General features: G+C 46.8%; 1 protein-coding gene and 1 pseudogene across 1 annotated transcript; both read right to left on the bottom strand.

The window, feature by feature from the left end:
• Positions 1-32,465: 32,465 nt before the first annotated feature.
• On the bottom strand, positions 32,466-32,583 carry LOC136662866 (5S ribosomal RNA; annotated as a pseudogene).
• Positions 32,584-34,563: 1,980 nt separating this feature from the next.
• Positions 34,564-69,166, bottom strand: TRIM29 (tripartite motif containing 29). Its single transcript, XM_066639711.1, has 8 exons — positions 68,318-69,166; positions 50,305-50,400; positions 48,247-48,480; positions 47,359-47,557; positions 43,210-43,296; positions 39,545-39,646; positions 39,198-39,274; positions 34,564-34,626 (listed from the first exon to the last, which is right to left on the bottom strand). Exons 1-8 carry the CDS (start codon positions 69,164-69,166, stop codon positions 34,564-34,566), a joined length of 1,707 nt encoding a protein of 568 aa, XP_066495808.1.
• Between the last annotated feature and the right edge of the window lie 2,594 nt (positions 69,167-71,760).

Here is a 71,760-nt window from a genome sequence, read left to right as displayed (position 1 = left end):
ATAATCAAATTTCCATGCTTGCAGTTGAAACAGCATCTTCAAATTCAGAACTATCTTCCTTCTCAATAGTCTCTTTTTGATGACTGTCTTCTTTTCCTACCTCCTTCGATAATATCGAAGGCGTAGCAATACTGGAAGGTTCTGTATCCTTATCCGGAGGTTCCGGATATTTCAAAAGCATAGCCCCGGCAGAGTCCAGTGTCAAATCCTCTTCATCTCCTGCTGTTCTATCAAGATTAGCTATTAAGTCATTCATACTTTTCTCCAAAATGTCTATTTGAGTTTTTGTTTCTGCGATTGTCTTTTCTAAGATATCTCGCTCCCCCTCACTGAGAGAGCCTCGTTTCAGTCTTTTCTGAAATTTTTCTAATTGTTCACATTTGTCCATTTTACTTTCTGCCATGAGGTCAAAGTCTTCCGTAATGCCTTCCTGCTGTTGGAGTAACCGTCGTTTTACATTTTTAGATTTCTTATCTTTTCTTTTCGGAGAATGTTGCTCTTTTGGATGGATTATATTTCCTTCTTCGCCTGACTGTAACACACTACTGTTCTCCTCCTCCATATCCTCTCCTTCATCTATTTGCAATACTTGAAATCTATTTTGGCTGGTCACTGATTCACTTATAAAGGTTGTTTGACGATTATCTTGTTTTTTTATAGAAGCTTCCTCAGCTTCTTGAGACCTACTAGATGTTACCTTAGTCTTGTTCCATTCTTCAGAATCACTGGTTCGTGTTGCCGTCTGTGCCCTCTCATTTTCTCCCTCTTTAGCTCTTTCATTTTCTCCCTCTTTAGCTCTTCTGGCTGCGTCCTGTTTTTCGAACCATTCTCTCTTATTGTAATATGCCTCCGGGCATCTGTAATAAACGTGTCCTGAGGTTTCACATAAATTACAAACGATCCCTCTCTGACACATGGATGCGTCATGCCCTATACTTCCACATCTTGAACACAACGCAATTGAACAAAATCTTCTAATGTGGTCATAACCTCCACAATGGTAACAGGCCGGTGGTTGCCTGTTAAACCTGGTAATGCCTCTGTCCGAGCCCAAGAAAAAGTATTTAGGAATAGATGTATTTCCGCGCCTCATGGCTACGATCGCACGGTATTCCCCTGTCCAAATTCCATCTTCGTCCATTTTTTTATCAGGACCCATAAGAATGTTAGCGTACCTTGAAATCCAGGTAGCGATGTCCTCGGATGGAATTGTCATAGTTCTTAAAATAATTGTCAACACTTTAGTATCACCCCGATAAAGGGGAACAATGTCATAGTCCTTTAAAAGCGATTCATTTCTGACCCGAAGGGCCTTACAGCACAACCAGAATTTCTGATAGGCTCGTTCTGATACCAAACAAAAATCGATTTCTTTTGATCCCGGTAATTGAATAACTGCAACTATTTCTTCCCTTGGGACATTGAGATATTCTTTTACCAAAATCCTAATTAAATATTTCCTTGTACGTTTTTCTGGTTCGTCCCCTTTATACGTAAATCTTACCACAAAGCGCTTCTTAGGATTTCTATCATCTGACGCACTTCCGGTAGCAGATTCCCAATAAGCTTCTTCTTCTTCCTCCCGATCTCTCCAGTCAGTTGAGGTACGAGAGGGACGTCTCTTTCCCGTTGCAGTTCTTACATTAGAACCAGTCACATTAGCATACGATCGTCTTTCTCTTAAAGGTACTTCTTTTCCATCAGGGCCTTCTGCTATCGGTTTTTGTTCTTTATCCTTTCTTTGTTCCTTTCTTTGTTCCTCTGTTTGTTCTTGAACTTGAATTATTTTTGGCCTAGCTCCTTGCTTATCATAGTTGTTTTCAATTCCAACATTCGACCCTAAGGAATGTTGATCTGTATCTTGTTCTTGATTTCTTTTATTTAGTATTGATTCAACTAATGCCTTTGATACATCTGTTTTTGGTACAGTATTTGATTCTGGCTGAAATGGTAAGTCTTCTCTGGTTCCAACACCTTATTTTCATCACTTTCCATTTGTATCTCTTGTTGTTTCAGGATTTTTTGTCTGTGTTTCAAATCATTGATAACACATGTCATGTTGTTTAGAAAAAGGGAAACATCTATACGGTGGGAACCCTCAAATGGAGCTTCTGTAAAGCGCAACTCGATACCTTCCGGAGGATGTTCCCATAACCTTACTAAATTTTGCAACAATTTAATCAATTTTGCTTCCTGCAACCAATCTGGTATAGGTTTGGAAGCTGTCCTGGCCTTTCTAAAAACCATCACCTTCTTAACAATTTCAAGCGTTATTGTTTTCGCTCGTATGGGTTCAAGTCCTATCTGTATCAGTGGTACGCCTTGTAGCATTTGTATCATTGGCTCTCCTTGGTGTTCAAGCAAGTCCCACAAAGCATCATGACCCAACTTTGGTAATTTATAACTGTCATCAACAGGCAAGTCTATATGAGCTACAATAAAACCCCACAGCTTAACCATATCAAATTCTCCTATTACTGAGGGGTGAATAATATCTTTAATTGCATCTCTAAAATCCTTTTTTAATAATACTTGCCAAGGGTTTTTACTTTCCTTTTCTTTAGTAGCCTTATTCTTTAATTTATTCCCTTTCATTTTGCCCTGTTGTTCTTTCTCTTCATAGTCTTGATCTTCCTCACTTTCCCTCTCAGTATAAGGTTCTCCTTCTGAAGCTGTCACAGAACTGTCACTGGGGTAATATGTGCTTACCCACTGGACTTCATCGTCTTCCTCAGTCTGCCTGGATTTTTTCGCTCCTTTCATACAAGTTGGGCTCTTATGAAGCTTCCTTTCAGCTTCATCCTTCTTTAATTTTTCATATTGTTCCTGCGAGATCCATGGCGAAGTAGGCCGATGGATCAATTTCACATTGAATTTCTTTTTCTTAAGTTTATTTACAGATTCTCCTTTGCCCCGCATAATTCCCACATTAGGTTTAAGGGGAGAACGATCTCGATCAGCTGAAAGAAAAGCAACTTCTTCTTTAAAATGGGAGACAAGTCCCCCTGTCTGAGTTTCAGAATGAAGCGCCTTTTGGGTCTGGGGCACCTTTAAGGGCGTCGGGGGGTACTTAGAAAAAATTCCCTTTAGACTAGGTAAAGTTATTTGTGGACAGAAATCTTTTTCTTTAACTTTAAGTAATTTTTCATCATTTCGGCCTAGCGATTTACCGGAAGCCGGGGACTCGAGTATTTTATTCCCCGATTTGGGTTCCAGAGACTCTCGGCCTACACTCCCTGAAGCAGGGGACTTTCCTGAAGGTTTCCCCGAAAACAGTTCCAGAAGAGCTGAATCAGATGGTTCTGAGGACTGAGACAGGCCTAGTTGCACTGCCAAAGCAGGGGCCTTGCTTGATTGCTCCCCCAGCTTGGGTACCAAAGCTTCACCCCCAGGTTCCTTTTGGGCCTTATGGCCTGATGGGTCTAGGGAAACCAGGGACTGTAGTAGGCCCCTCCCCGATGAAGAATGGAGAGAAGCAGACTCACCCTCTCCTTCTCCAGCAGCCATCTTGTCTCCATGGTCTGTATCTTGTTGTCTGGAAACAGGTCCTTTTTCAAAGTTTTCAGGGGGTTCTTTGGGAAGTTCCCCCACATGCGATATACCATCGCGATCGGTAGACATTCCCAGAGATGATGGTACTGTCAGAACTGGGACATCTCCACCGGAAACAGCCGTTTTCTTCGTTTTTTGTATGTATCAGCAGGAGCTTCCACAAAACACGACCACACCCCACAAAACTAGGGTTAGGGTTAGGGTTAGGGTTTCTAGACGAAGTGCGAAGGGCCACCGAAGACGGAAGGACGGAGGACGAAGTATGAGGCTCTGTGGACCTTTGAGGCCCTGTGGACTGTATAAGGCTCATGGGCCTTATATTTGACCCCCCTCCCCCCGAACTAGATGAACCATCTAGATGACCTAGGTGGACCAATGACCTCACTAGGAGGAGGGAGGACTGTATAATCTAATGACACTTAGGGACCAGTCCTTTCCAGTGTTCCAGCACTGGTGCAGCTGTGCCAACAGGGCATGTGTTGCAACCTGTGGTGGAGGGGGTAGCTACAGAGGCCTCCTCAAGGTAAGGGAACACTTGTTCCCTTACCTTGGAGATCATTACAGCTGCATCGGTGTGGGAAATTTGGACAGGATTGGGCCCTTAGATGAGTCGCACTGGTCTTATTATTGTCCTCTCCAGCCCTCCCTTCCTTCCAATACTGTAACAAATAAAATTGATTCTGTTATTTATTCCCCCTGCCCCAAAGCAATTGCGCCTTCCTCTGTTGTCTTCTCCATGTACGTAGGCATCCAGAGCTGAAGTGCGGGCATAGGCTATAATTTACCATAATTGCTGCAGAGCTGCAGAAACCCCCATTATATTTGCATTGACTGTACACCATTTGGAACAAGTTATGCACACTCTCCAAGGGGTGTTGTATGTATTTATTTTTCTTTCCCCAAATGACACAGTGAGTATTGTATTTCCTTCCTCCCAGCAGACACAATTTTAGGGGGCACTCTTTAACCCCGCAGAAAAAAGGTCCTTATCCTTTTCAGATGATTTTTCTTTTTCAGTTATCAAAACTTCCCTCAACTGCTTGCAAAAGAAAGGAGGTGGGGAAGCACCTTGAAATTTCCGGTGCCTCTGTGACGAGATCAACCAAACCAGCTTCCTTTATGTTTCAGTGCTGATGTTTGCATGCTCTTAATAGCACCACCCCAATATTTTGCCACTGTAAAAGAGACCATGCCCACCAGGAGGTAGCTCAGGTGTGGAAGCCAAGACCCCCACCCCACCCAAAAAAAAAAAAAATCACCACCATACAAAATGGCAACTGTCTGAGCCTCCTTGACTTTGAAAGAGCGAGACCTGAATTAGTTTTGCAGAACCTAAATTGCTAGACCAAAACATGGCTCTTTGCAGGACCTGAGCTACTTTGCTGCCTGTGTCCTTGTACCAGACTCCTTTTGAAGATAGGGAGCTATCTTCTACTGAGTCAAATTGTTGCTCCATCTTGCTCTGTTTGATGACCAGCGGCAGATCTCCAGTCTTTCAGATCTTTTCTCAGGCTGACATAGATACTGAGCCTGGAACCTTCTGCATCCTACCCTCAGTTATAGCCCCTGACCAATCTTTGGATGGATTTCTGGGCTTAATGTTTAGCATGCAATTGCTTCTGTCTCTGCACTGACCTTCCCGCACCACCTTTCCAATGTTCCATCCAAGAGTGATCCAGGGACTTCCATTTCCCTGGACAGCTCAGCATCCTACAGCCCAGCAACGGCCCGGACTCTGACCTCCACACCATGCTGTCGTAAGCCATTCACTTCCCTTTTCTCTCTGACTTTAATCTTAACTTTCAAAGGACTATAAAAGCAAAGAGCAGTAACTTTAGATTCAAAGCCTGAGGTCATAAGGTTAAGAGTCTATCACACAATAATCACCTAATTTTTTTAAAAGCCATAAAATAATATAGTTCATCTTGCCATAATTCAATACCAGTGCTTATATCTAATTAAGCAACTGAGTTCTCTTCCTTTGCTTTGGCTTCCCATTCATTGCTATGGTACCCAATGACCTCAGTGGAAAAGAAAGAAATCATACTATATATGAGGAGAATAATAGATTTATATACATTTGCACTCTTTCACTCTCACACACACACATACACAGCAGGTGCTAAAATCTCCAGTCATTAGCGGGCAAATAGAAAACCCATTGAATTCCTTTTATTGATCTTAATTGGCCTTTGGACGGAGGCCTAGCTGGAGAGCGAAGAGTGATTAAATCCATAAATAGGACAGCCTAATAGATCAGTTAGGCTAATAGTATTATTGTGCCTATAAATATGGAGGAAAGTGGTGCAATTTCTTAGCAGAGCAGAGAAAGTGGGAAAGGTTATTTTAGCAAGGTGTGGGGGGGGAGGGCGGGAGGAGAAATTCACCTTTGAGCTGAAATGGAAGCATGAATGCCATTTGACCATACAATGAAAGGTACAAACTAATCAGGGCTTATTGGGTAATAGGGCTTTCTGGTGAGCAACCCATGGGGGCAGACAAGGGTGCATATTAGCCAGGATGGCTATATGGTAACCAGAGGGACAGAGTCAGCATTCCACTGAATAGCGTCTACTGTGAGCATCAGTAGGAAAGGAAAGGCATTGCCTTCATAGCATGCTCTGCTTATGGCCTTTTCATTGGGAAGCAAGAAGAGCTGGATGACATGGACACACCTGGATCTGATCCAGGCATTTTCTTATGTGTTGACGGCCACCACTTCCATTTCTGCCACCCTTCCAACACATATAAGAACATACGAAGAGCCCCTCTGTATAAGGCCAAAGCCCATCTAGTCCAACTACCTGTATCTTCCAGTTGCCTCTGGGAGCACACAAGACAACAAGATCCCTGCATCCCGTTGCCACTCCGTTACATCAGGTATTCAGATAAAGCCTACTTCTAGAAACAAGAGGTAGCACATGCCCATCATGGCTTGCCACAAGTGGGCAAGTCATCCCACTTGTGATGGACTTTTCCTCCAGAAAACTGTCCAATCCCCTTTTCACGGCATCTAGGCCAGGTGCCATCCCCACATCCTGTGGCAAGGAGTTCCACAGACTAATCACATGCCAAGTAAAGAAATTTCCTTTTGTCTGTTCTCATTCTCCTGACACTCAATTTGAGTGGATGTCCCCTGGTTCTGGTGTTGTGTGAGAGGAAAGAGAACATCCCTTGACATGCACTATCCACCCCTTGCATAATTTTGTACATCTCAAACATACCCACCCTCAGGCGCCTTTTTTCAACACTGAAGAGCTCCAAATACTATAGCCTTTTCTCATAAGGGAGGTGCCCCAGCCCAGTAATCATTTTGGTTGCTCTTTCATGCTCCTTTTCTATTTCCACTATAACTTTTATGAGATGTGGCGACCAGAACTGATGTAGGACAGTTGGACCACCCAACCCATTGGCCCAATGAAACATAGCAGGATGCCAGCACCATTGACTCTGTTGTGTGGACCTCAATTATAATTGTTCGTAAGAAAAATGAGAAGAAGAAAAGCATCAACAGCACTGAAATGCACTCGGGTGGGTCCAACTCCTTGCCCTTGAAGTCTTGCACCTGTGGCTTGCACCTGGTTCCCTGACTAAGGAAAAGGACTCGGGGCATTCCTCCAGTACACTCCTCTCTTTTTTATTCTTCCTTCACCTGTTTTTGCTTGAATTAAATCCTGGGGGAGCGACTGATGAGACAATGACTCGAAGCATCATATGAAAAATCTGACCACTGTTTTCATCGCTGGTATTTTGCTATCACAAACCTGCCTCAATCAGGGAAATCTGTACCTTTGAATTTACAAGCCAGGTTCTGGCCACTGGGGCCGCATCCATCATGCTGCTAGACAGGTGCTGCTGATAAAAAGCACACCGGTGACTGAGGCCGGCTTTCATGCTTCACATAGCCGGCCCTTCTCCTTTCGGGTGCTTGAGGATTTGCACAGCCCCATCTGGAATGAGAGACACCCCATCCCCAGTGGGCAGTCCAGAGGCTCCAGCAGTTCCAATTGGTTCCTGCCTCTCATATCCCTCCTATTTTCATTGCATCTGTGCTTTTCTCTGCTGCTCTTCCTGACTCAGACCTCATTAGTTTGCACTAGAGGAAACTAGCTCCAGTTGGCAAGGAGTACACAGAACAGGGATATACCCTAGCAGACACACTGATTCCTCCATGCCCAGTGATACAATGGGGAAGGGAATATAACTTAGGGTCCAATCCTAAGGGCTGTTTAGGCTGGCCCAAGTCCCCTGCACTGGCCGGGAGGCAAAAGTGCTGTAAGTGCCACTGGGAGAGTCAGGTCAGTGCACAGTGGCGCTCTGGCCACTGGAGGCCAAATTTAGCCTCCAGGGCACCAACACAAGGTGGGTTCACACCAGCCTCCATCTGCTGGAGCAGGGGTCTAGAGAGGGCAGGGGAAGGGCATAATGGGGGTGTTCCGAGGCAGGGGGAGGGCAGGCAGCAGGCAGGCTGGTGAGCGATCCTAACCCCCCCTTCCACACAGCCACCTATTTAAGTAGCGCAGATCCAAGTAGCGCCATTCAACCCACAGCCATGTTACTCAGGTTAAGGGGAATAATTTCCTCTTGCCCTGTGCTGCAGACAGCCCCAACCCTGTTCTAGATGCAGGGCAGGCCCGTCAACCTGCCTGCTCCAGGCCAGGTTAGGATTGGGTTGTTAGTTGCAGAGCATTTCTTTTGCTTATGGAAGAGTCCTGTTTTGGTATCTAGCACTGCAGCATCCTCAGGAAGGGCAGAACAGACCCCTGTCTGAGACCCCAGAAAGCCCCTTCTCTCTCTAGCTTTAATTCTGGGTTGGGGTTCTGTCTCTGGGCTAGCATGCCCCAGCGTTGACATCCCCACATCACTCCCAACTGTGCCTCATTAACGTCAGGGGTGTTCTATCATGCCACAGAAAGACCAGCTAGCATCTCACCCTGGCCCAAGGCGCTTTGTAACATGCCTGCACTAATATGCATGATGTAGAAAACAGCCCCATAGCTTGACCCATCAGAGGACCCTCTCAGCATGCCTGAAGCTCTGTTTGGCAGACAAGCGATGATAGATCACTTTGTTGTCTTTGTGCTTTCTCCTTGCTACAGGGAGAGAGGGAGGGGAAAGTTGTTCAGAGATGCGGCTGCATAAATTATTGATCCCGGCAGAATTAAAATTAATATAGAATGAATATTTACTGTGGCAGATCAACTGGAAGATGAGGGATGGGGAATGAGGTGTGGTGCAAATGCCCTTTTCTCTCCAAAAGTCTCCTGCGCACGCTTTGCCACGATCTGTGGACACCAATATTCGGCTGCAAGGAATCAAGACCCACTGAATGCTGCAACCACTTTAAATGGTGGAAATGAAGGAGATTTGCATGCATTTGGTTGAATTTGCATAATTTATTCTGCTTCTCAGCATCTTGATGGAGGGGGGAGGGCACTGAACCCCTTTCTCCCTTTATAGATATCCTACCCAGAAAATACTTGCTCAGGAGAGTAGAGTGTGAAACTCACGCACACACCCTTGTGCAAAATGACTGCAATGTGCAAGAATTGAGAGCTTCAGCAGCCAGCCGTGGGGTGGGGTCAGAGAGCACCTGCTTTGTATGAGGAAAGGGTTCCTGATCCCAGTAGAGCTGGGAAGGGCCACTGCCTTAAAAAAAACAAACCAGGAGGGCTGCCACCACTTAACATAAGAGAAGTCCTGCTGGATCTGGCCCAAAGGAGCCCGTCTACTCCAGCAACCTGTTTCCCACAATGACCCACCAGCAGCCTCTAGCAAGCCCCAAAGCAGGAGAGAGAGACAGACTTAATGGACCAGGAGCTCAGCCCATTTCATCCTTTCAGCACTGTCCTCCTAAAGCATCTCCAGCAGGTGATGTTGAGCCTCTGCTTAGAGATCTCCAGCGATGGAGAAGTCCACCACTGCCCTCTTCATGGAGAATTTTCAGATCAGCTCTACTTAAAAGTTCTTGGTGCCTTGATGGCTATTGGATGGGGCCCAAACACAGTTGTGGTCTCAGGTTCCCCAGGAATGCCGCAGGGAAAATCCTGAACTGGATTGCCCCATGGTCTGACTCAACAGGAGACAGTTTCCTTCAGTTTCAGGTATCTCTGGCCGTCTTGCTTGTTGCTGCACCAGCTCTGAATTCCAGCAAGTCTCAGCCAGCTTTGGCAGAAAACTCCATTTGGGCCTGTGATCAATTCTGTAGCTAAGTGAGCCAGCTTAACTCCTTCCTTCCGTCAGAGCTTGCCCCAGGAGGAAGAGAGCTGCAGCAGCAGCTGGGTTCTCAGCAAGAGCCCCAGATGATCCTTGGAGGCTGGTTGCTAAACAGCAGAGGGAGGATTAGAAGATGTCGAACACGGCCGTGCATAAAGAGACCATCAGCCCACTGGGCACATGCTGGGGAAGAAGGAATTACAGGCGGCTCCCATGCTGAGTAAGTGCCTGGCTTAGAGGGGACGCGGCGGCGAGCCGGGGAAGAGCCCTGGTGTCCGCGTGCTGGAGCAAATCCGCCAGCATTTGTCACAGGCAGAAGACAAAATTAGGGGCAAGAATTTCCGCGAGAAGGCAAGTGGATTCAGGGGGCTGGAAGAGAGGCATTTCAGGACAAAGATGCAGAGCTCAGAGCTCAGAAATACTGGCTTCAAAATGTCCCCCTTCTAGCACTGAGAACATAAGAACATAAGAACAGCCCCACTGGACCAGGCCATAGGCCCATCTAGTCCAGCTTCCTGTATCTCACAGCGGCCCACCAAATGCCCCAGGGAGCACGACAGATAACAAGAGACCTCATCCTGGTGCCCTCCCTTGCATCTGGCATTCTGACCTAGCCCATTTCTAAAATCAGGAGGTTGCGCATACACATCATGGCTTGTACCCCGTAATGGATTTTTCCTCCAGAAACTTGTCCAATCCCCTTTTAAAGGCGTCCAGGCCAGACGCCAGCACCACATCCTGTGGCAAGGAGTTCCACAGACCGACCACACGCAATATTTTCTTTTGTCTGTCCTAACCCGCCCAACACTCAATTTTAGTGGATGTCCCCTGGTTCTGGTGTTATGTGAGAGTGTAAAGAGCATCACCCTATCCACTCTGTCCATCCCCTGCATAATTTTGTATGTCTCAATCATGTCCCCCTTCAGGCGTCTCTTTTCTAGGCTAAAGAGGCCCAAACGCTGTAGCCTTTCCTCATAAGGAAGGTGCCCCAGCCCCGTAATCAACTTAGTCGCTCTCTTTTGCACCTTTTCCATTTCCACTATGTCTTTTTTGAGATGCGGCGACCAGAACTGGACACAATACTCCAGGTGTGGCCTTACCATCGATTTGTACAACGGCATTATAATACTAGCCGTTTTGTTCTCAATACCCTTCCTAATGATCCCAAGCATAGAATTGGCCTTCTTCACTGCCGCCGCACATTGGGTCAACACATTGAGGACAACACACATTCAATACGCTCCCATATTTTGGAGATGCAAATGAGGACAGACCTACAATCCACCTATTTTAAGGTTCAAGAATCCCCAGTGCCTGGGGGAGGGGGTGGCCACAGACTGATAGTTGTGATCTTGCAATATATCAGCCACCATGTCTGCAATGGATCCTCCCACTCTGCGGATTCAACAAGGAAGTGGGGGGACACTCTAGCCCACCACTCTTTGCTCCTCCTCACTTCCTGGTCTTTGTTGCCCTCTTGCTTTTCAAATTGGGAGAAGGAGGGGAAGTAGGTGGCAGGTGCCCCTCCCAGTCCACTGATGGAGGTGACCATATGGACAGGCCAGTCCTACCTATTCTCACGCCAAGGATCTCTGCCTCCTCTCCTCTCCTCATCTTTTGTGCCCTGTACATAAGACTGTACTTCATTTGCAGTATTCATTGACTCTACAATAGCCTCTTCAACCCTGTTTGAAAAGCCAGGGAAGAGGCTGTTGTGTGAAAAGTGTGCAAGGAAAGCTTATGTGTCCTACTGCCTGTTAGCGGCCATTCACATTTCAGGTCTGCAATGGCAGGCTGTCAACTGCATACGGTATGTGAGTGTTTATTGCATGCATTCACCTACCTATGCACTGGGGACAGAAGGCATCCATCTCCCTGTCAGTTCAGAGGTGTAACTGTTAAGAGACCTGGGCAGTGGTGTAACTTGACAGGTGCAGGGGTAGCAGCAGCAGATTGCTGGAGGGCAATAGTCTGGCTGCCCACCCATGCAGTTGCCCCCTGCGATCACCCCCTGTGATCTCAGCTTGTGCCACTTGCAAAAAGTACCAGAAAAGGGGGCAGCAGGGGTTGCAAGGGGGCAGTAGGGTCTGCAGTATCTAGCCACTTGTTCTCGTCGCTCCAGGGGCTTGGCGGGTGACTAGGGGCTTGGGGATGCAAGCAGCAGGGCTTGGGGGTGGGTTGAGGTGGTAGAACAAGGGGAGCGAGGGATCAGAGACTCCAATTGCCGCTTGCACCTCTTGCAAAACGTGCCTGAAGAAAGCACACTTTACAAGGGGGCAGCGGCCATCACAGTCCCTGGCTCCCTGCTCCCCTTGCTTTGGGGCTGGGGGGGCACCTAAGGGCCTTGGGGTTGAGCAGGAGGGTGGCTGGAGGAGGTTGGGGGGGAGACAGATTTTTATTTTCTAGTTTAAATTTAAAAAACAGGTGTGACATCACACCTGGAAGTGATGTCGCTTTTGGGTGTGACTTTGGGGGCATCATTTTTGTCTTGGCCCTGGAATCCAGGATGGCTGACTACACCACCGGCAGGGGGAGGTTGTGGCTGGCGACCTTCAGTCTCGAAAAACTCTGGTATAAGCCTGCAGCACCCGGTATTCCCAGGCGGTCTCCCATCCAAGTACTAACCAGGCCTGACCCTGCTTAGCTTCCGAGATCATGGTATAAGCCTACAGCACCCAGTATTCCTAGGCGGTCTCCCATCCAAGTTCTAACCAGGCCTGACCCTGCTTAGCTTCCGAGATCAGACAAGATCAGGAGATAGTGTTCAGTATAGGGAGATGGTTGGCAACCTTCAGTCTCCAAAGACTATGGTATAAGCCTGCAGCACCCGGTATTCCCAGGCGGTCTTCCATCCAAGTTCTAACCAGGCCTGACCCTGCTTAGCTTCTGAGATCAGACGAGATCAGGCATGTGCAGAGACCGAAACCCTAAAGGAACTCTAAGAACTCATGCCAAAACAATATTAACAAGGCTTCCCCCAAAATCAAGGAGGGACTCAGATTTCCCAGAGAAAAAGACCCTGAAATCAACCAATACAGACACTGACATGAATACATACTTTGAAGACCATTCAATGATCATTTGTTTTATTGATCACGAACAATGTTATAATAATGCTTCCTGTTAGGCTAATAACATCTCTTTCATTGTCCCTCTCCAGAAAAACAAAAAAAACAAACAAAAAAAAACTTTTGATTGCTTATTATCAGATCCATCTGTTTGGTGAATAATGCCTTGGGAATTGAAGTTAATTTCTGCGTTTTTTGTTTTTCTTACGGGTTGACCATGTTTTGTATTGATCTATTTGTCTTACGCTGGTGATGTTTGTGTTTCTGGTGAATAACAAATTAGCACAGGAAGAAAAAAGATGCGCAGGAGACTAAAGAGGAGAGTTACAGCCCAATCCTATGCCCAGGAATGTATGTCTAGGACAGCAGGCCTTGTGTGGTGGCATGGCTGGAGTGCCGGATTGGGACTGGAAAGATCTGAATTAAACAGTCCGTTCAGCCATGGTGAGCCTTGCACAGTTACGCGCTCTGAGCTTACACCCCATTTATCTGTGAAGAATAATTCCACATAGCGGCATCACAATGGAAAAGGTCCTCTTTTTTTCTTTGATTTCTGCCAAGTGCTAATTAATAAATAATACAATAATAATAAACTTTATTTATACCCCGCCCTTCTCCCCAAAGGGACCCAGGGCGGCTTACAACAGGTTAAAAGCAGATTAAAACATAATATTAAAAAAACAGATAAAAACATTAACATATTAACAAATATCATAAAAACAGTAATCAGATTAAAAAATCAGGTAAAAGGAGCATAGAGCAGCAGATCATAGGAATCAGGCCTGTAAAAAATACTAAGAGATGTAGAAAAGATGTTTAAAAAGATGTTAAAAAGGCCATGAACTCAGAAGGCTTGTTTAAACAGAAGGGTCTTCAGGCCCCTCCAAAAAGTCTCAAGAGAGGGAGCCATTCTCAAGTCAAGGGGAAGGAAGTTCCATAACGTTGGTGCCACTACTGAGAAGACCCTATTTCTTGCCGCCGCCCCACGTACCTCCTTAGGCGGCGGCACTTGTAAAAAGGCCTTCTCTGATGACCTAAGAGGACGAGCCGGATTGTACGGAATTGCTCATTCCGTATTGCTCATCTCTTAACCTCAGTGTTTCCCATCTGTATAATAGGACTATTAATGGGTTGCCTTTGACCAGGTCTTGGGGCAGCTCTGCTTTTGGGTTAGTGCAGGGGCCTCCAAACCCGACCTGAGGGCCAGATGCGGCCCGCGGTGAGCCTGTATCCAGTCCGCGACCAGCCTCTGATCTCTTGAGTCTCTGGCCCAGTTGACCAAGCACAACCAGAATTGCGCTTGTGGGGTGGGGGGATGGGAGTCCATTTCAGCATGTGTTTTATTTCTTGAGCTATGTTGGTGCTTGGAGAAATCCTTGACATTTGAGCCCATTCATTTATTCATTCATCTAAGTTCCATCTCTAATGTATTCATTTAAATTTTATATTTAATTTTTTTTTTCTGGCCCTCATCCCTATGCCAGACATTTGATGCAGCTCTTCAATCGAAAAGTTTAGAGACCCCTGGGTTAGTGTATTCTGTAGTAGAAAATGTGCATATACAAGTTATCTCAGTGTTTGGCTCATGGGGTGCTGTATGAAATCCACTCCCTGGATTTCACCATCTTGCTCCTGACTCAAGCTGGTGGACCTTGGGATTTATCCTGTTACAGGCAAAGTAATAGGTTGGGCTAGTGATCTATCCAAGGCATAACTTCAATCGGACATAGAGCCTTGATAGATGATCCAGTCCTTGGAGAAAGTGCTGCAGCTCTTTGCTATGATCCTGAAGGGCTCAGATGTTGCTCCTGCAAAGACCAGGAGATATTTAAGCATGTGTCAGAGAGGTTGGTTTCACCCCTTCCTTTCGACGAACTTTTGGTTTTAAAGGGCCCTTTCCTAGCTTAGCAAATACTGGCTCCAGCAGCATGAAAGGGGTATGTTAGTTTCCAAGTAAAAAATCTCAAGGGGAGGCCTCAGAATTTAAGGAGGCAAAGTACGTAACATCCTTAGACTGAAGGGTGAGTAGAATGGATCTTCTCATGGGTTCCTCTCATACAGGGGGTTCAGGCAGATGGGAGGAATCCAGGGCCTCTGAGGGACTTTCCCCAATCTGTCCTCCTCTGGGACCTCCCACTTCCTTGGGCTGAGGGGATCATGATGCCATCATCATCATCATCATCATCATCATCATCATTCTTATACACAGCCCACCAGATTTGGATTTGACCTGTTGAATATTGAGCCCCTTCCCAAAGATCAGGGATATTCACAGCTACTGTTCTGTAAAATGTGTATTGTTATTGTCGATACCACTTTTCAACAACAGTAATTGCAAAGAGATTTCGTAGCATTGGTTTAAGTAGTTCTCGCAAAAAGCATGACAGATTCTGCAAGAATGAAGTCTTCCCAGCCTGAATGCAATTGATACCCACAATCTATTACTGCAAAAGGACTCTGAGGCACTTCCAAGATGAGGACATTTGTGGTTCTGTGAGTGTCTATATAACCTGCTTCATTGTGGGAGAATTTTTATGAGGATTTCAAATCAACATTTGCATGGCGCCCTTTCATGAATTCCAACTGACTGCTGAGCATTCTGTTCAGCTCTACGAAAAGCCGGCATCCCTCATCACCTGCATGCAAGAGTAGATAACACACAACCCTCGGAATTGCACCCTGCCTCCAGACATACCTGTATTGTGTGTGTGTGTGTGTGTGTGTGTGTGTGTTATTGCTTTTATCACCCCAGCTTTTGAATAGTGATAAAACAGGAAACGTCTTCCCCAATGCCACAGCTAGATCTACGAAGACCAGAAGGGCTATTTGTTCATGCTGCATGCCAAGGCAATGATGTGCAACGCAATCCTAACAAAGAGTTAGGCTGGTGCAAGTCCCTTGTGCCAGCCTAGGAGGGTCACAAATGTGCCATAAAGCATGTTTGTGTCTCCTCGGGGGCAAGACATGCCAGTGCATGGGGGTGCACTAGCACTTGGAGGCTGTATCCAGCCTCTGTGGTGGCTTGTGGGGTGAGTTTTACGTTGGCTGAGCTCAGCCAATGCAAAGCTCTGGGGTGGGCAGGGAAGAGGTGGGAGGGAGGTGTTCCAGGGTGGGGGTGGGTGGTCCCAGGGGTGGGTAGGCAGGGAGCGGGAGTGGGACTAGGATCCAGCTGTTATGCCAGATCCCAACCCCCGTTCCCAAGCAGTGCAGAGTGGCTCCAAGCTGCTCCGCTCTCCTTGGACTTGTTCCACCTCCTGAGGTGGCACAAGTCTGAGGAGATCCATGGGGCTGCAGTGGTTTACCTGGGGGTAAGGAGAAGAGTTTCAGCTGAGCTACTTTGCAGCCCTATCTCATACTGAATACTGTGCAAGCTTTGTGGCTCGCCTGTTCCAGCACAAGATAGGATTGCGCCCAAAATGACACCTTGCACTCTGGTCGTGTTGGAAAAGCAGGTCCTACATTATTTGCCGAAATCATATAGCAAATTCCACCCTTTCACAGCCCTGACTTTGTGCTTCAGGTTCCTTTAGAAACGGGAAGCTGATTTCAGTTCCTGCATTCTGTGCTTCTCCCCTCCCCCCATAACCATGTAATGTGTTATAAGGTCTGAAATCTACACTCTCACATAATACCAGAACCAGGGGACATCCACTAAAATTGAGTGTTGGGCGGGTTAGGTCAGACAAAAGAAAATATTTCTTTACTCAGCGCGTGGTCGGTCTGTGGAACTCCTTGCCACAGGATGTGGTGCTGGCGTCTAGCCTAGACGCCTTTAAAAGGGGATTGGACGAGTTTCTGGAGGAAAAATCCATTATGGGGTACAAGCCATGATGTGTATGCGCAACCTCCTGATTTTAGGAATGGGTTAAGTCAGAATGCCAGATGTAGGGGAGAGCACCAGGATGAGGTCTCTTGTTATCTGGTGTGCTCCCTGGGGCATTTGGTGGGCCGCTGTGAGATACAGGAAGCTGGACTAGATGGGCCTATGGCCTGATCCAGTGGGGCTGTTCTTATGTTCTTATGTTCTTATGTACGTGTCTCCTAAAATGCATTTTCCCAAAAGGGAACGTTCCAAAGCCTGTCGACGATAACAGTTCACTCCTGTAATTGCCTGTCGACCAAGGACACGAAGAGGCCAGGCCTCCCTGCTCCTACCCTCGGGCAATCAGAAGGCAAGGACGCTTGTGCTTGCCTCCTGGTGTAGAGTGTTTGAACCAAGCCATAAAATCTGGGATTACAGCAGTTAGCTAATGTTTGTTCGGAATGGTGGAGAAGCGTGATGCGCCGTCTCGAAGCACTTAGGCCGTATTAGTGTCAACATAAACACTCCAGAGTCATCTCAGAGATGAGCTCAGATTTTATGCATGCACAAGGAACAGGGAATATGTAAAAACAATGCTGTTTATCAGCACCAACTTTACTTGGAGAGGAAGTCTATGCCAAAGAGCTTGGGGTGAAAGGTACCGTCTTTTTGTCTGGAAAGAAGAGCAGAGAAATTGACTCGGTTGTTATGTCCCCTTACCCTGAGTAATGCCCCAGCCGTCTCAATGGGGCTACTCAAATCTGCACCAACTAAATTGCTGGAGAAAGTCTAAGCAGCCTGGTGTAATGCCAGGCTGCTTTTGGGTGGGGGGGGGGGGGAGTTAGGATCTGGCCTAAGTGCTGGTGGCTAGTCACGCTTCCCTCCTGGGCCCAGTTCACCCGCTGGCCTATCTGCTGCCTACCCTTTCCTCGCCCTCCCCCACCATGAAACACCCCCATTCTGCCCTTCCACTGCCCTCCCCAACCCCCCATGCCGTTCCCCCCCCCCAGGCTGATGCAGAGGCTGAATGTGGCCTCTATGGGTCATGTGTGTCCTCATGCTGGCCCCGTCAACTCTCCTGGAGGTGCAAACATACCTTACAGCATGTTTGCAACACTCCTGGGCTGGCACATGAGACTTATGCCGGCTCAACACAAGGTTGGGATTGCACTCGTGGTCTCCAAACCGCCATCATCTTCCTCCAACTTTTTTTTAAACTCCTCAACCACCTGGGTTGGTATGAATTGCACCTCCATACTGCCACCAGCCACCATGATTTGGGGGGGGGGAAGTCTTGTGATTAGCCTTTGCTAATGTGGGACGCCAGCCCAGCTGCACAATCCATTATCCATACAGCTGTCCGTATTGGAGGTTGATTACCATGGACCCCAATCTGATCAAGTGAGGTCAAAAAGGGCTGGTGAGATTTTTCTCTTTTCTTGCTTGTGGTTCTCTCTTCCCCCCCCCCCCCACATCCTTCTTCTTTCCTTTTTAATAAAAATTGGAAATCATCAAGGAAAAATGAACATTGCTCAGTGATATTCAGGGCTGGATGGTTTGCCCGAGATGACGTCTGACGAGCAAGAGGCAGGAAGGGGCTCTGGAAATTTGCTTCTTTTTTCTGGGAAGCACAAGACCAAGCACGGTTAATAAGCGGATTCCTCATTCGTATCGGTGCGGACCGAGTGTGAATCTTAAAATTGGGCATCTGGGAATCTTTTCGCCCTACTGGTTCCCAGTTCAGCCTGTTTGCCAAGCACCTGGGTGCCAAGCAGGCAGACCCAACAGCTGTTCCCAGCAGCAAATTGGTCAGTCATGGAGAAAGAACGGAACGATCTCTGTCTGGTTCCCAGAATTCCCTAGCCTGTTAGCCCGGCCAGGAGATTTTGCCTGATCTGACTATAAATGCTTCCAGGCCAGGCCCGGGTGTTACCTTGGCAACTGCTGGGTTTTTTGGGAGGGGGCTCTGTTGCCTTGCTCCAAGAGTCTCTATTTGTCAGCCAGCTCCCAGTTTTCTTACCCAAATGTTGCTATTTATTATTTGCGTTTTATAGGCCACCCTTCCTCCAAGAATCTCACTGCAGTGTACATGACTCTGCTCCTTCCATTGATCCTTACAATAACCCTATGAGGTAGGCTGGATTAAGTAGGAGCATCCCTTCCCTAGGAGTGCAGCAATGGGAATGGAGGTGTAAACCAGAATGCAAGCTGGAGTTCTGGAGTCTGTTGCACACATGGGTGCATGTGAGGGAGTGTCACATACATTCAGCTTCGAGCTGACTCTCTAGTTGCAAGAACAAGTACATTCCCATCTTTGTGCCATAAGAACATTACGTAAGAATATAAGAAAAGCCCTGCTGGATCAGGCCAAAGGCCCACCTAGTCCAGCTTTCTGCATCTCACAGCAGCCCACCAGATGCCCCAGGGAGCACAGAAGACACCAAGAGACCTGCATCCTGGTGCCCTCCCTTGCATCTGGCATTCAGAGACAGCCTACTTGTAAAACCAGGAGGTTGCACATACCCATCATGGCTTGTAACCTGTGGTGGACTTTACCTCCATCAATCTGTCTGTCGTACCCCTGCCCAGAAGGGCAGCGCCAGTTCGGTAGGCAGGGTGGATTCTGTCCAGTGCCGCTGAGGCCAATGAGCAAGACACTGAAGGTGGAAGACAACGAAGGTTTTTTTTACTGTTCAACAGACACGTCTGTGACCTTTGAGAGTTTGCACACTCAGATTCAAAGGCAATGTCAAAAGGGTGGGACCCTCCTTTTATACATTTCAGTTGTCATTCAAAACAAAGTCCCCCCAAAAGGGTGTTAGCCTTCCCTGGTAACATTCCACTGGCCTCCTCACACCCTCGCTCCCCCGCCCTTCTTCACTGTCCTCCTCATGGCTTTTGCCCCCCACCTTCCAACAGGGAAGTATCCTGATTTTGGTCTTTCTGTGCAAACATGTTTTGCTATGGCTATTTTCAGCTATGAGGTTACATATTGTCTGGCGTATGGGGTTTTGTTAGCTGTCAGCAGGGGAATTTTGTGACATTAAGCACTTTGGTTACCTCGTCAGCGAAAAGGAAGGGGGTCTGTTAATTATAGAATTTGCAAGGCAGTTTGTCTGGAGCATCTCCCCTAAGTTCATACTTGGCCTGTCTTTATTCTGCACCCCCTCCCTCTGTCCTGTGTTGAAGGCTGTTACAAGTTACTTTGAGAGGAAAGAAGGGGGTCCAAGACAGGTGATTAGGTAACATGTCCAATCCCCTTTTAAAGGCTGCAATCCTTTAATCTTTAATCCTTTTAAAGCCTGCAATCCTAACCACACTTTCCTGAGAGTAAGCCCCATTGAACTTACTTCTAAGTAGACCTGGTTAGTATTGTGCCCTAAGTCAGACACCATCACCACATCATGTGGCAAGGAGTTCCACAGACTAATTACATGTTTTCTTTTGTCTGTTCTAAGTCTCCTGACAGTCAATCTGAGTGGGTGTCCCCTGGTTCTGGTGTTGTGTGAGAGGAAAAAAAAACAAAAACATCCCTCTATTCATTCTATCCATCCCTTGCATATTTGTTTCTTGTTTTGACTTTCTCCTTTTCCCTAAATGTTGAGTACTGCCTCTGCTGGAGTCCCCCTGCTTTTCCCGGGAGACAGACCCACACATGTAACTCTCCACTTCTTGGAGGAAAGGTGCGATACAGAGGTAATGTAAAAGCAAAGCTACAACACCCTGTACATTTCTGATTCCCTGATTTCCTGGGGTCTAACAATGGCAAGTCGATATGCCCTTTGTTGAGCTTCGAACCAGGCTGTTGTTCCCTCCCCAGTTTCCTGTATCTGTGGTCCTTCCATAGCCACAGTTCCAGTTCCACAAATGATGCCTCTGAGCGCCCATAATATCAGCTGTCCTCAGTAGCAGCAACTGAGGGACATCTTTTAATTAGCAGGAGAGTAAATTACACCGGGCGACAAGAGCCCCTGACTCTTTCTCGACAGCCTGGGAAAATGGAGAGACTCACATTTTCAATTTAAGGTTTAGTTAGATAATGCCCTGTTGGTGCCAATAGATTACAGAGTGGTTATTAAATCCTACAGGATTTGCAAGAGGAGACAACCGGCAGAATCCATAAGCAGCTCGGAGGAGGGAGGCAGAGGGCAGAAGCAGAGGATGCAGCCCTGGGGTTCGTTCAGGCTGGAGGGAGAAAAAGCCCTCAACAGGTTGGTTGCTCCAAAGGTGAGTCCAACCTTTCAGCATCACTTTGCCTTGAAAAGCTCTCCGGTTTGCAGCCGAGAGACTGACACGCAAGAAAAAGCTAGATTTAACTAAGAGTATATTCTAACAGAGTGTATCTTTCTGCAAGCTCATCTGCACTCTGGAATGCACAAATCTGAACTGTCCCTGTTTGACAGGGACTGGTCTTGTGTCTTGATACATTTCCAGATCAATCCTGCCCACATTTTACCTTCCAGGAAGCTTTGTGAATCATTTTTGAAACATTTGGTTAGTATCCACCAGGGATGGAAACTCAAGTCAGGTGACTCAACTCGAGTCACCTGTGTCAATGACTTGGGCATGGACTCAAATATGAGGCCACTGACTCGGCACTCAGTCCCCACACATGTAGACTCGAGTCTGTCTGTGTCTGGGTGTGCCTGCTTTCTTTTTTTGCGGTGTGAAAGAACTTGTGGGGCAATCATTCAGACCAGGTGAGCAGCAGGGAAGTTTCAGCTCAGGGGCAGGGAAGGGTTAATGTTTTGCTTTTGCATCAAGCAGGAGGCAGGTGCAGGCTCTCTTTTTCATCTCTGAATGGTCAATGGATGAAGGATAGGCAGTCTGATTTGTTTCTTTAGATGAGGTAGGACAGAACGAGGATCCCAAGGGGGTTCTTGCCTTACAGTTGGCTAGAGAAGCCCAGGGAGGGGCAGGAGATGGGGAAGCATGGGGAGGCTTAACTCTGGATACTGAGGAAGCCTCACTGAACAACTGGCACAAATAAGACTACTTCTGAGTAAAGCTGCAAAGGATTGGGTCATATTGGTAAGCCACCCAGCTGCTGCATGTGACTTTCCTTCCTCTTGTCACTTCCATCTCTGCTCTCATGTAGTCCATCCCGACCCCTCCCGCCTTGTCTAAAGGTGGAATAGGGGCAGCAGGGAAGTGGATAAAGAGAACTTCAACACACACACTGGCAGCAGCTCCATTTTTTTTTTCCTGCGGAGCTATGCCTGACATGTGTTTCAAAAAGACTTGAGACTCAAGTCTTCTCGAGTTGCAAAACCACTCTGGGTGACTCAGAAAGTCCGCCTATTAGGACTTGTTTTCGAGTCAAGACGCAGGGGGCAGAGACTCATGACTAGACTCGAGTCAAACCACACTGGACTTGCCCATCCCTGGTATCCACAGGTGTGAGTTATTCAGATTTATCCCCCCCCCCTCCTCTCAGGTCCCTAAAAGTTAAAAGTCTTGAGCAAGTGTGGGGAGGGGGAGATGCATCTCCATTCAAGTGCACGTGCCTGTAATGCAAAGGTGTGCTTCTCTCCTACTGTCAACTGCCTTTCCACGGAGCAAATGTTTGCTGATGGTATCTGAGTCTCAGCTATTCCATAATAAGCCACTGGATCTGCTGTGAGGTTAAACACACTGTTAAACATTGTTCAGGTGACGGGAAAGGAAACGGTTATGGTCAGCTTATTAACACACATTGCTTCAGGACAGACTAGACCGCAGGGTAGATACATAATTGCAGAATACAGAAAGAAAGCGCATAGGAGAAACTGTGCTGGATCAGGCCAAAGGCTAGTCTAATCCAGCACCTTTTTTCCTCAAGTGGTTGCAAGTTGGCATCCTTCAGTCTCAGAAGACTATGGTGTCGCGCTCTGAATGGTGGTTCTGGAACAGAGTGTCCTCTCCAGTGCGCGAAGGCTGGGTAAAGTAGATATGGAGGATAGGCTGTTACCCATGCAGCAATCCCCCCTCTCCACGTCGCTGAAATGGTCGAGTGGAAAGGCAGAAGCCAATACGGTTGGTTCCAGCAGCATTGCAGGAGTTGCCAGAACATGACTGTGTTCAGCAATGAACTGCCTCAGGGACTCCGGCTCCAGATTTTGCCTCGAGGTTGACTCCTGAAGCCTTTCCCATAACTGGATGTAGCCACAAGGCAGTGGAGGTTTGGGATCAGAGTTTTCCTTCTCTCAGATGAGCTGCCTTCCCAGGCCGACAAGTCCCATCTACCCGGTGGCTGTTTAGTCACCTCTTACGACAAGTACAGCCAAACTGAGGGCCTATTCTTAGCCCCCAGCCCCCAAGGGTGCACCACTGAGAAGCCCCCCATGCAGAAAAGCAAAAGAATCCACTCCGCATGATTATTCTGTGGAATGCATCCCATAGGATGTGGGAATGACCACTAACTTGGATGGCTTTAAAAGGGGATGGACAGACTGATGAAGAGCCAGAGGGCTGTCTAAAGCTGCTTGCCCTGCAGGCCATGTGTTCCCTCCATGCTCATATCAGTGTGCCTCTGTATATCAGATGCAGGGGAGTCCTGTTGGGGGAGAGTAGGCCATTTCCTTCTGCTTGCTCCTCCAGGAAACAGGACAGTGGGGCAGTGGCATACCTCCCCAGCCCTGTGCCCTGGGGCAAAGGTCCACAGTGGTACCCCCGTGGGATGTTGCTGCCCCCCTGTGTGCAAATTCCCTCCCCCCCCACTTACCTCGCGCAACTTCAGTTTAATAATTTTTAAATATTATTTTTCACCTATTTCTACAGCCCTTCTTCCAAGGAGCTCAGGGTCATCTACATGGTTCCTTCCTTCCTTTTGTCCTCACGACAACCCTGTGTGGTAGGTAAGGCTGAGAGAGTGACTGGTCCAAGGACACCGAGGAAGCTTCATGGCTAAGCAGGGATTATGAACCTGCATCTTACAGGTCCCAAACCATTACATCATCCTGGTTCTTAAGACACAATCAGAACCAAGACTTGGTTTTTCGAATCTAGGGTGCATGTGATTTTTTTTTTTAACCTGACACCATATTTTGACTTTGAAATGGAAGCCGTGTCTTTATTCTCATTGATTCTGTGTTTATTGCTCCTGATTTATTCCTTCCATGTACACACCAAAAAAAGAATATCATCTCAATATTTCCGAACCAGCTTGTGTCATTGTTATCAAGACTCCTTTTGTTGGACAAAGAGAGCCATTCTTCCCTCTCTCCAGCTATGATATTTGCACCCCTGAGGCACTGGGTGTTTGCAGATTAATATTTGCAAATCATTCTGAGAAGTTCTGGTCGCTTCTGTTTGGCGAGAGGCAACGGAATATCAATTATTGTCCAAAAACACACACTGAATGTTGGAAGTGGGGCCGTTTGACAGGCTTGGTGACCATCAGGGGTTTGTCGATGATGGGAGGTCTATAACATGCAATTTATATTTAAAAACCCATTTCAATTAATTAACGTAAGACTCTGAGCAAGTGCGGCGTTGTTTGACCCCGTTCCTTGAAGGTTAGAGGGAGTATTAACCTCAGGCTCCCTTTGCAAGAATCTTCCTTCTGTTTAAAAATATTGAGGTTAATGGAGAGCTCTCTGATGCGAATCCTGTTAACAGATGGAGCTGGCACTAGAGTTGTAAAGTAGTTTGTTTTCAATCATGTTTAATGTTTCCTGATCTTTGGATGCCACCTGAGATGGGGGTTCAAGCTTTGGATTGAGATAGGCATTGAAGTCATTACTGAAAACCTTTTGCTTGTTTTCAGGGTGCACAGGAGTTGTCATAATTGGTTGTACTAATGATTTTCCACTATACAGTGCAGAAGTCTCAGGTTCACAAACTAGGAGGAGCTGAAGATCTAGCAATAGCCTCTCTCCCACCACCAAGAGATCATGGGATGGAAGAACAGCACTGTTAGGTCAAGTGGACCCCAGGGGTCTAGCTAGGTCAGTATCGAACAGTATCCAAGAGTTTATCCAACAGTGCTCAGCTGCAGAGAAAAATTCAAAAGCCGGTATAAAAGAGACAGTGCTCTCTTGTTGTTTGTCCCCAAAAGTACACTGCTCCTGCATGGGGAGGTTCTGTTTAGCTCTCATGCTTAACAGTGTGGATAAATATATCTTGCAGGAACTTGTCTAGTCCTTTTTAAAATCACTTTTGGTAGTGGTGGCCGCTTCTTGTGGAAGTGAGTTCCATTTGTTAATCAGTGAAGAAGAAGTTCAGCAGGACTGAAGGGGGTCTTGCAATAAGAGTCTATCTTTTCTATTGCTAGTGATTGGAAAATGGCAGATGTCGAGGGTTTTGTTGATGCACCATCACTTTTTACATAGAGCACGCATGCTAGTTCCTACACTGCAGGGCTTACGGTCTATAATTTGTTTCTGGAGAGGCAACAGAGGAAGGGAAGGGAAAGGGAGAGAGGGAAGAACAGGGAAGGATTGTCAAGAGTTGAAGCAGAAAATACTGTGCGTGAACCAAAGGTGCAAGACACAAAATACCTATGCATCAGGTATCGATATCCGTGCATCAACCTCCTGACCTCCCACACCTGGATTCCATCTCGGCACATGGATCGACTTCCATCACCTGCTGCAAATAAGGTGTCCACGTTTTCTAAATGCTTCCCTGGTACTATAAAAGTGAATGTTACAGAAGGTGTGGAAGACGCTTCCCCCAAACCAGCAATACAAGAGAGAATCAGCTACAGGGGGCCAAAGCAACCGTACAAACTGCAGTGAAACAGTGACGCCTGCTGGCGTCTTTTATCTGTGCAGTCTCTGCTCCTTCCACTTTTTGTCTCGTTGAGAACAAGCAACCGCCAGGCGAAGCAGGGAGCCAAGGCAGACTTTCATGGCTGAAGGAAAGCAGAAAGAGACCGCAGGTTTATCTAATGCAACATCATCTCAGGTGCTTGCAGGAAGCCTGCATGCTGGGATTGGAAGCCATTGCCCTCCAGGGTAGGGCACCAGGACACATATTGTATGTGTTGTCATGTGTGCTTCCTGAAGCAAATGGTGGGCCGTTGTGAGGCACAGGAAGCTGGACTAGATGGGCCTTTGGCCCGATCCAGTGGGGCTCTTCTTATGTTCTTATGCTCTTATGCCTTCCTCTCCTGTTGCTCCCTAGAAATGACACACTGCCTTTGAACATGGAAGTTCTGCTAATCCATTGTGACTAATAACAGCCTTCGATACCCCCTTCTTCTCTATGAATTTATCACATCTCTTTTTTAGCATCATCTAACAGCCCAATCCTATCCACACTTTCATGGGAGTAGGGGCCATTGACTCCAATGGGACTAACTTCTGAGTAGACATGCATAGGATTGGGCTGTAAGTCAGCAAATGTAGCGCCAGTAGGGCACTGGAATCTATAAGGGTTAAGGTAGTGTCAGAGGTCAACCAAGTGTCCACACTGACCCAAGAACCTATGCCCTTCAGAGGATGTACCAGTTTAGCCAATCTTTGAAGCCTCAGTACCAGATTTAAGCCTCTCTCACTCTGGAAACCAAAACAGCCAAGTAAGTGTACACCAAACACTTAACACCAAACACTTAAGGTTGGTTGACTTAACATAAAGCAAGCGTTGTTTATTTCTTCTTTCAAACTTTGGAGGATATAGGATTGAGACCGATTGATTCCCCTATATAGGATTGATTCCCCTATAAAGGTTGCTTATGCCTGAGTTGCGGCTGGGCATGCTCGGTGTTCCATCCACAAAGAGCCTTCAGAAATGTCATTTCCAGACAGCCTGACATCCCTCTTGAGAACTTGGGTAGCTTCTCACTAATCTGCACATGCTCAGAAGTTCAGTTTAAATTTGGAGCCAGCAAAGAGTCCCTCGGGAAACTGGGAGTTGATTTGTAGTGGACCTGAGCATTATGAGCTGGAGAATTCTGTGTTCCAAACTGGGTAAAGATCAATTCTGGTGATGTCACTGTGCCCAATATCTGATCAGATATCAGCAACATTCAGGGAGCATCTAGGGGTATTTGGCATCGAGGGTCTCAGGAGAAGGGAATTCCTTTTGGAGCAAATCTATTGCAGTTCTTCTCTTTGCAGGTTAGGCTTGATGGACTAAAACTGAATCCAAGATGTGGCAGCTGATATCATAGAATCATAGAGTGGGTACACACACGCTCATCTAGTCCAACCCCCTGCCTGGAGCAGGAAATCCTCTTAGAGCATCTCCTGCAGGTACCTGTTGAACCTCTGCTTGAAGATCTGCAGTGGGGGAGAAGCCACCACCTCCCTTGGCAATCTGTTCCACTGACCATCAAGAATTTTCTTCCTTATGTCCACCTCTCTTGTGTGCGTCTCCTCTCACAATGTGTCTCCTCTCTTGCCGTCTGTACCCTTTAGATCTAGTCTCTATGCACAAGTGTTCTGCCAATGATCTGAACCTGGCCAGAAATCCACATGTACCTGATTTTTTTCCCGCCAAGGACACTGCAAGCTGTGATGCTGGTATCATCAAGCCCAGGAAAAATCTGCCCTAACTGGAGAGGACAAACTCTAGCATCCCTTTGCTTACTCCCTAGAATTTTTCACTGCTTTGCACCTGCATCTCCAATATCCTTTGCTTGCTTTCCAGGGCGCTGGAAGTAAAAGTGTTCACAGCCATTTGAGGAAGAGGAGACAATTTTCCTTCAATTGCTTTTTAATCACAGCAATAACAATAAGGGAAGCAGGAAGCGAAATGGATGGGGATGGTCCGTGAAGTCCACACATAGCGTAAATGAGGAGGATTGGCGGCTGTCGTCTTTCCCTTGGAAAATCACTGGCCCACTCCAACATTATTGGCAAATATTGAACTAACATATTGTTTAAGCTGGAGGTGACTGACAGCCATCCCGGTCTTCCTCTTTAGATGAAATGTTCAGGGACTCTGTGAAGATCTCCGCAGCTCTCTCAACGATATTGATTCTCCTGGTCTTCCTTTTGACTTCCAGCAATTGTTAATACCACATTTTCAACACCGTCCCACGAGCTTTTCTTAGCTTTTGTTTTATATTTTCTTCCAGGGACCTCAGGCCTTCATGAAAGTAGCAAATTGCATCCTGGACAACAATTTTAAAAAAAGAATCTTTCTGGCACCCAGATCTAAAGGACTGTGCAATTAATTCAATGTAACCACGGGGGGTGGGGAATGCTCTTGAGTTTCACCAGTATCAGGAGGGAGAAATAATAAGTGGGCACTCAAACAAATTGCCCTGCAGACTGGGCTAGGACACAGTGTCAGGCAGGGATAAGGGACACCAGAGCTTAAATGTCCACGCAGCCATGAAGCTCACAGGGTGTTATATCAGGTTGCCAACTGACAGCCCAAGCAGCAACTGTTACCCTGTACATGCCTGATCTCGGAAGCTAAGCAGGGTCAGGCCTGGTTAGTACTTGGATGGGAGACCACCTGGGAATACTGGGTGCTGTAGGCTTATACCATAGTCTTTCGAGACTGAAGGTTGCCAACCATTCCAGTGCTGATGCAGCCATCCATGCCAATGGGTCATGCACTACATCCTGGTGCTGATGGTGGGGCAGCACTCAACGGAGGTCTTTTCAAGATAAGACCACTTTTGTTCCCTTACCTTGGGACTGCATTGCAGCTGCATCGGTGCTGGGAAGTTGGATCGGATTGGGCCCTGAGTCCTCCCGCCCACCCCTACTTCCAACTGGCCCTAAATCACGCCACTCTGGAGCAGTTGACGGTGATGTGATTACATCAGCATGTCACCACCAACCTACTTCCATGTGCTGCACCAGGCCGCCGCTGATGCTCATCATGGTGGGGGAGGGGGCTGTGTAATGGGGGGCATGCAATGGGGGGGGATCTGCAAAACAAATGTGTGGGGACCTTGCAGAATTGGGCCTGCACTTCCTAAGGCCTGCCCTGATGTGTCTCTTTTGATGCTGACTTTTTTTCTCAGACAACTGGGTGGCAAAGTTACATCTCAGGCCATTTCAGGCTGCCTTCAGACTCTGCCCCTTCACCACTCAGTCCCACCCCTTTTCCATGAAGGCCTGCCCCAGATCATACTTTTCTCCTGTTTTTTTAAGGCTTGGCAATCTTGTGACATTACCGGCCCTACCCTGTGGCATCACCAGGTCCTACTTTAGAAATTTCAGTTTTGGGGATGAAACAGCTTCAGTCAGGGCCGGTCCAAGACCTCTCCTCACCTGCGTCAGCATGTCAAATGCTGGAATGTTGGGACCATTCTGGGTTGGGGGGGGCTGCACGTGTCCGTTCTGCTCCTCCCACCTGGAATGACTCCAGAGGGGAGGAGGAGGGAAAGGGGCTGCTTGCACAACTTAGGCACAGGGTGAGGCTCCCTGCAAAACTTAGGCACAGGGGTGCGTGGGAGGACCCAATTGGCAACCTGATCTAACACCCTGTGAGCTTCATGGCTGCCTGGATATTTAAGCCCTGGTGTCCCTTATCCCTTTGCACCCCCTCTAGCTTATGTCACTGGTGGAAGGAGAAGGAGCAGGGGACAGAGGCAAGTAGGTGGACAGAAATGAGTGGTGTCCGCTGCCTAAGGCAACCATTCCAGTCGGCCTCATGGATGCGCTGTCCCTGGCAACCCTAAATGTGTGACTTTAATGGTAGCCTGATTGCAGAGGTCAACTGGTGAAGGTCGTAAACATGATCCCCTGGTAATATATCTGTAGATCAAGTTGCACAGCTAGGGGGGCCAGCTGAAAAGGTGGCAAATCTACCCAAGATAACAGACATATGGTGATTTCTTTGCAATGTTCTATCAAGGTTTACTGTTCAGCTACAAAGAATATTTAAATCGCAAATGCAGGGAAACTGCATCCTGAGAGATTTTCCTTGGTCCTGGAGGGGTTTTTGGGGGGAGCAGGGGGACTTGATTACTGCAGTGCTCTGGATGTACTTTGTTCATTAGCACACCTTTGATGGCCGTTGGCAAAAAAATAAAAATGTTTCTCCAGCCTGATGTTTAGAAATGCACATCCAAATATGCCTGTAGTGATCCCCAGGAGGGTGGGGAACTCCATACCACAGTCATAATTGTGCACCTAGGAATCTAAATCATACACCCCCACCTTCCAGGATAACATGTGCAACACTGGTGTCGACACGTTCAAGCAAGAGCAAGAATGTCATTTATGTACAAATTGCCAAACAGTTCACAATGCAAAAGTAAAAAAAAAAAAAAACCAGCATTTAAAAATGTTTATTGTTTCTATTTTTAGGGACACTTAACAAAGCCAAACGTTCTAGATAACAACTTTTAAAGGCAATTAACATTAGCCTGTCACACTACTAGTGCTTGACACCCTGGGTTTGGTTCCCCCCTCCCCCCCTAAAACCATTAACTGTGACAGCATCCAGAATAGGGATTGTTGTTGAAAAATAACAACCAACCAAAGCATACCCACAAATTAGATTTTTTTTTTTTTTTTGCAAGCAGATCTAAGTGAAGAAAGTTTGCAGGACTCGCCGCTACCTCCTGCAACTCATTTCAGTTCTATTCCTTTTTTTTTTGCAATCAGGGGTTGGCCTCTAAAGAAACAAGTGTTGGCAGTCAAACCTGCCTGGCAGCTGCAGTCTTTAACCTGGATATTTGGCCTCCCTCACCTAGATGTGTGGGAGCAGTCTCATTAAAAGAAAGAAAGAAAGAAAGAAAGAAAGAAAGAAAGAAAGAAAGAAAGAAAGAAAGAAAGAAAGAAAGAAAGAAAGAAACTCTCTGTGCATGCTCAAGGGCACTTTCGTCTTGATAATTGCCTTATCTGTTCCAGGGGGAGCCCTGGCATTCAGAACAGGGCCTGGCATTCAGCCCTGGCATTCAGAATGCAAGGGTCAAACCATGGTGCAGCCAAACATAAATCTGGTTATTCAATAGGCACTCTCATTGCAGTTATTGAACTTTCCCGATATTCAGGAAATTGTGGAACAGCAAAATATAGCAGAAAAAGGTCAAAAAGAAGGAGCCAAACGACTCTGTGAGAAATATAAGAGCTGTTTTTCCACTTGCACTTTGTGCTTGAGTTCCAAATTCCCTAAACCATTACAAAATGTTAGTTTCTACTATACTAATTTAAAAAAAAAAATATTCAGAAAAGCAAGATAAACTTTGCAAGAGCTGAGCTGCTACAGCATTGCTGGTCCTCACCTTGCAGGGGCAAAACTCTCCTGCAGGTTAAGCCGCCACACTTTAAGCAAGGCGATCCACAGCGGTAAGCAAAATCTTGCAGACTGATGACAGCTTTGAGACAGAACGGCGGCAGCGGAAATGTAAAAAAAAAAAATCAATCATTTGCCTTTTAGCTTTAAAACCTTGCAAAATCACCTGAAAGTTTTCGTTGGTTTAGCTGGGATGGACCCCAGATGGATTCCTAGGCCTGAGTCAGTTTAAGTGACTTAACTTCCATAATCTATCCCTATCAGGAAGATTAGTCTGAATTGACTTGGGAAGGATTAATGCAATACTGTATAGGAAGGGAAGTGAACGACAGAGATCTGTCTGCATTGGCACAAATAAAAATGCCTGTTATTTACACAGGCAACTTTCATGTCATACAGTGGCATAGCTAGAGGGGGTGCAAAGCACTAAGTTTTGCAGGAAGCCTCACCGCGGCATGCAAGCAACCCCTCCTCCCCCCTTTTGAAGCAAATGTTTTGCTCCCACTGCCCAACAAGGCTCTGAAGAGAAGGGGGACAGGCTGCTTGCATGCCACAGTGAGCCCCCCTGCAAAATTTAGTGCTTTGCACCTCCTCTGGCTATGCCACTGATGTCACATCTGCACTGCCCTCCTCTAACGGGCCTCTGCCCGCTTGCTTGAACAGATATTCTGCACGCCTGCTTTCTGACAGTTGACAGAGGGGAGACAGTGTGCACATTTCATATTGAATGGAAAAAAGGTTCATCGTGCAGTACTAGAACAAGTCATTGCTCTGCTGAATATTAATGACCTCTTTTCTGAGGTTGGCCTTTCGCGTGGATGATATAATTATGGGAGAGCACTTTCCACCCTGAAATGAGGAGGGGAGGGAAGAGCCAACACAGGAACAGCCTCAAACTGCAGTGAGCCAGATTGAGGAGGGGGAATAAAGCAGGAACTCCAGCAAGAAAAGGGGGGGATGGGATATATTGCTTGAAATCTTTTTTGATGGTTTCAAGAAGAATTTGGTTAAGGAACGCTGGCCCGCTGGAAAATTATGCGGAGGTGGGACTGGAGAGTTCTCAAGGACCTTTAACCTCTTGGTTAAATTCTCTTGTTTATGGAGTTGGCTGGCTGGTTGGCAACCTTCAGTCTCGAAAGACTATGGTACAAGCCTACAGCACCCGGCATTCCCAGGTGGTCTCCCATCCAAGTACTAACCAGGCCTGACCCTGCTTAGCTTCCCAGATCAGGCATGTGCAGGGTAACAGTTGTTTATGGATGAAAGCGTGATCAGCCCAAGACCTCTGAACTCTAGCGGTGGTGGGCTGAACACGGCCATCCTTATTGGGTGATGTGTCATCCTCTGGCTCCTCCCATTTCCTGAACTGGGAAAGGAAGAGGGAGACAGAGAGGAAGAGCAAGAGTGGAAGAGGGAAGGGTGGTGGGCTAGCTTTTTCCTCTTCCAACTTGGGGGGGGGGAAGGAGGAGCAGTGGTTGGAAATGAGAAGATGGAGGTGGACACCTAACTATCTGCTACCTAAGGCAACTGCCTCAGTCGGCTGCATGGACGGGCCGGCCCTGAATGTAAGATATGGTTGGCAACCTTCAGTCTCGAAAGACCCTGGTATAAGCCTACAGCACCCGGTATTCCCAAGCGGTCTCCCATCCAAGTACTAACCAGGCCTGACCCTGCTTAGCTTCCGAGATCAGGGTATAAGCCTACAGCACCCGGTATTCCCAGGCGGTCTCCCATCCAAGTACTAACCAGGCCTGACCCTGCTTAGCTTCCGAGATCAGACGAGATTGGGCATGTGCAGGGTAAGACGGACTTGCCAATCAGGTGAAAGCAATTCCTTTAGCATCCAGCTCTTCTCTCCCCCACTTGATTGAGACAAGCAAGCCTATTTCCAGGTCTCAGTCCTCTTGAAAGCCGCTTCGGTTTGTTTGGAAACATGAATTTTTAAAAAGTGGGGTTGTCGGGTTTTTCTAGGGGGCAACATCTTTCGCACTCGTCTTTTAAAAGTCTCAGACCTGGGATGAAATGCTTCTTCAGAGAAAGGGATTAGTAGCAAAGTAATTTTCGGCAGGCAGGAGGTGTGACCTCTGCAGAGCAGGCGCGCCATGTGTGTGTTTGTGTGCATTGGGAGTAGAGGAGGAAGCGCACTTTGAAGAAGGGAAGGACAGAGCAAGCAACCTTTGTCTTTAGAAATGCTTGAGAGACAAAGTACTTTCCCAAAGAGGGGCTGATAAAATATCTCCAGTTCCAGCTGAAGATGATGGGCACTGAGGCTGTCAGAACTTCGCAGGAGCTGATTTCTCGTTTTCAAGCCTGGGTATCAATCCTAGGGACTTGGAGAGAAACAGTTCCCTTGGCAACCGTACGCCAAGCACATTGGCTGTCCACAAAGGCACACAAGCCCCATCATCCTTGCCCTAGTGTTTAAATTGCAACAGTTGTGTGCACATGCACACAAATTCAGAATATCTCTTCCTAGCAGGATAAGAACAGATCTCAAAAGTTCACCACCCTCCCCCCAAAGCAATAATCATTCTTCTCCATAATGAAACAAAACAACCAGCCCCAAATATATCTGCTGATATCACCTGAGAATCAGGTGAGAAAGCAACTCGGGCATCGAATCAATCTTCTGTTAGCAAAACAATGGACTCCCCCTTGTCTTGTCCATTTCAGAAGGTGTTTAGAGGCCAAAGGGACCTGCGGATGGACTACAGAACCTTCTAGCTATAAACTCACAGCCTACCCCCTCCCTCCCTTATCAGGTATTAAGAACAATACTAAATTGTTAGAATTGGACATATATTTTTTTTTCTATTGCTCATAGCAAATGGAACAGTTCTATATATGTCTATATAGTTAGGACCCCATCAAAAACCATCTGAAGTGCTCACAAGAGAGCACCACCCATATGTGGAAAGGGGAATGAGTTTGTTGCTTTTTTTGTTTCATGAAACCATGGGGCAGTGAAAGAGCTTTGTAAAACAATACATGGTACAGAGAAGTTTTTCCCCATCTCCCACAATTCTAGAACTCAGCAATCGTCCTATGAACTCAATGGGGCAGTAGATTAAGGTCAGACCAAACGACGCCCTCCTTCAGACAGGTGTCATTACTCTAAGGAGTTCACAGGACGTGATGGTGGCCACAGGCTTACTCAGTCTTCAAAGGATATAGGCAATTTTAACTCTCTGAGAGACTATTAAGCAAGAGACTAGGTGGAACCTCCAGTTTCGGAAGCAGTCAATCTGATTACTCGAAGTTGGGGAGCAAGCAACAAGGGAGAACTGGCCTGCTTGTGGGCTTCCTGGTAACACCTCTTGCCAGTGGACAGAAAACAGGACCATGTGGATCTTCAATCTGATCCAACAGGGTTTCTCTTGAGGAGGATGGGTAAAGAGGAAATTGCAACCAATTGACCAACAGCCAGTTGAGAATGTTTCTTGTGATACCTTTGGGAGGAAAACAGATTGAATGATGTATGCATGAGCTGTCTCCCCTAGTAAAATAATAAGCAAGAGCTAAAACAAGCAGAAATATAGGGAATGGGTAATTATGTGTGTGGGGGGGGTACTGTTTTCGGGGGCTGCAAGGGGAATAGCCTGAAATCTGAGAACACGACTAGGGAGAGAATGTGCCTCATTTTCCCCCACACGGCAGCACCTTCCCCCCAGAGCACCTTTTCCCCTAAAGAAAAGATTAGAGCAGCAGGGTTAATACAGCAGCAGGGCATCCATGAAACATCTCCTTTGTGCTTTCCCTCCTTGAACAGCCGGCTCCTCCTGCGAGCTTCAAGGATCAAGGGGCTTCATTGGAAGTCACTCCGTTGCCCTTGTTGACATAAAAAGGGCGGTAGTGGGACTGTAATGGAAAAAGAGGGAGAGTTAGGAAGCAGAGGGATGGACATGTTGGCTGGTGGATAGTTCAGAGTAGCTGATAGTAGTGGATAGTGCATAGTTCAGAGTGCTATTCCTGCTAGATTTGTGCATTAACACCTCCATCCATCCATAAAGCAGAGGCATTTGAAAAAAAAACAACAACAACAACAACACTTTAGGTCCTTTTATCAACCAGCGGCATTTGGGACCTTCCTGGAACTGTTACTCTCTTTCTTTTTTAAAAATTTGGGGTGTGCTTCACACATACACAACAGAGGAAGAGGCACACCACTTTTCAGGAGCTCTGCCCCAGTTTCAAATGTCTAACACGAAAGGAAGGCTGCAGTTCTATGCTTACTGTCCTGGGAGTACTCCCTGGCCTATTGAGCACAATAGGACTTAATTCTCAGCTAGACATGACTAGGATTGTGCAGTGAGTTATCTGTTTCTTTAACGCCAGAGCCTAAAGGAATGAGTGGCTTTTGTCCTGTGGTGCCACTTTCCTGAGTTTCTGACCCTCCCAGTGCCCAAATATACTGATATTCCGCTATTGTGTTGATTCACCACCAAACATGACAAAACGGATTTGGCCCAGCAACTGCTCATAAACTTATCAAGTATTCCAGTTGCTATGCTGAAATGCATCGGCAGTGTGTGGGGATTCCATTTGCCCTATTGTTTCCTTGGCCCTTCAAAGAGCTGGTGGGATGGACCTAATTGCAGAAGCAAGAAGGAAGATCAAAGCAGCTTGGCCAAGGCCAGCCTCTCTCCGGAGCCAAACAACCCTTTTGGGAGGGGGGGCGGTTTTCATCAGGACTAGGGCATGTGGGGAAGGGTCAATTCTCCCCCCTTCATGCACCATGGTTCCAATGGTGCTTCCCATGGTTGCTATTTAAGTGGCAAGAAAACCCCAACCTGTAGAGCCAAAGTGTGCGCACCTCATGTAATGTGTAGTTTGACTCTGAGATGGTTGGCAACCTTCAGTCTCGAAAGACTATGGTATAAGCCTACAGCACCCGGTATTCCCAGGCGGTCTCCCATCCAAGTACTAACCAGGCCTGATCCCGCTTAGCTTCCCAGATCATGGTATAAGCCTACAGCACCCGGTATTCCCAGGCGGTCTCCCATCCAAGTACTAACCAGGCCTGACCCTGCTTAGCTTCCAAGATCAGACGAGATTGGGCTGTTTTCTTTGACAAAGGAGAGAGAGACTGTTGGTCCAACACAACCCAACTGTTGGAGCAATAGTCCTACTAACCCGGCCAATTAAAATTCCGACTAATTATAGTGGAGGGCCTGGGATGGGCGGTGGACAAGAGCTGGCTTTTCTCCAAGCACCAGGGCTGCTGTTCAGGGCCACCTGGAGCATTAAGCCCATTTGCTTTACAGCATCAATTTGGTGCCTAATTAAAGAGGGGGATAAATAACCCTCAATGGGGCTGGTGGGACGGGACTCCTAAAGCTGCCCTGCTGGCTAGGAGAATTCATATTTACAGGCCTTTTGGGAAGGATGAGGATTACTCCAATACTTATTTAAAGCGGCTTTAAAAGTGGGATTATTGGCCCAGTAGACCGTTAAACGCTGCCGCCGAGTCTCGGCCGTCCGGCAGAGGTGCATCTATTCTGGGGGTTTTAATGCTCTTTATTTATCAATCTGATTGTTTGCTTTGGGGGATAGAACCAGCGAATGTAAATGCTATTTGGAGACTGAACGGTTATCACTGCTGAATGCTCAGGCAAGGCCCGCACCCAGCGTGGACAGTGCAAGAGGGCAGCGAGGCCTGGCTAGGGTTGGGGCCCGGATCCCTATTCCCCAAAGGATGAAACAGGGACAAGATTGCGCAGTGCTTTTCTGCTTGAATGGGGGGGTCAGCAGGAATCTCAAAAGAGATGTTGAGCTCCCCTTCATTTGCTGTCACCTGTTTTCCAGCACTGGCCGTTCTCTTGCTAGTGGTGCTGCCTCTCTCAGCAGCTAGCAGCCATAATCTCCCTTCCCACCCACCCCAAAAAATTCACCTGGAAGCAGTGTTAAGATATGACATTGCAATGTTCCAAGAGAATTTCGCGTGTGCGCACATGTGCAAGAGTGCACAGGGGTGCATGAGTGCATGCCAGGAACATTTTCCACAAGGAAGTTGCCCATTTTGCACCCTGAAAATTGCCAGTGGCCCTCTGTTTTGCTACCTGCTAATGTATTGGTGAAATGTATGTGTGGGGCGGGGGGGGGAGAAGGAGGTGAGTTCCATATCATATCTCCTCTGTAGTTGCAAAACTCCTGTTTTCTGCTCAGATAAATTCTAGAGACGTGAGGGTGAACTCCAGAGAATCTAGTTCATCGGTGGGTATGTGAACTTAAGCAAAAACCTTGCTGTCCCCAATCAGGCAAGACTTTCTGACGCTTGTAGCAGCAGGCCAAATGCTGCCTCCCCCCCCTTATCCGTTGTTGTGCCAGCCTCTGCTCCTTCCACTCTCCAACGTTCTTGCTCAGTCCTCTCCTCCTCACTTCCTCTTCCCCTCAGCCCGCCTCTTCCTGTTCCAGTCCAGGGAGTGGAAGCAGAAGGAGGAGCAGTGGAGACAAGCAAATGATCAGTGATGGGCAAAGCACTTCAAGAAGTGCTGCCTGAGGCAGCTTTTTCAGCTGGCTTCATGGGTGGGCCGGCCCTATCCCCAATATCTAGTCCAGATACAGGAAGCTGGACTAGATGGGCCTATGGCCTGACCCAGTGGGGCTGTTCTTATGTTCTTAACTACAATTCCCAGAAAGCCTTGCAGGTCTCTTGTTATCTGGTGCGCTCCCTGGGGCATTTGGTGGGCCGCTGTGAGATACAGGAAGCTGGACTAGTTGGGCCAATGGCCTGACCCAGTGGGGCTGTTCTTATGTTCTTAACTACAATTCCCAGGAGGCCTTGCAGGTCTCTTGTTATCTGGTGTGCTCCCTGGGGCGTTTGGTGGGCCGCTGTGAGATACAGGAAGCTGGACTAGATGGGCCTATGGCCTGATCCAGTGGGGCTGTTCTTATGTTCTTAACTACAATTCCCAGAAAGCCTTGCAGGTCTCTTGTTATCTGGTGTGCTCCCTGGGGCGTTTGGTGGGCCGCTGTGAGATACAGGAAGCTGAACTAGATGGGCCTATGGCCTGATCCAGTGCGGCTGTTCTTATGCTCTTAAACTACAATTCCCAGGAGGCCTTGCAGGTCTCTTGTTATCTGGTGTGCTCCCTGGGGCGTTTGGTGGGCCGCTGTGAGATACAGGAAGCTGGACTAGATGGGCCTATGGCCTGATCCAGTGGGGCTGTTCTTATGTTCTTAACTACAATTCCCAGAAAGCCTTGCAGGTCTCTTGTTATCTGGTGTGCTCCCTGGGGCGTTTGGTGGGCCGCTGTGAGATACAGGAAGCTGTACTAGATGGGCCTATGGCCTGATCCAGTGCGGCTGTTCTTATGCTCTTAAACTACAATTCCCAGGAGGCTTTGCAGGTCTCTTGTTATCTGGTGTGCTCCCTGGGGCATTTGGTGGGCCGCTGTGAGATACAGGAAGCTGGACTAGATGGGCCTATGGCCTGATCCAGTGCGGCTGTTCTTATGTTCTTATGTTCTTAATATCTTTTGGAAAAGCAACGTAAAGACAAAATGAAGGCTTTGGAGACCAAGGCCAGGAAAAAGCGGTTGCACCTGGCAAAGAGAGACCATTGGAGAACAATGGTTGGCAACCTTCAGTCTCGAAAGACTATGGTATAAGCCTACAGCACCCAGTATTCCCAGGCGGTCTTCCATCCAAGTACTAACCAGGCCTGACCCTGCTTAGCTTCTGAGATCCGATAAAATGAGGCCTGCGCAGGGTAACAGTTGCTTGGAGAACAGGTTGATCCGATTAAGGAAGCTACAAGCTAGGGCTGCTCTCTTGCGTCCTGCTCAGCACGGAGCAGGATCAGAGGAAGCAGATACAACCTCCAGTCAGGCCAGACTTAAACATTTCCGGAATTCCCTGTGGAGGTGTAGGAGGACCTCCCTTTCCTACCGGGATTATTAAGAAAGCAACTGATTATTAAGATTAAGCAACTGGAAGATTATTAAGAAAGAGCCATTTAGTTATTTGATTTTTCTTTGTAAACCGCTTTGTGAACTTTTAGTTGAAAAGCGGTATATAAATACTGTTAATAATAATAATAATAACTGGAATGCAGAGGGCAGAGTGGGTGGAGCATCAGCGAGCAGCTCCCTCCCCTGGTTGTCCTCCTTACCTCCCCTTCTGAACATGGTGCAGTAGGCAAACTGCCTGCCTTCTGTCCCTGGATGTCATGCGGTTAATTCATTATATGTATCAAGATTCTCCTCATCAATAGAGCTTAGCCACTATCCCTTTCCTTGATCCTCCATAATCGCCTTCTGCAAATCCCAAGCCTTCCATGTGCTCAGGCTGCAATGTCCTCCCGCATGGAGCCATGAGTGGAAAAATGGAGGGAAGGAATGTGACTTCCTTCCGGGCAAACATGCACAGACAGGATTGTAGAGTTGAGTCCCTTGGAAGACCTGCAAAAGGTGGGGATCCTCACTTACCAGCATGCTCTGCTTGGAGGACTTCCAAGTCTGTGGCTGTGCCTTTGAAGTCTGGTGCCTCACTATGGAAGGATACGCTGTGGGAACAGAAGGCAACGGTGGTTATTTCCAAAGCACACCTTTTCCATGTGCATGCCAGAATGAAAGCGCTGCCTCTTTTCAATGCAGGATCTGAGTCAATGCCCCCTCTGAGTCAGCCAAAAGGCACATCAATCCCAGGACGAGCAAATCAAGCTGGAGCATTTGAGGGGAGGAGAAAAAAAAAAAAAGCCACATACCCCTAAGGAAAAGAGAGGAAAAGAGGAAGGAGAGAAGAAATGGAAAGCGCATTTGAAGCCCCGGAGTACCATTCTTAGAATAGAGACTTCCGTCAGACTGTTTGCTGAAATCGCCGGGTGAACTCTGGCCAAGTGGGGGAAACTGATATGGCATCTTGGTCCCATTGCCCACTGGAAGATAATAAAGAAGGCATATTACAGTGAGGTGAATCAGATCATCATGGCTGTTTCTCAACTCTTGTTCTATCACGGAGCTTTAACTCGTCTCTGAGATTGCAAATGAGAGGCCGAGCAGGAGGCCACACCAGTGGCACCAGCACACTTTTCTGGCAGGCGACTGGGGGAAAAGTACACTTTTTTTTCTGCCAGGAAGTGGGGAGCCTAAATCTGCATAGCGCAGCTCTGATAAAAGCAGAGATCCAAAGGGGAAACCCAGAGAAACCAGGAAACGACAGACGGGATCACTGATTTTCATGACTTTGATTCGCATAAACCCAGATGCCAAGTTCTCCTCAGATTTGCCAGCGTTCCCCAATAAGCACCCCTTGGCCCTGCTTCTGCAATTGGCACTGCAATGGTTAATTGATTAGCTGGTCAATCGCCTCGTTAATTAAAAGGAGCTCCTGTTTTATCAGACAGCAGGTTAAATATACAATTTTTAGTACAACTGTTTCTCAAAACTGCAGATGGCAAGCACCATTTTGAAAGAGGTATCTTCTCTCCCCCCCCCCCACATAGGAGGGAATGCCTCTCCCCCTATCTTAGGAGGGAATTCCTCTCCTAAGGTGACGCCTGCCGCAAGCATCAACAAACAAAGCACACATCCTGTTTCTTGGCTCCTGTTCTCATCCATTTGCAAATGTATGGCAATTTTAATGAATAACATAAAACTCAGCTAATTAATTGGCTTTGCTTTTCCCCAGTTGATGGGCAGCCCAAATAAGGGCCAGCCCTTGATTAGGTGGCGCCCCAGCTGGGGAGCAGCTTCTGCTCACCCGCTATCTGTCTCACTCTGTGTATCCTACTTGTAGCTCCTTTCATGACTTTGATGCATGATCCGCATGAATGACTGACGTTTGCCACAGCGGATGATAAATTTGCCGGCATGGATCTGTACATCTCGCATGCCATGTATAAGCAAATGACAACACATTTATTTCTTCCCATCTTAGAGAAGTTTTAATGCTGTACGATCCAATGATTTGCCTGGCAGCCCCCCCCAGTCTGGTCCCCAAAGATTGGCCTGGCTCTACTTTACACTATGTCCTGGGGTGTATGTGACTGCATTGAATTCGGCTCTCTCTCTCTCCCTCTCCCTCCCTCTCTCCCTCTCTCCCTCCCTCTGTCTGTCTGTCTGTCTGTCTCTCTCTCTTTCTCTCTCTCAGTGTATTTCTGAATGCATCCACACACAACAGTTGCGACTACAATGACCTAGGAATATGTTTTTCTGGCTATCTGTCATCATTGTCTTCCAGTGAATTGTGTAACTAAGCAGTGACAATTCCGCAGACAAAAATGCAGAGCCACTGTGTGAAACCTGCACACATTGAGAAATTCTTAAGGTCACGTATGAGCAGAATGGAGTGTGTTCATTCCTAAGGACCCATTAAGAGATTCATGGGAATGACTGCGCGCATTAAAAGATTGTGCACTGAAATGGGTAAAAACTGGGGCAGGGGGAGTATCTCAAACGGTGGGTTTACGGAGGATTCTGCAGAGCCTCAAATGAAAACATGGGTGATGGAAAGATTAGATACCTAATTGCCTCAAGTACTGAGGTAGCTGCTAACTTCCCTGCAAACAGTTGAGCTCCTGCAGTTTCGAGCTTGTGTAAATATAGGGAGATAAATCTTTGAGCATCTTTGTCTTCTGGTGTGTGTGTTTTTTTTCCAAGTCCATGAATGACAGGTAGTGGAGATAAGTGAAGGCTGGATCATGTAACTAAGGGCCCAATCTTATCCAACTTTCCAATGCCAGTGCAGCCACAATGCAGCCCTAAGAAAAGGGAACAAATGTTCCCCTACCTGGGGGTAGCCTCTGTGAATGCCCCTCTACTGCAGGATGCAGCATATGCCCCATTGGCAAGTTTGAGAACCACTCAACTTCCTTAATCCAAAATGAATAATGACTATTGATAGCCGGATATATACCCAGCAGAAAGCAGTCGTGAAAGAAAATGAAATGTGTTGTCATTCCCTTAGCCACAATACTGTGACATCACTTACAACATTGCCACAGCCAATTGGATTAAAAGGCAGTGTGGACCAGTGAAATCGAGGACCGTGAGGGCAAAGGAGGGAGGACATTGGCATTGCACCCCGCTTAATTTCTGCAATCAGGCTGCTCTTAAAGGTGCAGGAGAAGGGGCAGGAAAACAGGTGGGGGAGACAGACAAAAGGAAGGTGATGGGTGTACCTTTCAGGTTGAAAGCAGAGTTCACTGAAGTCAGCGTCTCCTCTGCAGACTGCATGGCAGAATATTCCCAAGCTCGGCTGTTGTAATTGTTGCCTCCTAGAGAAAAGAACCCAGTTCAGAAACATGTTGCTGTCAATCAAATTAGATGGATTCAGGATATCGACCTATTCTGATCATCGTAGCAGTCCTCCAAGCAGCAGGCAGACCGTCAGGACTAATGCAGCCAGTTGAGCAGGGAAAATCTTGGTTCAGGGAGCAGGTGAAGAGAATGGTCCCTCCCTTCATTTCGAGAACACCGAAGGGGGCTTTCCTGACCTGAACCTAATGGCCTGAAGCTCCCCCTGAGTGGTCATTGACCCACCCAGGTGCCATCTCTCTCATGATTGGCAACCTTCAGTCTCAAAAGACTATAGGATAAGCCTACAGCACCCGGTATTCCCAGGTGGTCTCCCATCCAAGTACTAACCAGGCCTGACCCTGCTTAGCTTCCAAGAAACATTTAGTTAAGATAAACCGGACCAATCTTGCAGAGAATATCTTGGAGAGATGGAGGTTCAGGCTATGCAAGAGGGGAGGAGATTAAAAGGCTATTGAAAACCAAAGGCACTTTTCAAAACTCATGGAAACCTAGCCAGTCATTCTGGTTAGCTTTCAGGTGGGTCCATGAGACCAACCAGGTGGGTCTCCATCACTCCTCATTCCTCCCGTTCTCTGGTTTAGCTAAGCAAGGGGGGGATGGAGCAGAGGAGGAAGTGCGAAGGAGAGGGAGTGGTGGGCTAGAGCAGGGGTGTCAAACACATTTCATACAGCAGGCCAAATAGCATTCACGATGCCTGCTGAGGACCTGACGTGATGCCATCAAGCAGGAAGTGATGTCATCAAGGAGGTAATGATCAGAAATAAGCACTTTTTTCTCACTTAGGAACGCATTAGCTGCAAATGACAGAAGAGAAAATGCGCACATCTTGATTATATTTTCAATATATGGGAGAGCCCGATTATCATGCAGGGCTGCCCTCAGTGACACCTCAGCATAGCTCAGCAACTGAGAATAGCTGATGGTGGGTGCTGGGAGAGCCTGAGGTCTGAATAAAGAGCTTCCAAGGGACAGATGCAGCCTGCAGCCTTATGTTTGACACCCCTGGACTAGAGATGCTCCATGCTTGATACCTCCTCTTCTGCCTCATTCATCTCTTCCTTTTCAAGTGGAACAGTGGCTAGTAGGCAGTGGGTGGGTGGAAGTTGTATCATTTGCCACGTGTCCTCAGGAGCTGGGGGGGGGGGTTCTTTGGCCAACCCTGCTAGCTTCTCACATGTACCTTTAGGAGTCAGGAACATGGAAAACCTCTTCAGGTTATCTGGCTGGTTCCAGTCTGAGTAGCTGTTCATCATGAAACGGTGATCTCCTGAAAGATCAGAAAATACTTAGTCATCATGATATGAAGCAGGGGAGAGGTTGAGAGTTCCAGAGAAGAAGTGCAGTGTCACCAGAGGAGGATAGTCTAAGGCAGTGGTTCCCAAACCTACCTGGGTCATGACACCCCTGAAGCATCTCCTTTCCAGCTCAGCAGGGCACCACCATCTTGGATCTTGCAAAATCTCAGAAAGGTGCTCGGAGGTGTTGGAAAGGCACTTTTGGTTTTTATAAAAACTGATAGTACTTTTCCACACCTCTGGGGGGTGGTGTTCTGAGGCCTGGAGAGACTGCACACAGATCACCTCTGCTTCCAGTTGCATCCTGTCGTGTCCGGAGGTCTGGCGAGCGCCCAAAGCCACTAATTCGCTTATCCACGGATTTCAGCATCCATGGGATTTCCAGGAATGGAACCCCCATGGATGCTGAAGGTCAACTGTATTTGTTTCTATGTAGGGTGAGAATGCTTGGGTCCAAGTGTTTTGATGAGGGTAAGACGACATTCTAAGATGCAGATGAAGGATGCTTGAGGTTCTGCTTGTCATTGAGCTACCTGTCACCAAGCAAATAACTAGAAGGAAGCTGAGTTGTTCATGCTTAAGACTGCATGAGATTTCCCCCCTGTGTTGGTTAATGAGTCCCCAGTGCAGAAATCCCACTGCTAAGAAATGCACAGTGTTTCCTAGAACCTGGCATTTCAAACCTAACCTGTATTTTGTTACCACCTCCTAACACCCATTATCAGCCCAGCAGAGCTTCGATCTTCACCCACTCTCTCTTCAGTTCCAAGTCGTGCTGGAGGAGACAACTACCTATCCACCCTCTTTCAGCTCCCCACAGACTTGGCCAGCTGTGAAAACTGAACTGCCAGCCTCTCCAAATGGGAAACCAATTACGCCAGCAGACACAAAAGCCCATTTTGACTGGGAAGGGCAGGGTGGGGAGGGGAGAATGCCTTGTCTTGAGTGGGGAAGGAAAATGCAATATGTGTCTCTTGATCTAAATTGTTCCATGTCTTTTCAGAAAAATGTTTCCCTGCTTTTAGTCACCCTAAATATCTTAAGGATCACAGCTCAGAGGTTGAGTCCATTCCTGGCATCTCCAGGTGAAAAAAGAAAAGAAAAGGTGTAGATGACAGATGATGGGACAGGAGTCTGCTCAAGAACTTGGAGAATTCTGCCTGACAAAGCAAGCAAGAGTGGATGAGAAGGATCAATGGTCTGACTTCATAGAATATACAGGTGTGTCCCCCCATATGTTCCCACCACCGCAGATACCGAAACCGCAGATAAAAGGAACCCTATACTTACTGTGGCACCAAGCACTCGTGTCTCTTCCTTTGCAGAATGCTAGATGGGGAATGTGACAAGCAGTCAGACTGAACCTGGAGGAGAGAAACTAAGAGAAGTTCCTGCAAACAGGAAGCAGGAAGCTGTCTCCCTCCTCTAGCATTCAGGCTGCCTGCTTGTTACATTACTCTTCTAGCATTCTGCAAAGGAAGAGACATGAGTTCTTAGTGCCACAGTAAAGGAAAACAAATACATAACGGATGCTGGGGTTGCAAAGAACCACGGATAAGTGAATCTGCAGATACGGAATCCATAGATATGGGGGGAGACCTGTATTCATCTTTGCTTTTATTGTTTAAAAAACCCAATGAAAAAGTCTTCTTTTTATTTTGGAGTTACTGTCAATGTCAGTGTACCTTGCTAAGCTTAACACAAGAGTAGCTGATTTTAAAAGTGTCAATTTCCACGATATGTTGTAAGGACAACACACCTCAGAAAGGAAAGCTGGTTTCCATTACCCTCATCAAAAGCAACAGAACAAAGTTCCTTGGGCCTAATGATGATGTTGACGATAACATTTAAAGAACACAATGGGGGTGTTCCCAGCATTTCACATACAAACTTGCAATAGATCAGAAGGCTGGTATGATTATGTCTGGCCTATGTGGCTGAAATTGGATTACCATGAACACAAAAGTGGTTATGGTTTTAACGCTACTGTTCTAGTCTTTATAGGTATTTTAAAATCTGTGTAAGTATAGATATTTATATGTAAAATGTTTACCCTGTCTTTTCCTTGCCAAAGCAAATGCCCAAGATGGCATTTATCTATACTATGCAAATGCACAAGGTGGCACAATCTAGATACATAGATAGTGCCTGTATTCATTAATTCATTACACAGTACAAAGCTTCACATTAAATTTGTGCTTTAATATGCTGTCCCACCATAATGGCATCATGTTCAGTGTTCTGAAAAATGCTGGCTTTTGACTCTAGGGTGGATGGCATGACATCCATTATTACATTTGTCTCCCTTCTGCATTTTTTTTTCCGCTTCTTATTCTTCTTTGGACATTGGGGTGTTGCACGGGGAGTGTTGCACCAGAGTTCCAACATATCTCTGGCACGTTTGATATGTGTTTGAAGGCGAGAGGATTTTGCAAGACCTTTGCCAAGGAACGAACAGTTACATGTTACAGATCTTAATGAAATGATAAGGATCTGGGGTTTCCACAGCAACGTTCATCAAGGGCAGCATCAAAGACTTTTTCTGCTAGAAAAGCCCTGCCTCTTCCCTACACTCTATAAAAGGCGATGGGAGCCATAACTCATCTATACCCGGCAGCCCCTATACCCTGGGCCAAGTATTCCATCCTGAGGGCCAGCTATCCAGCCCCAGTCTGGTTCTCAGTACTGCCACTACCAAGATTTAATTCATTTTTACTATCATAGGTTCTCTCGTAGTAGAGGAATATTCTCCCCATTTTACAGATAAGTGTCTCAGACATGCAGCGGATTTAGGTCTCACATTGACTGTATTAAAAAACAACAACAATGAAGGTAATAATCTAGCAATAATTTGCCTAGAGCAGTGATTTTCAGCCTTTTTTGTCTCACGGCACACTGACAAGGTACTAAAATTGTCAAGGCACACCATCAGTTTTTGGACAATTGACAAGGCACACCATGCTGTTGGTGGGGGCTTATATCCCCCAATGGTCCTATTAATAAATGACCCTCCACCAAACTCCCATGGCACACTTGGGGACCATTCATGGCACATCAGTGTGCCATGGCACAGTAGTTGAAAATGGCTGGCCTAGAGTGTTCATGTGACCAGGAACTACATGAATTACTGGCCATGGTTAGGATGGCTGTGTTGCATGAGCGTTTAAGGGCCCAATCCTATGCGTCTCCACTAAGAAGTAAGTTCTATTGTGTTCAATGGGACTTACTCCCAGGAAAGTGTGGATAGGATTGCAGACTAAGATATATGCCAACCCTGAAAGGGTATCGCCAAACTGAATATGAGGAGATTTCATGGACATGTGAGATTGCCAGGTTGAAAACATCCACAGTCCTGATATTTTTGAGGTGGGATTGGATGGTATCAGAAGAGAGTTGACCCTTGAACAATTGGGGGAGGGGAAGCTGGTGACAGGATACAGCCGAGCAATCAACAGGCAAGGACCAGCAGAGATGTGTAGTAAAGTGGGGGGGGCAGCAGCTATCCCCGCAAAGGCCTGAGATGAATCTTTACCACCCAACCACCTGAGGAAGAAAAAGCAAAAGACCGGAGAGAAACAAACTGGCAGCCCTTGCCACCTGGTGCCTAAAAGGACAAGTTTTCTAACATTTGGAATCAGGACCATTCAATGAAGCAGATCTTCAATACGTCTGAGAAAAGAAAGCAGCAATGGTCACCTGCTTAGGTGGTTTCAGGCACGCTTGTACCAGCCTATGGGGAACTTTCAGGTCAAAAATTTCAAGAACTAAAAACACTGGACCCCAATGAGCCTTTGCCCTATGCATCTAGGCACACTGACACGCTGATTTGGCACTGAATTAGGAGACCAGACCCATAAGCACCTGTTCTGGTTGGTTGGTTGGCAACCTTCAGTCTCGAAAGACTATGGTATAAGCCTACAGCACCCGGTATTCCCAGGCGGTCTCCCATCCAAATACTAACCAGGCCTGACCCTGCTTAGCTTCTGAGATCAGGCGAGATCAGGCATGTGCAGGGTAACAGTTGATTTCCTTACCATTCTCCATGTGGTTCCTCTCGATAAAGTTCCTGCTGAGGTCTGCCTTGCAGACCTTTTCAACATGCCTCATGCATACATTCATCAGGTCATCCCGAAGGAGCCCCATAGCCGGGCTCATGTTCTCTCCCTCTAGCAGGATGCTGTACGTCGGCAGAGACGGAGGGATGGTATAATTTCTCATCATGGCTCCAAATTCCTGCCAAGCAGCATAATAAACATAAGTGAGACTCAGCGGCAGAGCATGGCATGGTCTGAAGTTGGCATGCAACATCTTTGCTGGGAAAGGAATTATATGCATGCCTTATTGAGGGCCAGCATGGAAGAAAGATGGAATGCAAATGAAACAATCTACTGGCTAGAGGTCAGACGGATAACACTGAAAGGCTATGAACATCTCGAAGGGGTCCGAGGAGAACTTCCAGTAGTTGAAGGCTGGGGTCTCAATCGATCTCTCCTTTCCACTACTAGCAGAATCAGTTAGGCCAGTGATTCCCAAACTTACCTGGGTCACTCTGCTCCCGTGGCCTCTTCTTCCTGGCTCAGTTGGGTGCCACCATCTTGGATCTCACAAAATCTGATGATATCCAATATGGTTTATGGCCAATTCTTATTTGGGTGCCACCATCTTGGATCTAGCGAGATTCCACAAGATCCAAGATGGCGGCACCTGGGGAAACAGGTAGGAAGGGCTACTGGGGACAGCCTGTGGCACCCCTGTGAGTGCGACACAACATCCTGAGGCATTGCAATGCACGCTTTAATTGTCAAGACACAGAATTCAGCACAGCGGTGCAATGCAGTAGCTGCATCAAGAGTTGGCTTTTGTTCAGAGGTTCACATCCAAGGGATGTTTTCCAGGGGAGTGGAGAAAAAAACCTTGTTTACCTGCAGGAAAAGCACGGAATCACTGATCTGGCCTATCTGGTCCCTGGTGTCCTTATCCTCTTGCAAGAGCTTGACCCTTTCTTCCAGCTCCTCCACAATCTCCTTGATGTTCTCCACGGCAACCTTCTCCCTGTGGTCCAGGCCAGCTTTTATTTCATCCCGCTGCTTCTCCAGGTCACGGATCAGCTCTTTGAAATGCTGGTCGGTTGTTGCTTTCTCATTGGTAGTGAAGTTCTACGTGGAGGCCAATGAGAGAGAGAGAGAGAGAAAGAAAGAACGTTTGGAGGGATGCCACTATGACTCTTATGTAGCAAATCAGCAGCAGCTGCCAGACCAGACCCACAATCCAACCCACACCTCTGTGCACACCAGGGCTAAAATGGAGCATCTGCCTGGGCAGTGAAGGTTTATCAGGTATCAGAGTGTCTCCTCCCCTCCCCCCCCAACCCCTGGTGCAATAGACTCTCCTCACAGGAAGATTTATCGAGCCTTCCTGTTCAGGCTGGTGAGAGATACTTAGTTGTGTGAAAAATCTATGGAGTGCTTCTCAAACCGCAACCCGATGCCAAGATGGGTCACAGGTTGGGCACACCTGTCTTGCATCTGTTTGCAGATGTTTTTAATCTGTTTTTAATATGTTGTGAGCCGCCCTGGGTCCCTTTGGGAAGAAGGGCGGCATATAAATAAAGTTTATTATTATATTATTATTATATTCAAGTTAGAGCCAAACCGACACAACCGGAAGTCACTTCCTGGGTGCAACCCACTTCCTGCAGCCACTCCAACATCATGCCAGCCCGGGACAGCCTCCAGAAGTCTCCACGGACCTCAGAAATGGCTCTGGACGTGGCCTCTGAGTCACTTATGGTTTTGCAATCAGAAGTCACTTCTGGGGCCATTTCAGAGGCCGGCAGACACCTCCAGAGACTTCCCAGGGCAGAGCAATGTCGGGATAGCTACAGGTGGTGAGTTGCAAACCCCCCCTCCCCCCGGATGAGGTGGATTGCAGCCTGGGTAAGTTTGAGAACCACTGATTTATGGCATTCTGGGGGAAACCGAAAGAATGCAGGTGCATCTCATGAAATTTCTCTGGGGGTTCCGCACACCCCTTTTCATTTATACAAATGGTTGATCAACAGCCTCAACCTTTGAATAACATAGGCCTACAAAACTGAGGGTCAGAAATGTTTTTCCCAAACTTTATGGTGGTTTGATATGAATTTGGGGTGCCGATTCCAAAAATGGCACCCGTTTTGCCCTATCATGTCTAGTTTTGGAGATATAATATAGCCTCATTAGTGAATGGTTCAAGCAGCTTCCTCACGAGGAAGCCATGGTGTAGGCTTCCTCATGAGGAAGCTGCTTGAACCATTCACTAAAGAGGCTATGCCGCGTCTCCAAAACTAGACGTGATAGGGCAAAACGGGTGCCATTTTTGGAACCGGCACCCCAAAGATACCCAGGAATTAGCGAAACGTTTAAGGAAGCAAAATGTGTGTTGGCCTGTGTAGTCGGGGGTTTGAACAACGGGTAGTGCAATTAAGATCCTATTAACAAGAGGCCCAGTGAATTCAGATAACGAAAATACACAGGAGCTGTCCTGCATGCTGGAATGAGATACAGGCTTTGCATATTTCGCTTCGCATAATTTTTGCTACACCCTGACATATTCAGGGATGAGTGCTGGCAGGCGAGATAAGCAGGCAACTTGGAGAACCCAAGGCCTGAGACTTAGCGGTCAGGGTAGTCCCCGGAGTGTGAGACGAAGCTAGGCCTTCTGCCAAACCGGTTGCGGCAAGAAGCATTTTTTCCCATATTCACAACCAGTGTCGTTGGTCAGGAGCTAAAGAGAGACTTGAAAAGAGCAAGAGGTGGGGACGAGAAGCTGAAATAAGACACGCAAAGGAAAATGGAAGTCAGGAGAGAAAAAGAGAAAGGGGAGAGGATGTGGGGGTGAGCAGAGAAAGAGAGAAAGCAACAAGCGGATGAATGCAGGAGGTGAGGGGAAGGAGTGTGAAGATCTGAACAGAAGAGAGGGAGGGCTGCGCGGTTCCTCACCTTGATACGATCCCTCTCCTTGTGCCATTTTTCCACCTCGTCTTCCAGCTCTATGATCTTCAGCTGCAGCTGTTCTTTTTGCAGAGAAAGCTCGGTCTGCGAGAGGGAGAGAGGTCAGAGACCAATGAAACCACACAGCAGGAGGCCCACTTCAAAGCCAGATTGATGCTCCCGACTTGCGCGTTTGGCCCTCCACCACGATGCCTGCGGGCTGCCGCTTCCTGGCAATACTTGAACCGCGATTGTGGATTTGGCAGCAGGCCACATCTAGATATTACCAATGGGTCAAACAATCCAACTCCCTAAGCGGTGGGGGGGGGGGGGGAGAAAGCCCTGAACCATCAAATCAACTTCATGAATAACATGGGGACTACTTGGGAAGGAACAGTGGAGTTGTGAATTCTGCTGCATTTCCATCCCGATGGAGTCATCCACTGGAGGGTCAGGGAGACTGATTTCCACATCCAACCGCGTTTGAAGTCAAGGGCCCTGCCCAGGGTGTGCCTGTGCAACAATAACAGTTTTTTTAATGTAATTATGGAATGACTTTGCAACAGGCAGGAGGACGCCCTGAGCAGAAATTTTGTTTCAACACGACCATGTATTCATTTGCTCTGGGTCTAGCGCTTTCGGTGCTATAATCAAGGCAGGGTGAAGTCTGGGAAGGAGAAAGAACTCACATGCCCAGCTCTGCTTGGGCAAAATCAGCTGATTCATTCATTCAGACATCATCCCCCCTCCTCTTCTCGTGCACAAGCACAGATGAAAAGGCTCAGTGGTCAATTTTCTTTCCAGGTCCAACAGCATGTTGGAGGGCTGATCAGGACTGGGTTCAGGGGAGGAAGGAGGGTTAAAGCCCCCTCCTGTCTCCTCCAGGGTACCTGTCTGGATTAGGCCCCCATGTTTTGTTTTCACACAAAAATGCAAGCAACCTTGAGTCAGTTATGTGACTAAGGGTGCAATCCTAACCAGCTTTCCAGCACCCAGGTAAGGGCTATGCAACTCCGAGATAAGGGAACCAACATTGCCTAACCTTGAGAAGGCCTCTGTGACTGCCCCCCCCCCCAACTGCAGGACGCAGCACATGACCCACTGGCACAGCTATGCCAGTGCTGGTAAGTTGATTAGGATTGTGCCCTAACTTTACCAATCTTTGGGTGAATATGGAACAGATGGATTCCTGGCTGGTACCAGGTGGACTAATTTGAGGACACTTGCACTCAGTGCATGGAGCCAGTCTATGGGTGTATGCACTGGGGCCAACCTGGAGGCTAATTTGCATCAGTGGTGCACCAACGTTCAGTCTGTCCATGCGGTTTGCACTGTGCAATGGGTCGATCATACAAGTGTTCTGTGTGACACAGCACAAGTAGGGCAGAGGCCTCATACAAAATGCCAGCTTGGACCAAGGCCCAACATCCTGTTTCCAGCAGAAGCCAACCAGATGCCTCTAGGGAGCCCACAGACATGGCATGAAGGTAACACCATCCCGTCCCTGTTGTTCAACTCCAGCACCTGGTATTTCAAAGCAGACTGCATCTGAATATGGAAGTTCCATTTAGCTAGCATTTTAAATGCTAGCAATTAAATTAGCTAGCCATTACATTAATTAGCTTGGCTTGGCAAGGTAAAGGAGGTGCTCATCCTCTACTTCGGTCTACAGAAGCTGAGCTCTGCTGGATCACACCCAAGGCCCATCTGGTCTAGTCCAGTCTGCTGGAAGCCCAGCTGATGGGGATGAAGGCACACCTCTCTCTTGCCATTGCTCCTCGGCAACTTGTGTTCAGAGACCTGCTACCTCTGGATGACATCTCCACCCCATGCCAGCAGAAGGAGGCACTTCAAGCCATTGATTTCCTGTCTCACATTGGTATATTCCAAGAACAATTTCAGGAGCTTCAGGTTCTTTCCCAGGCAGTGTTGATTTGCATGGAAATTACACCCCACCCCCAGGCATCAGGGCAGGTACAAAACGTTGTGTGCCTGGAGCAGACCAGAAAGAACTGATCCAGGGAGAAACATCTCTTCAACCACATTTGCTTGCAATTTTTTTTTTGGAATCCTAATTCTTTAACACAGTTCAGGGGAATAACTAGGAGGGATGCAAAGCACTAAATTTTGCAGGGACCTTCACTAAGGCATGCAAGCAGACCCTCCTCCTTCCCTTCAGAGCCAGGGGAGCAAAACCGAGGTGAATGCTCCCCCGTTCGGAATGACTCCGAAGGGGAGAGGGAGGGGTCCCTTGCATGTTGCAGTGAGGCTCCCTGCAAAACTTAGTGCTTTGCACCCCCTCTAGCTATGCCACTGCTACAGTTTTTGGTTTCTACTCCCCTCAACATGTCCAATTATAGACAACATGTCCAATTATAGATGATATCTCTGACATGAATCATCATTAATTTCTAATAAATTAACCCCAACTATAGAACACTTTCGGATTCATTTTTTTGTATTTGATAGCCTTGCCTAAAAGCTCAAGAGCAGTTTTCAATATCAACTCAGGATGTATTGCAACAATGCAGACTTGCAAGTTATATTGGTTTACATTAACAGGAACAGAATGGTATAAAAAATCCAGAATGCATATAGGGAAACACTCCTAGATTCTTTATTTTTTAATTAGTAAACCTGGGATATTGTGTGTGTGTGGGGGGGGGGGGAGATCCCCAATGTAATAAATATCACACACTGAATAAATTATAGATAGGGGAAAATGTGTCAGATTTTCCCTGATATCTTGTGTGGATATATATTCTTTCCCACCCAATCCCTAGGGTATAAGGTGAGAAAAAACTGTTCTCATTTAATTCTTGCAACACAACCCTGTAAATTAGCCAGAGAGACAATAACCTGCCTAAGACCACCCAATGAGCACATGTGTGAGCAGAGATTTGAACCTGCGCCCAAGTCCTCTGTTCCACTCGCTGCCTCCACACTCAGTCTGTCCTGGCACAGAATGGATCTGTGTTAAAGCGATCTGGGGAAGATAACGCACTACCCTGTGTGAATGAATGTCTCACTTGGGCGGAGGGCTTCACCGACACCTGGGAAACAGCAGAGACGTGCCCTTAAGGGAGCAAATCCTGTCTACTTGAACGGGTTTAACTGCCACCTCAGCCTTCCTCTGAGGAACTTGGATGCTGTTGAGATGCCAAGGATCTCTTCGCGGAGAATTCTCTGCACCCGGACAAAACCAGTTCCCAGGAAATAATCCCTTGGGTGGGAAGCCATGACACACAGAGCAGCTCTTTCAACAGCATTGCTTTTGTGGTGTGGATCCGATCTCCTGGCTTTAGCAAAGGTGTGGGCCCGCTGGTGGAGAGAAGGCACTGTCAAGGAGCTATCAAGAAGGCAGATTGAGACTGATGGAACATCCAGTTCTGTCTCAAAGCAGAGCTCCCAGGAGTCCGGCTCCGCTCCCTATTCCTTGTGGCACTGGGGTCTGCTTCCATTACAAGCCCAACAGGCCGAGCTCTACGCTCCTAAGGCACCATCGAGGCTGCAGTCACAGCCTGCCTGAGCATCAGCTGATCTTAAGGGACCAGCCCTTGAACACAGCATTCTATGAAGTCACAGCCTCAGTAAGTGCTTCTCAGTGTGAGTTCTTTGCCCTGTGTTAGGATTCCACCCAAGTGTCTAAACCACTGCCCTGCTGGATGCCCTGTATTTTCTGCCTGCTTGCCTCTACGTACCTTCTTCCAGTCCCTCTAATTTCTGCTCATGCTTTGGAACTTTATCCTTGCCTATTTGGGACTATACACCTTCCTCCTGGGCCTCTGGGACCCTTGTCGCTCCCCAGGTGCTTCACCTTTGCCTCCTTTGAGTCACACATCTGTCTTTCTTGGACTTATGGACTGCTCTTCCCAAGCTCCAGAACCCAACTTCCCTGAAAATTGACCCTTGCTGCATCTCAACAATGGGACATTTACATCACCGGGGCTGTCTGTATAAGAGGTAGAAACCGACACACTGAGTAAGGAATGAGTTGGGCAAAGGGTTGGTATTGCCAGAACCTAGTGAGGTGATGCAGACCAACAGTGTAGTATACTCAACTGGACTCTGGCCATAGGTAAAGACTTGGAAGGTGAAACCTGCAGTGGGCAGACAAGGCAATACCTCCTGCTCCATCATTCAAGGGCCATAGACATGGTGACAGGGTCACCCAAAACAGTGGAGGACACAGTGCCTATACCTTAAACCACTGTATGGAATTTTGACAGGTGCAGCTTTTTCAGCCCTTCCATGTTGAGTTACACCTGCCAAAATTCCCTTTTCTATATAATGGTTGAAGATATAGGCACTCTGTCCTACTTTGTATCTAGTCACCCCGCTTGGTGATCATCTCAGAAGGGAGGAAATCAGGAGGAATTTTTATTTTTCAACACTCTTGGCCCCTGGGACAGGACACAGAGGCAAAAGAGGAGGAGCCAAAACAAAATATCGAGGGTTGAGGAGAACCTGGAGGAATCTTGTTTCTCAGGGGCAGAGGAATGAAGGCAAAATCTGGTGAGTCAGCAGTAGAGCAAGTCAGTAGAGCAAGTCAGGACCCGTTAACTTATCCGCTGGACAAATTCATGGAAGAGAGATCTGTCAGTGTCGATTAGTCATGATGGCTACAAGGAATTTTAGTTGACTGAGGACAACAGAGGGAGAAAGGAATTGCCTGCTTCTCTTAGAAGTTGGCTACCACAGAATGGCAGATGCAAGGGAGTGGCACCAAAATGAAGGTGTTTTGTGAAGCATCTGGTGGACCACTGTGAAATACAGGAAGCTAGACTGATGGACCTTCGGCCTGATCCAGCAGGACTTTTCTGATGTTCTTAAAAGCCCAATGTAGGCTTCCTAGAGACATCTGGTGGGCTGTGGTGGGAAGGTGGACTCTGTAGAGCTTTTCGTCACTTGGAATTTACTGATGTTTTAAATCACACAACACTGAGTTCCTTAATCTGAGTTTTACTAGTAGCAACATTGTCCCAAGGGTGGGTCTGAGAGGCACATGATAGATACCATGACTTGTTTGAAGCTAAGCAGATCTAGCTGTGGTCAATGCCTGGATGGGTAACTCAGAAACCCCATGCATGTATGCTGCCTTATGTTCCATGAAGGAGGGGAAAGGCAGGATATTAATTAAACCAATAAATGCACTGGCTGGCTGACAACTCAATCAATGCAGGGCCTTGGCGAAGGTCTGAAAGTGAAAGAGAAGGTAGGTGATTACCTTCTTATGGTGCTTGTAATCAAGATGGATTCCAAGGGGATTTCTAAACTTTTAATAACTAACTCATTGTATAAGCTATAATCCCTTTGATCTGCTCTCATTCCCGATTTGGAAGATGGAGGCTGTGTCAACATCCATCTCGGCGGTACAATGTAGGACAACCGGAGTGACTGCAAATGAACATTTCAGTGGTAATTTAGGGCCGGCCAAATTTCAGGCCTGTCGCTATCCAAATGCATCTTTGCCCCAAGATTTATGGGAAAGATAGTGAGAATGCCGGCACACGAGGCATTCTAAACAGGTATAGCGTGGAGAGGGGCGGGCAAAGGATGAAATGGGAGCAGTGAGGCAGGTAATAGAGTACACCAAAGAGGTGTGATTTATGAAAGGGGTGGGAGAAGTGTGCTGGCTCATATATTAAAGGGGCTCATGAAAAAAGCTAGAGGAAGTAATTTTTTTTTTTTAAATGGGAAAAAAGGAGTAAATCAAGAAGAGACTCAAGGAAAGGATACAGGAGCCCAAGAAACCATGTTCCGAGAGCATCACGAAAGGCGAAAATGTACGCAATGTTCCTCTTGTTCTGCTTTATCATTCTCTAAGTGTAACATCAAGGTTTCTTTCCCCTTGTATTGCAGGCTATAAAGTATTTCACATTTTCCTACATGGTCAATGCTGCTTGAGAGGTATTGCCATTCCAGCATGCTCCACACTTAGAGGAACATGAGAGAGCCAGGTTTGGGAGGTGGACTTAGACCTGGATGATCCAGGTTCAAATCCCCCCTCAGCCACAAAGCTTCCTGGGTGACCTTGGGCCAGTCACTTTCTTTCAGCCTCACCTACCTCACAGGGTTGTTGTGAGGACAAGAAGGAGAGGAGGAGCAGCTGTGTAAACCGCCCTGAGCTCTTTGGAGGAAGGGCGGTATAAAAATGTAAATAAATAAATAAACATTCCAGCTCCCTGGTGGTGGTGGTACTCTGGAGGTAATGCAGTTAGCTGACTTACAGAAAGGGGGGCATGTAAGGAACTTGGTTGTGGCATGACTGAAGCTTGTGGGACCCAGCTGTCAACCCATGTATCTGTGTGCTCCCCTCCCCCCTTTAATGCACTTGCAAAATCTTTTAGGAAGAAATATGGGAGTATGTAAGTACAGACATGCCCCTTTCGAGACCCCTCCCGGATGGCTGAAACTACAAATATGGACAAACGCCCATCTACATGGCCTGGACCCTATGGAAGCACGAGCAGCCTGGCTCCTCACCATCCCAGAGGGGCTTATGAGCCCTGCCAAGGTTGCAGACGTCTGCCTGCGGCCTCGGCAGGCCTCAGAATGACCGTTTTCAGCCAAAAAATGTCACTTCTGGTTTTTGAAATGGCTTAATGCTCAAAAAAGGCATTAGGAGGGTCAGGGAAGCCCTGGAAGGTGGGAGACACAGAGGGGGGCTGCCCACATCCACAGATATGTGAAACTGTAGATATGAGATCCACGGATACACCCCCCACCCCTGTATACATTCTGTACCAGATGCAAAAAAAATGCAAATGGTTAATCCAGACCATTCTAATTCCGGTCAGTGGGACACTGCAACCACTGGGCAAGGAGTGAGATGGGAAGAAGTGAGTGCAGTTTCCTCAAGAGGCTCTCTGGGTCAACTGCGCACTGTCCAAGCATCGCCAAGCTCCTCCTTCCACCCCCATGCAAAAGCTACAGCATCAAAGCGCTACAGTGTGACTTTCAGGGCTACAGTCCCTGAACGAAGGAAAAGGACTCTGTGCTCTGAATAGCAGCAAAACAGAAAGAGGCGCAGGTAACATAACAAAGGCACAGGTGCACCTACCTTTGTCCCGGTGCCAGACAATGAAAGGTGCTGGCCCCACAGAAGTTTCTCTCTGCCATTCATCAGATGTGATATCTAGGACACAATCAACCTCCCCCTTTTAAATCATGCTTTTATCTATTGTATTTTTAAGCTCTTCTCAGCAGAGGCCAAAGTGGCATTTAACCTCCTCTGTGGCCTAGCTGAGCTAAGTTAACTGAGCTAAGCTAACTAGTTAGCTGAGCTAAGGCTAAAACTGAAATTTTTAGTTTAGGCAACATTTGAAGCCTATTTTGAACATTTGAAGAGTTCTTGCCGGGGCCAAACATCTGAGAATTTTCAAGGAAAGTCAAATAAGCTCCTATATAATAAAAGGAATTTCTCAGAGGGGTTTCATGTATTTCTGGTTTAAGCTGGAGGAAATAGTCCTGACCACCAGCTCCAGCAACTAGTCACTCCTGAAGGTACATATATAGGATGGTGCCTATATATGGTCAAATGCTGGTGAGCACAGAAATGATATGATGCAGGCTTCCAGGGAGTACACCCCTTCATATTGCAGGTGAGGAAATCACATACAGAAATACCATATGCCAGGGAGATGGCCAGCTGAAAGACACCAGGTATGCAAACTGAGTGCTCTGAGTGATGACCAGCCATCTAAGCTACAGGGGAAGACATTTCTCTAGGAAGGAAAAAGACCCCAGACATTGGAACAGCTCTAACTAACAAAGGGATTTTCCACAGAAAATCCATTTCCACAGAAAGGGATTTAGGGTTGCTGTAGAGGTCAGGACTTTCCTTGGGCTAATAATAGTCTTTAGTGATTCTGGTTCTGATTTCCATGTGCTATGCCTCTTGGTGTTCTTCCAGTAGTAACCTCTGGCTTTACCCCTGGTTCCCACTTGATACATGCCTTTGGCTCAACTCTGACACATTCTTCTTTGCTCCATCTTGAGACTGTAAGAAAGGTCTGAATTTGCTACCTCTGGAACCAGCCCTAGAAGTGCCTTCAAAAACTAACAGGAGAACTGGAATAAGAATAGGTCTTGATCTGAGTTGGAAGATGATGTGCCCTGATAGTTATCAGCTTAGGCCAGCTGACTGAGACATCAAACAGCCCAAGTTCTTTGCGGTATTGATATTATGGATAAGCACATACAACTCGTGTGCAAATCAGTAACAGATATGGTCATTAGATGAAACCAAATGTAGTGGTGAGATGAAAAAGGGACTCAAGCAAGTTCTTGTCAAAGCCCACTGAGCGTTCTGAGCATTCACTCAAAGGCATTCCAACCCCTTGCATGGGGGTTGGCCAAACCTAACTGCTATGAGGCATCCAGGATGACAGAATTGCTATTCTTGCATCATGACTTGTGCAATGTGTTGAATCAACCCACATCGGTGTGGTGCCTCCTTCATTCAGATGACCTAAAAAAGATGGTGTCTTTGGAAACCTTTCCTAGGAGTTTCAGTGACAATGAATTTCAAAACCAGGTTAATTGTAACCAAATCCAGGTTGGGTATACAATTATATCAATATTTGGATTGTAAATACAGGGCTTTGATCTTGAAAGGCTTAGGCCCAATACATCTGCTAGCTCGGCGTCTTCTCTATGTCCCATCACAGCCTCTCCAGTTGACCAAGAGAGCCTTCATTATGGAAATTTGTTGTGTGTGACCACATCAGACTACCAAGCACATGGAGAGATGAGCCATGTTCTCATGAAATATACAGGGTGAGACGCACAGAAGACGCACAGGGAAGAGCAGAACAGCAGCGTCCTCCCCAATGCACACATGTACTTTTGAATGTCTACATGACGTATCTAGAAATGTCCAAGTGTAGGGTTTCTAGAACCGCAGAAAAGCAAAATGTTCCATCACAGGGAGAGTACCCTAAGTGAGCAATTGCACAGGTGTATAAACCATGCAGACACTCCACTATAGTTGCCCTTCTGTGTGTATTCGCACACCTGGATATATTGTGAGAACAGGGCTAGGCACTGTCTCACCACTGAAGAACACGCCCTTCTTTTGAGACTAGCAAAGACACATGATTCATAAGCCTTGTGAAAACTTGGTTTGAAACAGGTCTCTTTGGTCATCACATGGGTGACCAGTGGAATCGTTTGGGGGCTGCTAATCTTTGATGGCCTCCTTTGTTCCTGTTTCAATGAATTATCAACTGCACAAGCAATCTTTGAAGATGCAGAAAACATCCGAAATAAACAATGGACTTTAAGAGAGAGAGAGAGAAGCAATTATTCAAGTTGCAATTTTTTTTTTTTCATTCCAATAAAGGTTTACCATCCCTGATTTTTTTCCATCTTGATTGCAGTGGGTGTTGACCTGGATGGTGAAGGTGAGATTTACTCCTTATCACGGAATTTGGCCTTTCATTGGCATCTACCTGATCTCAACACATCTTCCAAAGCCACATTCTTGTCCCACACTGTTGTTGTCCCTACACCTACTTCTCATCCCAACACCTACTTCAACAACCTGGTGATCTGCCTCATTCAGCTGACTTAACTGACCTACTGTACTTTCTGGTGTACAGAAATCATTTACTTAGATTTTTATCTTGCTCTCCAACAGAGACCTCAGGGGAGATTGCGACACTGGGTAGTCTCCATGACCCAATTAAATAACTAAGAGCAACTGATGTAGGTCACTGGGAAGGGCCAGCACAACACCTGTCTGGTCCATCTGTCCCCAACCAAAATATTTAAAACTATGGACTTAGCAAACTAACTATGCAAACTAACTTAGCAAACTAACTATGGACTTAGCAAAAGACACATTGCTGGTCTCAGGAATTGCAAAAGACCAGTGTCTGTTTATCAAGTCAGGGCATTGCCCCTTCTAGCTCAGTAATATCCACACAGAACTCTCAAGGTTTGAGACAAGAATTTTAATACCCAACATGGAGGTGTTGTTAGAGACTGAACCTGGATCCTTTTGCATGCAAAGCAGGCACTCTTCCACTGAGCTATGGTCCCTCCATTGCTAAAGCAAGATGAAATCCCAGTTAAGCTAGTCACCAGCATCCCTGAAAATCACACACACTCGGGGAGAGAGAGAGTACTAAATTTCTATGCAAATCTGAGAAGAGCCACACTGAGTATCACCAAGGGTCCTTTTGAAGGATTGTAGTTCAGTGGCCAAGCATTGCTTTGGCTGTAGAAGACTCCAGCTTCCATCCCTGCCACCTGAAAGTCAGGCTTGGAATGATCCTTGCCTGAAATCCTAGAGAATTTCTGCCAGTTGGTGGAACCTGAGCTTGAGGAACCAAGCATCTGACTCAAGAAAAAGTAACTTCATATTTTCCTAACTCAATATTCCAGCAATTTACAACGTTCTCACAGCACACTGACCTCTATGGTCTTTGTCTCTTAGGATGTCACGTCCAGCTTCCAGGAGACTTTTCCGGGTTCTTCGGCTCTATTTCTAGGGCACCTGCCTGTAATCATGAATTGCCTGTCCCTGTTCCTCTGCCGACTCTACCACTGGACAATTTGTTGCTACAAACAGTTGCCCTAGAATCAGAGCCAATGAACCCAGAAGAGATTTTCAGCTATTTTCAACTGCTGTGCTGCTCCAAACCTCTATGGCACTCCTGCAGACCTTTTATGGCACACCAATGTGCTGAAGCATGGGTATTCCACGGATATTCCAACTTGCTCTTGGCTTGGCTCTTCCGCAAGTCTTAGAAGAGACTTGGCTCTTCCGCAAGATGCTACAGGGAAATTCTCAGTTGGCATGATGAAAATACAGTAGCTATCCCTTAGTGACAGTGTGTGTTAATCCAAAAACGTGGGTGCAGCTTCAACTGAAATGCCCACTGACTTGTTTGTACCTGCCAATGGATAGATAATCCTTTGTTATCCTGTCCTCTCTTCCTTCCCATCGTTTTGTAATCTCGTCCATTCCACTACAATTAACATTGCAAGCTCTTTAGGTCAGAAACCTATCCTGTTGTTCATAGTTCTTGGTAAAATATCACATACTATTATAATAATTTATCAATACTAAATATGTATAAAATAAATTAATATTTATTAACTTTATGTATTTATCTCATCCATAAGTAGACATCACATTTGAATGTGACCTTTCCATGAAGGAATTCAACTTGGCATTTGTGGGATTTACTTTCATCTTATCCTCGCAACAGCCTTGCAAGGTAGACTAGGTCGAGAAACACAGAATGGCCCAAGGTTAGCCAGTGAACCTCATGACTGAGAGGGAACTAAACTTTGATTTGCCCAGCTCTCATCCAAATACATACCACATATTATTATTACTGTTATTCTTGCTTGTGTATTGATTAAAATATGTATACCCTTCCATCCCTGAGGGTCACAATATTTAAACACACACACACACACACACACACACAGAGAGAGAGAGAGAGAGAGAGAGAGAGAGAGAGAGAGAGAGAGAGAGACCACAAATTGTTGTTGATAAAGGATCCAAGTGGCCTTTGTGGTCAGCCAGATCTTGTCATCGGATCAGCAGAAATCCCTGAGAAATTTCACTTATATTATTGTAAACTGGCTTAACTTCTCTTGAAAGTTCTCAGATATTTCTCCTTGGGAAGAATCCTGAAATTTGCTTCCATTTCATTTGGTATAAAATTTGGAAACAAATCCTAAAATCAGCTTAAAGAGAAGACCCAAGTGTGACAGGAAGCAGAGAGACCCCCATTCTAAGCTCCACCCCACACCACACCCCACTTGCCCCCAGACAGTGCTTAACTAAGAATTGCCATTAGTTATTACTAGTATTACACTATTAATAATCACTCATTATAATCATAATATAATTAACAATCTTATTGTTATAATTAATTATTAATTATGCCATTATTGTAATTAAGTGTAATTGATTGTTAACAATAATACTAATTATTATTGTGTTTTTAATCAGGGATGCGACTCTATTCAATATACACCAGCGTTTCTCAGCCAATAGCATGGGTACCTCCAGTGGTACTTGAGGTGGTGTCTGGTGAAATTCACTGGACCCCTGGACACTTGACATGACACAACCAACAGTGGTGCAGCAGGCAGAGCACCAAAGCATGCTTTTCCATGCTCGAAAAAGCCCTCTTGTCCACCCTGAGCCTCTTACTGCGTTTGCCGCATCTGGCTTCCCAACCCGGAAGTAACTGGTGATGATGTCATTGGCAGTTACTTCTGGTGGTACTTTGAATGGGAGAACCATGTGAAGAGGTACGGCAGAGGACAAACGTTGAGAAACACTGATATACATCCTTGAACCCTTGTTTCTGCTCCAGGTGAAAGCAAGTAACAAAATGGACGTCTGCAGCAACTGTTGCCCTGCACATGCCTGATCTCAGCTGATCTTGGAAGCTAAGCAGGGTCAGGCCTGGTTAGTACTTGGACGGGAGACTGCCTGGGAATACTGGGTGCTGTAGGCTTATACCATGATCTGGGAAGCTAAGCAGGGTCAGGCCTAGTTAGTACTTGGATGGGAGACCGCCTGGGAATACCGGGTACTGTAGGCTTATACCATGATCTCAGAAGCTAAGCAGGGTCAGGCCTGGTTAGTACTTGGATGGGAGACCGCCTGGGAATACCTGGTGCTGTAGGCTTATACCATAGTCTTTCGAGACTGAAGGTTGCCAACCTTTGAAGCATCCCGTGGGGAACTCTCACGGCTCCCTCAAACACACAGTTCCCAAAAGGCTGGCGGAGTGCTTTGAACAAGTCCTCATCACGTGCGAACTAGTCTGTTTAAATTAGATATAACCAGTTCCAGTCACTGGCAGTGCTTCTAAAGCACTTCATTAAACCCCACAAAGGGAAAAGAAAAAAAAAGCAAATTTAAAAAGAAAGGCATAAATCAAAGCCTTCTCCATCAGATGAGATTTGACATGAGACAAGAAGGGCTGGTCCAACATTTCTTTGTATGTATTTACGGGCCTGTGGTTTTCAGACATTTTCTCTGATGCTGGTTCAGGGTGTTTTTTTGTGACTTTTTTTTCCTGCTGCTGCTTTGTTTTTTAAAGGGCTGCAGAAAGAAGAAAATAACCTTCAAGATGAAGCTAGTGTCAAAAAGAACCCCCCTTCCCCTTTTTAAATGCATGCATCAGACGCCTTGGAAGCCTTTCAGAATTCTGTTTGGGAATAATCTGTGTTATCCTAAAGTTCTTTTGAATGGTCTGGGAGTCTGAAAACAAATTTTAATCAGTAATCTTTTGGCCCTGTGTTTTGTCCTGATATTTTAACTGTGTGTGTGGATGGTGGGGGGGTGGAAGGGGAGTGTAGGTTGGTTTACAATCTTATTGTAAATTTATGGGCCTGAAAAGCTTGGAAGACTTGAGAGAAGGTTTGAAAAAGTAACTCAATAGAGAAAAAAGACGGAAGTAAGAAGCAGAAGCCGAGCGGCTTTAAGCATAATGCGATAGGCAACATGACACCTTGTGGTATCTTCACGTCACCTCTTACATTCAAACGGAAAGATAGGGCTGAAAAATTCACATAATCCTGCTGAATCCCCCATATTGGGCTAAACCCTGGAAGGCAGTAAATCCTGAGAGATTCTGTCTCTCACAGCTAAAGCTGGAAAGAAAGCTTCATGCCCTGCTGGAAAAAAAAGAGGGAGGGGAAGAAGACTTGAGCAGCAGTGTTTCCCGTTGCAACACTCACAATTTTATCACAAATCAAGGTGATGCTTCCAGCTTTTTGGTGTTTCGAAGTGGAGAAAATGAGAAGGTGGATGAAGGTTAACTAAACTGACTCCCACCACCCCTTCAATATTTATCTAATCCTTTTTTTTTTATCCAATCTAAAGATGTCTATAGCTAGGATTGTCACATACAAAGGCGGACAGAGTGCCTCTACCTTTAACTTGTATAGAAGAGGGAATTTGGGCAGGTGCCACTTTTTAAACCCTTCCATGTCAAGCTGCACCTGCCCAAATTCCTTCTTCTATACAATGGTTAACAGTAGAGGCACTCTGTCCCCCTTTGTATCTGGCAACCCTAGATATAGCTTGATTCTACAGCCTCAGTGCTAGTAATCTGCATGCATTTACAAGAATTAACAGGCAGGACTCATAAATGGATGGGGATCTTCAGCTCTGTGAGCCTAGAGAGATGTAGGGCAGGGAGGAGAGCTTGACACTCGGAAGGTTCTAGGTTCAAATCCCGTTCATCTATGAAACTTACTGGGTGACTTGGGAGCCGTTCTCTCTCTCTCTCTCTCTCTCTCTCTCTCTCTCTCTCTCTCTCAGCTCACCTCACCTCACCTGCTTTACAAGGTTGTTGTAATAGAAAACAAATTATTTTGAGAATAAAGTCGAAAACAAATTTTGGGGGGAGTGTTTGGCCTCTTGGCTTGAAATTAAAGAGACATTCACATTTCCTTGGTGTTGAGATGACTGCAGGTAACCAGCTCATGCAGGTTTTTGTGTGAACACCTATTGCCAAGTCTCTTGCTCAACCCACAACACGCATGCAGCCATCCAAACCAAATTCCACTGTGTTTGCGCTCAGAACCAGGTCAGTGGTCTTCCAGTTAATTTCAACTAACCTCAAGTCACAGCATGCCTGGCAAATCACAACCTACACAACAAGCTTTCTAAACCAGAAACTGGGAAGGCCAAGAGATGAAAGACCAAGTGCTGAGTCCTTGCGAGAAGTGCAAGACTTCCAAGTGTAAATTTCTCTTTTCTTGAGAATGGACAACATTCATTCATTTTTTTTTAAGTTACTGGTCCTCATAAAGAAAAAAAACATTAGCATGTGTTGATACTTTGCCCAGTGCATGCAAAGACTCCATATATCCCTATTTTCTTGGGGGAATTCCCATTTTCTGATCCTGATAAATCACTCTTCCTATTTGCAGGAGGACTGGTCTAGAGGGCTGAGCCTCCATTTGCCTGAAGATAACATCCGAAGGTCGCCAGTTCGAGGCCACTGGCACCGTGCAACCTTAAAGCAGCTGACAAGCTGAGCCGAGTGATTCCATCTGCTCTGAGCGTGGAAGGATGGAGGCCAGAATGTGAAACCAGATCAGAAAGAAACATCTGAATGTTGTGGTTCTTGAAAGATAGAACCTTCTTACAAATTGTAAAAATTCCTACTGGGATTTAATTTGCCTGCCTATGTAAACCGCCTTGAATAAAGTCTAAGGAGAAATCTGAGGACCAAGAAAGGCGGTATAGAAATACCTGTATTATTATTATTATTTGGTACATACTTCTGCTTTTAAGAATGCCCTGTTAACGTTTGGTTAGTATGACTTGCTAGAGTTGTCATCGTTCAGCACAGGGGTGCCCAAACCCCGGCCCGGGGGCCACTTGCGGCCCTCAAGGCCTCTCTATGTGGCCCTCAGGGAGCCCCTAGCCTCCAATGAGCCTCTGGCCCTCCAGAGATTTGTTGGAGCCCACACTGGCCCGATGCAACTGCTCTCAGCGTGAGGGCAACTGTTTGGCCTCTCGAGTGAGCTGTGGGATGAGGGCTCCCTCCACTGCTTGTTGTTTCATGTCTGTGATGCAGTAGCAGCAGGAAAGGAAAGGGCAGCCTTGCTTTGTGCAAGGCCTTTTATAGGCCTTGAGCTACTGCAAGACCTTCATTCATTCATATAAGTTCATCTTTAATATATTCATTTATGTAAATTTATTCAAATTTGAAATGTAAATTAATTCGGCCCCCAACACTGTGTCAGAGAGATGATGTGGCCCTCCTGCCAAAAACTTTGGACACCCCTGGTTCAGCACATAGACTACTCACGAATGCTCCTTTTCATTCACATCTCTGCAAACGAGAGCTGCCTGCAAAGCCTCGATCTTTACATTTGAGTCTTTACAAGAGATTGAGCCACTGGCTTTGCAAAGGCTTGAGCTTTTTCAGACACTGGGTTGGTAAATGCACAAAATGCAATTTGACTTCTGCCACCAAACCCTGGGATTCAGATGCATCCCTCATTACAAGTTTGTCTCTGCTTTCGTTTGCAAAATGTCGGAGGGTGTGGTGCCCAGAAAGAATTCTAGACACCTAAATCTATACTTCTTCTGTTAAACCAACAATAAAGGCTTAGGGGGCCAGAACCCCATTACCATCCTACTTCTCTTTAACCCTTTCAAACACTGTGTCACATGCTGTCTCAACGCTCTGGTGTATTTTGGGGGGTCTTCATCTTGCTCTACTTTATTCTGTGCAATTATTTTGCATTTCTCCACAAATGAGATGCTCCACCAAAGTTATGCTCCCTCTGGTTTGCTTACCACGGATGTTTCTGACAAACCGCTGACAAATAATGGGTCCTCCATTGTCTAACCATGAGAAGAAAAACATTTTTAACCCACATGAGGGCAGAATTGAGACCACTGACAGAATGTACAACTGCAAAATCATTCCCAGAAGCAGATGTTGGAAGGATGACGTGCCTGGTTTGCTATCCTCAGCCCCTCTGCTCCCTGGGATCTTTTTGAAGGTCTGTCGGGGTGGATCACTGGGTTGATCTTAAATAAGCAACTTGCTTCTTATCGGTAAGGCTGCTTCTGACCTGTTTTTGACTAGCCTGGTCTGGGTCATGTTTCATGTCCTGGTCGAGTCTATTTTTAATGGTGTATAGGTTTTTAGACCATTAACATCTAAAGGCCCAACCCTATCCAACTTTACAGCTCCGGTGCAGCCACAATGTAGTCCTGAGGTAAGGGAACAAACGTTCTCACACCTTGAGGAGGCCTATGTGACTGTCCGTCCCGTCCCCCCACCACCACAGGATGAAGCACGTGCCCCACTGGTACAGCTGCACTGGCCCTGGAAAATTGGATAGGATTGGGCCCTAAGCCAGTTCTGAGTTGAGAGCAAAAAGTATACCATTAGAGACAGATTTGGTAGTGCCCAATTAGTTTTCTCAAATGCTTTCCTTCGTCTAAGGTAAAAACCCAGTTTCGGGGGGGGGGGGGAATCTTACATATATCCAGGTTTTCCCCAATGTCCTGTTGTTTTTAAGAGAAGTCCCCTTTCAGGAAAAAGAAGACATTACAAGCCTCCCCAAAGGTGAAACGGGCTTCTGGTGAGTTCAGCATTACTCACCCTGACATTACTCACAAGTCATGTCTGCCACAACTTAGTCTTCTACTCAGTTATTAAAGGTATGTGTTATCTTTATCCTCCTTGGTCTTCAGTCTCTGAAGACCTTCCCAGGCCCCTTCCTACAGCCTCCTTTCCTTGAGGAAATTCATCTAGCTTTACATTCAACCACCTATAGTAAGCCCTGCAATCCTCTGACTGTGACTTGGAACCGTTTACTATGTAGGGCTCCAAACTCCCTTGCAACAGTACCGTCAATTCAAGAACAATGCATATCGCATCTCCCATGCTGTCTCAACCATCTGCATCTCCCCCATACACCAACAAATTCTCCATCTTCCCCAGTTCCCACAGACACCCACTGCAGCAGTTCCCAAGAGCATAGCTAGATGCCACCAAAATCCTAAACTCACCAAACAGGTACTGTTTTTTGTATAACCAAAGAAAAACTAGAGATTCTCATTGTGTCTGTAATCAGGGAATACCTAGGGTCCCTGATAGTCCTTCCCCTTGACAATTAGGGATCAAGTCACACATGCATGTTCATATTGGTTACCGCAGCATCACAAAACCAACTGAATGTGTCCAGATTCAGTGCCAGAAAGAGAACTTTCACCGCATCTCAAGACAAAATACTTTCCAGCATCATCAGTGTCACACATTCAGGTGCAAGTCATTGAATGATCACTGAGTGATCAATGGATGCGAAGTCAAATGATGAACATGCATTATGTGAACCAGCTCATATGGAAAGTCCAGACATTGGAAGTCAGAGCCATCATCAAGCACTGATGTCATTCGGCATACTAACGGTTGTTGGAAATGTTTAGCTAGAGAGCTCTCTCCAGGGGGACACTGGTGCAGAAAGAGCAAGCATTGAGTAATATGTTAAAATAGGACATTACCTCTTTGCCGGATTTCTCTACTTCTACAGTCACCGTGGTGTGGTTCTTGTGCTCCTGGAACATACAGAGATAACAGATGCAGACTTGATCTGTCTGGCAGAAGAGCTCCATCGTCTTGCCGTGCACTGGGCATTTCCTGGCTTCGAAATCTTTGATGGGGTCCAGGAGCTGGTGGTCTCGGAAAGCAGACCCTTCTAAATGGGGCTTCAAGTGGAGCTCACAGAAGTTGGTTTGGCAAACCAGGCAACACTTCACTGCCTTCTGCTTGTTGTCCACACAGGAGTCACAAAGAATCTCTTCTGCAGTCGCCCGGGGTCTTGAAGTTGAGACTCTACTGGCCCGATTATAGGTGCTTTTCTTGACCTCTCCAGTTTCCCCAAGGGAGGCTGTGGGTTTCCTGAAATCACCAATCTGCCCACTGGAAAACAGTGGTTTTTTTGCATCTGCGTCACTGGTGAAGGATTTCTTGGTGTCCATAGCAAACATGGTCTTCCTCAGGTCCCCTCTCTCTGGGAAGGAAATCTGGGACCTCCGGGTTTCCCCTAACTGCGCAGAGGGGAAATTGGGCTTCTTGAGATCTCCTGACTCCATGTTGAAGTAGGAGGTTGACCTCTTCTCATCCGCCGAGTCCACAAACTGGATGATCGGCCTCTTCCAGTCACCCCCAGAATAAAGAGAATTTTTGACCTGACCTGTCTCCAGGGAGGGACTGGAGTTTTTGTTGGCATCTTTCTCCCCCTTGTTTGGGCTGGAGGATTTCTTCCCTTCTTCAGCTTCTTTCTTTGGGGAGGTAGGGTTCTTGACATCCTCTTGTTTCATGGTGGTCCCATTCGCCTTGGCCGTCTCCATGCCGTAGCCTGTTTCCCACCCTTGCCTCTGTCTGACTTTCTGCCCTGCAATTTATCTCTGTCTCCTTGCAGGAAGTGGTCGGATTTGGGCCTAGCGTGTCCTTTTCTCAGACGCAGGCAACCTTGCTGGCCGTTGTCCCAGCAAGGAATGGAAGAGGAATTGAGAAAAACTTTACCTAAATGCCACACCTGGGAGACGGGGAGGAGAAATTAAGACACCTGAATTATTCTGGGCAGAGCCAAAGAGAGAGAGAGTGCAAGACAAAGCCCTGTTACAAAAGGCATCAAGAGATCCAGCTGTATAGTTAATTATACAAGACAGTCCACACCCAGGAACATTCTTGTCTAACCAGGTTTGGGAATGGAGCTTTGCTTATGTGTCACTTTTTTTTTCTTTTCAAAAATAATTTTCATTAAGAGTCAGCAACCAGTTTGGCTACCTGTTTCAAAAATAGTTCCCTGTTACCAGCAGGAGTGGAGTTAACTTTTCCAGTGATTTGAGCAGGGTCACCTGCAGAGCAGAAGGTACACACAAACTGAGTTTGAGTAAGTGGGTCACTTACGCACCCATACAAAGAAGCAATTAGATTTATGAATCAAATGAATGCAAAGAATGGGGAAACAGTCGTTTAGGGAGATGGGTTTCCAGGTCATAACAGAAGAACAGAAGAAGAGCCCCGCTGGATCAGGCCAAAGGCCCATCTAGTCCAGCTTCCTGTATCTCACAGTGGCCCACCAAATGCCCCAGGGAGTGCGCCAGATAACAAGAAGACCTGCAAGGCCTCCTGGGAATTGTAGTTTAAGAACATAAGAGCAGCCCCACTGGATCAGGCCATAGACCCATCTAGTCCAGCTTCCTGTATCTCACAGCGGCCCACCAAATGCCCCAGGGAGCACACCAGATAACAAGAGACCTGCAAGGCTTCCTGGGAATTGTAGTTAAGAACATAAGAACAGCCCCACTGGATCAGGCCAAAGGCCCGTCTAGTCCAGCTTCCTGTATCTCACAGTGGCCCACCAAATGCCCCAGGGAGCACACAAGACAACAGACACAATCTGCGTCCCAGTGCCCACCCCTGCATCTGGCAGTCGGGCACCCTGCCTCTAAAACCAAGAGCTTGCACATACCTGCTATGACTTATAACCCGTAATGAACTCTTCAGAACCCGCTCAGACCGGGCCCCAGAGATAGTGAATAACTGGACAAAGCCACCCAGTTTCTTCAAGAGAACTAGAAATGGGGGGAAAAAATGGAAGCTGAGAATATCAGACTTTGAAGAACCACTTCTGATATTATGCTTTGAAGACCCACAACTTAATACGTAAACTGCAACTTTGATAGTCAGGGCAGTTTGGCAGTGGAACAGATTGCCAAGGGTGGTTTCTCCCTCACTGGAGATCTTCAAGCAGGGATTCAACAGGCACCTGCTGGAGAGGCTTGAGGAGGATTTCCTGACAGGCAGGGGGTTGGACTAGATGACCTTGTGAGTGCCTTCCAACCCTATGATTCTATGAATACTCCCCACATTTATCTAAAGGTGAATAAACGTGTACAGTTTCTATTCACGTTCCCTTCAAAAAAATAAACCATTCTAATGGTGCCCACGTTGCCCTCCACTATAAAATTTGTGAGGATGCTTGTGCCATTATAAGGTGCAACAATGACACATATGTAGCCACCTGCGAAACTTCAGTGACCTGACCGAATCATTCCAATGGATCAGTGGTGTCGGTAGAGGGTTTCGGGGGTATGGGCCGCACCAGATGACATGCATGGGGGTGGGGTGTGACACCACTACTCACCAAAACTTTTTAAATCTTGGTATTTTCGAATAATACCACCATGTTATATATGAATCAATGCGTAATTTCATGCAGAACGCAATGAAGCAAACCACATGGAAATATCTCTATTATTTCCAAAGTTATAGCCGAAAAATCAGCTGGAGGGACGATGGTAATCACATGGTAACATCACCACACCCACTGCCTGGGGCACTGCCCTGCCCACCGCATGGGAGGAGGTCCATCATGGGGGTGACATGTTGGCCTCCCACACTGGGTGACTCCACACTGCAATGAACACACACCCTTCCCATGCATCAGGGATTCCCTCTGTAAACTGTGCTCTCTGTGTTTCTAAATGCCCAAGTATGTAATGGTTGGTTGGCATTTAGACTCGAAAGACTAAGGTATAAGCCTACAGCACCTGGTATTCCCAAGCGGTCTCCCATCCAAGTACTAACCAGGCCTGACTCTGCTTAGCTTCTGAGATCAGACAAGATCGGGAGATAGTGTTCAGTATAGGGAGATGGTTGGCAACCTCCAGTCTCGAAAGACTATGGTATAAGCCTACAGCACCCGGTATTCCCAGGCGGTCTCCCATCCAAGTACTAACCAGGCCTGACCCTGCTTAGCTTCCGATATCAGACAAGATTGGGAGATAGTGTTCAGTATAGGGAGATGGTTGGCAACCTTCAGTCTCGAAAGACTATGGTATAAGCCTACAGTACCTGGTATTCCCAGGCGGTCTCCCATCCAAGTACTAACCAGGCCTGACCCTGCTTAGCTTCCGATATCAGACAAGATTGGGAG

The sequence above is a fragment of the Tiliqua scincoides genome, chromosome 11 (assembly GCF_035046505.1).
Source record: "Tiliqua scincoides isolate rTilSci1 chromosome 11, rTilSci1.hap2, whole genome shotgun sequence".
NCBI lineage: Eukaryota > Metazoa > Chordata > Lepidosauria > Squamata > Scincidae > Tiliqua > Tiliqua scincoides.
The sequence above is the reverse complement of the archived record's forward strand: the minus strand, read 5'-3'. Positions and strand labels throughout refer to the sequence as shown.

Excerpts from the sequence above, each read along its gene's own strand:
- TRIM29 (XM_066639711.1), bottom strand. The coding sequence starts at position 69,166 with ATGGAGACGGCCAAGGCGAATGGGACCACCATGAAACAAGAGGATGTC. Across the intron at positions 39,275-39,544 it reads AAGTCTCTATTCTAAGAATG|CGTATCCTTCCATAGTGAGG; the intron begins GTACTCCGGGGC and ends CTGTTCCCACAG. Across the intron at positions 34,627-39,197 it reads CCTCCAAGCAGAGCATGCTG|TCCCACTACCGCCCTTTTTA; the intron begins GTAAGTGAGGAT and ends TTTCCATTACAG.